This window comes from Eublepharis macularius, chromosome 1 (assembly GCF_028583425.1).
Source record: "Eublepharis macularius isolate TG4126 chromosome 1, MPM_Emac_v1.0, whole genome shotgun sequence".
In the NCBI taxonomy this organism is placed as follows: Eukaryota; Metazoa; Chordata; class Lepidosauria; order Squamata; family Eublepharidae; genus Eublepharis; species Eublepharis macularius.
The window spans coordinates 181763204-181835292 of record NC_072790.1 but is presented as its reverse complement, the minus strand read 5'-3'; the positions used below and the strand labels follow the sequence as shown (position 1 = coordinate 181835292).

The window sequence follows — 72089 nt, the reverse complement described above, 5'->3', positions numbered from 1 at the left end:
AAATACAAAATAAGATTAAAATTACAAATGAGAGCAGAACAACAGTGTAGCAAAACTTAATATTAAGTATTACTTATCAAGGCGTATAGCCATAACACTGTGAAGAAACTTTGCCACTATTTCGGTTATTTCCACATCTGGGTTATCAAGCAGTAAATGAGCCTTAGAATCATCAGTAAACTCTAAAAGTTGGGCTAATATAGGATGTAAGAAATCCCGACATGGTGCCAAATAAAAAGGACACTGAAGAAGGATGTGGGAAACAGTTTTCAACACAGTCCATCAAACAAGGGCAACATCTGCTAGAATAAGGAATCCCGTGGAATCTACCAGATAAAATAGCTGAAGGAAGAACATTAAATCTGGCCAGGGAAAAGGCTCTATGTGAATTGGGAGCCAGAAGTTGATAGAGGTATACTGCTGGGAGACTTACATTAGGAACAATCCCTAAGTTTAGGGGAGAACAAGTTCTATTAGCAGAACTATAGAGAATTTGTAACTCTAATCCCAATAGACTGGATTTTATTTTTGAGAAGGCCTCAGACTGAGAAAACAGGGATAAAGATTCTATGGCTAAATTCAGGGAACTTATTTTAGCTTCAATATAGGCTGACCAACTAGAATTGACAGATTCAGATAATAAATTATACATATAACTGGGGGGGGTCAGAATTAAAATGAAGTCTGAACCAATATTTGATAGTGTAAAGCCATGCCTTAGTGGCCAACAAATTCTGACCACACTCTAAACATATGGCCCCTCTCTGGACTGATGCAATTGACAATTCAGTTGAACGTGTTCACTCTTTTGCTGCTTGTAATTTGCACAAGGCCAAGAAGAAAACCTGTGGCAGATTCGAGTCTTGACTATATGTTTCCAATGTTTCAACCAATTCCTGTTTATTTACATGATAGATTTAACAAAAGTAATTTCAGGCCGAACTTTTCTATAAAAACAGATGATGGCGAAGGGGAGGAAACACAGGCCTCTGAACATACTTTCGACTGCACCAGCAACAGCTAGGCTGATTGACACAAGAGAGGAACTAAAGATGCTAAACTAAACTAAAATTGAACAGCAATGTTGTCAACTGTGCAGTATTGCTGGCTGGGTTGGAGGCCCTGATACTGTTACAGCTGGAATGCTACAGGCAGGGAGAATGGAAGGATGGAGGTGCATTTTTCCACAATTCTGTTATAGAACAAATCCACCATACATAAGAAAAGCTTTAATCCAGAGGTTTAAGGAGTTTTCACCTTTTTGCTTTTTGGAGTTCTACACATTTTGCTCCTTCCCGAGCAGTTCCCAGACACACATATCTGGGACATTGGGACATTCCGATCTGAGCCTTGTCTGGCATGCAGAGCAAAGCAATGAAAAAAAGAAGGAAGAAATGCCCAAATGTACTAGAATACTGTTCTCATTCTTGTCAACCATGAACAGATGAAGCTGCCTTATGTTAAGTCAGACCCCTGGCCCACCTGACTCACTACTGTGCATTCTGACTGGCAGTGGCTCTCCAGGGTCTTCCAACATGTTTCTGGGCACAATTTAAACTGTTGCTTTTTACCTTTAAGGCCATACATGATTTGAGGCCAGGCTATCTGAAGAACCACTTTCTCCCTTGCTTTCCACCTGCCAGTTAAGATCCTTTTCACAGGACCTGCTCTCTGTACCCCTGCTGCAAAGTTGAGGTGGTTGGAGAACAGGGGCAGGGCTATTTCTGTGGTGGCACCCTGCCTGTAGAATGCTCTGTCCCTTGAGGCTTGTCTGGTGCCTACCCTATTCTCTTGTAGGCCAAAATATTTGTTTTTTACCCAGGCTTTTAATTAAGGCTATTCTGGATGACTCTGGTCAGGCCTGATTCAGCTATAGGCATGCACTTAATAAACCCCTGGCAAGAGGTACACCACAAACAACATTTTAGGTTTGTTACCAGGTATAGTACACAAGTAGTACTATCACAGAGTATCTGCTTCCATTCTAAGTCTTTATTAATAAAACATGGTGTGACAGACAGGACCAGCTCCAGCCAGGTTCCCTGTTAAAGTCATATTTTACCAGGATGTGGCTGATCCTCAGAGCGCATTTGGAAAGGCGGGACAAAGAACTGGTATTACCCCAAGGGATCCCATTCCCCCGGAGTGGCTGAGGGATCCCCTACTTTCACCCTCTGCCCCCCCCCATCTCCACTTACCTGGCAGGGGAGGAAGGCACAGGAACAGGCTTCCCAGACACACTCCCGGGGTGGCGTGATGACATCACTGACATCATCATGCCACCCCGGAAGCACTCCCACATTTTGCCATGGGCTGATTTGGGCCCCAAGTGGGCCTCCATTTCATGCCCCTTTTCAAGGTTGTTTTGTTCTAGGCCTCTAGACTCCCTTTGTGGCATGTATAGCTATGGGGCCAGGCTAGCTCTATATCTGAGTGCAAAGGCACCTGATATGGCTTTCTTGGTTAAATACAGCAATTGTTCTCTTATAGTTCTAGCTATATTCAGGCCTGGCTCTAGATTCAAGCTGTAAGTTCTTGCAGGCCAACACCTGCAGGCCTCTGCCAGTTCTCAAGGAATTCATCCTCGAGTGCCTGGCTCTCACCCTCCCTGGCTTCACTCCTTAATTTCACGCAGCTAGCAATGCCAATTAACCAAGTGAGCCCTGATTGGCTCTTGGCTGATAGCATGATGTCGACAGGCCTGAAAAGATGGCTCCCTACTACTTATTGGGCCTTTATTCCTTTACAATCATGTGCGAGAGATGATATCTTACATGCTTCTTATCATCAAGATGCCCCAACTAGCATGGCATGGAAATTGACTCCTTTACCAAGCCTAACGGTGAGAACCTGTCAGCTAAGAAGCTACATCAGAGAAGCTTAGGCAGCAAGCTTTAATGCGTTTTTGGCCAGATAGCTGTAGCTAGCAATAGTAAGGTTTGTTTCCTTTGCCTATTGCTTAAGAGTGCTTTATGCTTGGCAAACATACTCTGTACCTTGTATTCAATAAACTAAAAGATATTTTATTTTAGCCTTTGTCTGGAGTCACTTGTTGTATGTAGGTACAACCTCAGAGCAAACCTTGAGACTGAAATCTCACAAACAAAATGAACAGGCACCTTCGTACTGCCTAAGAGGTCTGTGGTGGCTGTGGTCAGCACCCAGAGTAGGAGTTCGGGGGTGCCTGCTTCATATACCACCAACTAATTCAGTGTGGACCAGATTTCCAAGAAAGGTGGGTGGTGGTGGAAAACTATAGATTCTGAGGTCATGAATTATGAACATTTCTAAGAACTACAACTGGGTTTTGTAGCATTGCATAAATCTAATTATCAGACACCAATGAAGAAAACTGTTGGGTAGCAAAATGTTTATAGCCTTGCTTCATCATTTTAGCACATTAATTTCTTCCTAGTTCTGTAGCAGTAATATAGTTTCAGGAAAGGGAACCTTTTAACATTGCATTCCTGGCAGAACAATTAAGATCTATCTGTGGGAAATGAAAATTTTCATTAAAGCCAAATAGATTAAATAGCTTACCAGAATGAACAACAACAACACTTGATTTATATACTGCCCTTCAGGACAAGTTAACGCCACACTGGTTAACAAAGTAGACTGGTTTACAAAGTGTGTTATTATTAACACACAACAATCACCCTGTGAGGTGGGTGGGTCTGAGAGAGCTCTGAAAGAGTTGTGACTGACCCAAGGTCACCCAGCTGGCTTCAAGGAGAGAAGTGGAGAATCAAACCTGGTTTTCCAGATTAGAGTCCTGCCATTCTTAACCACTACACCAAACTGAGAACATATGAAACAGAAGAAAAATTTTGCCACACAAAGGTCTAGTAAACAAAAGTAGTTTTGCTTGTGTGCTAGCAACTAATTTGCAATAATATAACTAGCGAAAATTAGGAAAGCACTGGTGCATAGGAATATTTATTTCATGAATTCTGTATTGATTTTATTTATTTAGACATTTATGCCCTGCTTTTATCCTCAATGGGCACCCAAAGTGACTTACAACATTGTTCTCCGCACCTCCACTTTGTCCCGAGAACAACCCTGTGAGGTAGGTTAGGCTGTGAGTGTGAGTATAACTGGCCCAAGGTCACCTAGCAACCTTCCATGGCAGAGAAGGGATTTGAATCTGGGTGTCCCAGATCCTAGTTGGATGCTCTGACTACTACACCTAGTGAGAAATTCAAGCCATGGTGATAAGTTATTTCCTTCCTCCTTTCTCCATTTCTATATGATCTTTTAACCCAAGAGTGCCATGTAACAATAGAGCAGAGGCTTTGCTAACCTGTGTCTCTAGTGCAACATGTTTCAAATCCCCATTTAGTAAGGATATTATTTTTATAGGGCTGAAAATGGCAAACACTGCATTCAGATCTGAGGTGGCATCTTGCATCTCAAATATCAGCTAGAATGACCATCCCATATTTGATCACTTAGAGCTAAACTACAAGAAACGAATTATACGAGGACGTGCACGTGAAGGGAGTCACAATGTTAGCTGGGAAGCTGAGTTTTAAAAGACAGATCAAAAGGCTCTTTTAATTTCCCCGCTCTACAGAGCCAGCAAAGATTGCTCCTCAGAAGATTTGTTAATTTCCTCTTCACCTCCTGAAGGCGGCAAAGAGGAAATAAACAAACCCTGTGAGGAACCATCTTTGAGGCTCTACAGAGAGGAGAAATTGACAGAGCCTTTTGATCTGTCTTTTAAAACTCAGCTTCCCAGCTAACATTGTGACTCCCTTCACATGTGCATCCTCATGTAATTTGTCCCTTGTAGTTTAGTTCTTATAGAAAACAGGAATGGAGAACAGTTTGCTCTGTTTCATCCACAGGATATGGATAGAGTTGCGACGGTTTTCTTAGTCCTATCATTGCCATCTCCTAAGCTAAACTTTTTGCTAATTGCACCTTTGATTTTGCCCATACACAGTTTTTTTTAACAGCTATATCAGCACTTTGAAACTATGATACCTTATGTCTCCACGTTCTCTCAAAACTGAGGCAAAAAGAATTAGAGCAGACAGTGAAAAATGGAAGCTTGTTAAAATGCTCTTGTATCACAAAAAATGCTCCATGTAACCACTAGATGGCAGTAGTTAAACATATGTTACCTAGAACAAAGTGAATGAAGTGGGGGGGGCATAGTTAAGGTTTGAGAATACCCAACATTCAGCCTTGAAACTGCTTATCCATGTTGCTGATAAACAGACATTTTTGCCCCACGAAGTGCTTCTGTCACAAATACGTTGCTGTGGACCTGGTCACTGAGCTAGTGCAGGTTGTACAACTTGTGACCAATCAAACCAAATGTAGTCCACCAACTTTGTAGGATGTTTTAGGAAACACTGGATGCTTGTGGCATGAAGAAATGGCTCAGGCAGTTGACACAATCTCTTTTAGATGCTGGCTAAAGCCCAGTCCACAACTTGGGTTAAAGAGGAATGTGATTCATTGAAATAAAGTCAATGGCTTAAATGGTGGTACTGGAAGATGTGAGATGAATCTGACCTACTCCACAGTGTCAGACTAGAATATGAAAGATCCAGGTTAAAATCCCTATTCTGCCATGGAAGCTTGCTGATTGACCTTGGGCCAGTCACAAACGCTCAGCCTAACCTACCTCACAGAGTTGTTATGGCAAGGATAATAATAGAGAACAAGACTATATTGTAAACTGCATTGGGTCACCATTGAGGAGAAAAGGGAGGTCTAAATGGATAAGTAAATGCAAATAAAACAAAACAAATGAGGGACTTGCAAGACTCATTCCCCTCCCCTCCCCACACTTGCCAGGCCACCCATTCACTGTTCAGTCTGCCCACCTGCAGCACTACCAGCTTCATCTATCTGGCTCACACATCAGTGGCAGGACCTTCCACTCCTCACCCTCTCACTTGCAGCATCACCTCCTCTGCCCATGATGTTTACATGACAGAGGCTGGCAGCTCCACTTTCCCCCACGTTTTCCCTCTTCAGCAGCACTGGCACCACCTACCTGGCTCAGGTACTGGGTCCCCCTACCTTTTATTCTTGTGGATTTTATAAATGGAAGGGCATGGCATAAATAATAAAGAATATTATGGCCAGCCAGGTGCTTGGGAGCCACTCCATTTTTCATATCTTAAGAAGGAAATACAAGGATGTGGTTTACCCAGTAAACTTGACTGCGTTTGTCTTGGTGGGGCAGTCTGTAGTTTATAGACCAGTTTGCTGGGCAAGAAACAACCCCTTGTTTGTTGAAGTGTTCAAATCCAGGTCATAACAAATTGTGGTTAGAACAAAGACTTCCTAATCCAGGAAGTGTCCCCTCTCGTGTGGTGTGCAAGGGAAGGAGCGATGGACCACAGGATTTTGAGGATTTCAGGTTCATTTGTATCTTGAACAAACTGTGGTTTGTTTTTGATGTACTAATGCAGGATTTGCTTTGTTAAAGAAGCACTGTTAAAAATACTGGGTTTTTTTAAAGAGTACACTGTGTTTTTCTTTAGCTTGGAGTGGCTTTTATTTGCAGTGCAGAAATTATACAGTGAGGGCATTTCACTGGAAATTGATAACAGATCTCTCAGGATTCAGGAAAGACAAGCATATTCATAATCCCACCACTGAGTAGACTGTCCCCAGTACAAAAAAGAATGCAGGCACTCACCTCCTGAGACACCAAAATCAACTTTTTTCTTGCCTAGTTCTAACAAAAAGCCATTGTTAGTCTCATTGTAAAGCCTGCCAAATTTCAACATAGCACAGATGGTGATAGTTAGACACTAATGACCCAGCTGGTAGGGTGGGCTTCCCCTCCACCCTTCTCCTTATTCTTCTGAGGCATTATAGGTGGTTCCAGCTGGGAATGAGATATCAACCAGTCTTCTGGTGCTGAAACACTACAGAGATTTGGGGCTATAAAAAGATCTGTAGGTTGTCTGGCTTTAATATTCAGGCTTGATGTGATCACTATTTTTTGAGATGAGAAACGAATTTCCACAAGATCAGATTAGGTGCTGATTCTTACGGTACACATCTCTTTCCATGACAGAAACAGAGTGGAATGTTTTTAAGTCCCTTGAGCAATAATCAACTTCTGATCCAATGTTGACTTTATCCTTTATCTTATGTCAGGTCTACACTACACATGAAACTTATTTGAAACTAGTGTTGTTGGTCTCCCTCAAGGAAACAAAGAATTGCAGGGTAGTACTTATTATTATTACTGTCCACATACATCAAGGTCCATAAGGTAAAAGGTGACAGGTTCCTGATCCAAGGAATTTGCAGTCTGAAATTGAAGAGAGGAGAGGGAGACCAGATAAATGGGAGAAGAATATGCATTCATTCTGGTTAGTTTCACTACGCTTTTTTCTTCAGTAAGCCTTCATAGACATTTTAGAGGGCATCTAGAGCAAGTGAGGGAGGTAGTTTCATACTGGTGTTCTTGGAGGCAGTTCCAGGCAGAAGGAGCAGGAAGGGGAAAACTATGGCATCACCAGAAGGTGCAAGAGACCCTTGGATGGTAGAGGGTGAAGCCAGTTCTTCTACTACAAAGACGTCATTTCTAGCTTATTCAGAACAGAGGAGAGCTATAGCAACTCAAGGCTAATAGCCTAATAAGTAAGTATCTACAAGCATTTCTTTATTGTCAAACCTAGGATGCAACTTTAATCTGAAAATTCTTATAGATGTGACCTACTGTGGTCTATTAGGTGACAGTTGTAGATCTTTTAAAAAATCTCTCACATGATTAACTCATGGAGTAAAAGAAGAAGGTCTACTTTCAGTTTCTCATTATAAGTGAGAAATCTAGGCTGTTTTCTGCACTTCTGTTATGAGGATACTATATTAGCATTGAACCAGCAACTTCTGAATAAAGATTGTGCCTTTTTGAGAATCATCATGTAACCAATCTCATGAGATTATTTCATAGGCTGGAGGAAATCAGTAGGTTTTCTAAAAAGGAATCACTGTTTGTGGTAAGTACAACACTCATCCCACTTCCACCTCTGGTCAAAAAGATCTTTGTACTCTTCAGTAAAGAGCAGCAACAGTAGGACAAAAACATTTCTCTGTATGTGTTATTAAGTTGTAAGAACACACACACAAACCCAGACAAGACCTTGCTTAACCAATTTGTTTATGAATGGAGGGAAAGAGTAAGGGGAAGAATATATTTGCGGAGGATTGCTTTTCTCCCTTCCTATCTCAGAGATCTTATGAAGCTTGGACATAAACAGAGGCACCAGCCAAAAATCCACTTGTTTTGCTTTGTTTGTTTGCTGTGTGCCGTTTTATTTATATAGTATTTTTCGTGTTATAAGTGCTTTGGGTCCCTTTGAAAGAAAAGTGGGAATAAAAGTACAAAAATGCAAAGAAAAAATCTGGAAGATCTAGGAACGGAATACATAAAGAAATAATAAAACACTAGCCTACATCCAACTTTCCGTTTGGGCCTAGCTCACTCCTTTACAAAGGGCTTGTCTTGTGACTCCATAAGCTTTCACCATATCTCCAAACACCAGTTGGTGGAGAACAAGCCCCAGGAGAAGACTGTTGCCTCCATGCTCTGTTTGTGGGCTTCCCAGAACCACTTGGCTGTTGGGAACATGATGCTAGGTTAGATGGGCCCTTGGCCTGATCCAGTAGGGCTCTTCTCATGCTCTCAAAAACAGGCTGGAGCTCTCTTACTGCTAAGTAGGATGTGGGCTTAGAACCAATCAGTGCATTTTAGATGGTGCATCACAAACCAGGATTTTTAAAGTGGAAACAGATTTAGCATCAATTCTATCACCAAAGACCATCATCTCCTCTGGGCTTGTCAAAGTGGCAAAACAACAGTGCTCTACTGTACAAGTTGACCCAAAACACACAAGCGAAAAACAAAACACAAAACTCATACAGACCACATTCATTTCAGCAAAGAGCAGTATATGGCTGGGTCATCATCTCATCAAATTGTCTCTGATAATTAATTTCACATGGGACACCAGCTGCTGTGAGATGGCAAAGCAAGCCTCTTGCCAAGAGATTGTCTCCTTCAGTCGACTTGATATTTCTTTTTGGGATGTCCTTGGTCCAGAAGTTAAAATTATTTCCTGGAGGCCAAACTAGGTTGGAAGTCTCCTGGGACAGATGAATTGGGAAAGAAAGCCATTCTAGGGAAGGGAGGGAGCTCAGTGGAGACATGAAGATGCCATAGAGTTTACCATCCAAAACTGCCATTCCCTCCATCCTCCAGGAACTGATCTCTGTAGTCTGGAAATAAGTTGTAGTCCTAGGAGAACTCCAGATCCCACCTGGAGGTTGGTAACCCTACATGACATATTGTTCAGGCAGGTCCCTCAGCACTCAGCAGCATCTTTACAGTGGTTACAGGGGGGTACTGAAGGAAAATTGGCTCCTGCAAACACCTTTGTAAGATCTGGGATCCAATACGACGTGTCTGTCCATTAAATATTGAACAATAGAGGCCTCTAGGTTCTTGTTTATACCAGTTAGGTTGACCAATAGTCAAACAAGATATTGCCTCTCGGAGTTGTAGCCCATTCCAACCAGTACTTTTTCATTCTTTCCACTAAAATGAATAGAGAAACCTTTGCCAACAAGGAGAGAAATTCCACGAGATGCCCGGGCACGTGTTATAATAATAATAACATTCGATTTATATACTGCCCTTCAGGAAACTTAATGCCCACTCAGAGTGGTTTACAAAGTATGTTATTATTATCCCCACAACAAACATCCTGTGAGGTGGGTGGGGCTGAGAGAGCTCCAGAGAACTGTGACTAGCCCAAGGTCACCCAGCTAGCTTCAAGTGGAGGAGTGGGGAATCAAACCCAGCTCTCCAGATTAGAGTCCCGCACTCTTAACCACTACACCAAACAGACCCAAACTGTTGGGTCTTGCTAGGTTCCCTGGGTAGTGCAGTCTTACAAAGAACAGCCATTCTTTGTAACGAAAGAGAAAGAGAAAGAATCCTCAATGTGATTCTCTGCCAAGGAGAAAAGCGGGGAGGGGGGATTCTCTCTCTCTCAAAAAGCCACCCTGGATTTCCTGCCTCCTCAAGGGTGTCTGAAAGGTAGATATATGTAGACATAACATTCCTCTTCTCTCTGTGAGCTTCCAGCGGAAGGCTTGCCACCTGCAAAGAAAACACTTAATATACAGACAGGATCAAAATGGAGTTTCTTTGGTTTAAACACAGTCAGAACCTGACATTATGCCCCCCCCCGCCCCCAAGCTCCCGGAGGAAAACCCAAGCTGAGGCTTTTTGCAAGAGACAGAGAGAGAATCTCCCACACACACTGTTCTTCCTCCATCAGAGAATCGTATGGAGTGGCTGTTCTTTGTAAGACTACACTACTTAGGGAGCCTTGTGGGATCTGACTCATGAAGAACATGTGTCTCATGTCTTGTGTAGTTTGGCTCAGGAAGAGTACTCTGCATACTATGAGTGCAGGAGTCAAGGCTTCAGGGTGCTTTTATACAAGTCTGAAAAAAATTGTGCAAGCCCACACCTCTGCAATTGTCTACATTTCATGTACTTCCATTGGCATTCCTCATTTTCTTTTCTTAATGGGCACCTTGGACAAGGCATTCAGTCTGAGCAAGTGAGGCACAGAAGCATGGATGAAATACATCAACTTTCCTCTCTAATATTACTATGAAATAACAGGTGTGGATTCTAGTTTAGCTGTCCAGCTTATGCAGGAATGGAGCTGCAAGTTCACATGCCAGATTTCCCTCACTTAGACACATTTTCTCCTCTCTCCTCAGCCCTGATCTATATCCTGGATTCTCATTCACCTCAAGAGTTTTTCTGCTTTAGTGATCAAAATTCAACATTTCATCTTTGAAAAAGAAATATAAATCCAACACTTTCATGCTCTACTTTTTGAAAAGTAAATACTACTCAGAAAGTTAGAACAGCAGTTATTCTTCACTTTTCTTCCAATCAGCTCAGAACAGTTTATAAATAATTCCCAAGTATTCCTCCATCCAGACAGTTTACCAAACTGTTCATTTTTAGCAATAAACCTCCCTCTTAAGAGAATTTCCCCTGTTCTTACTTGTTATCTACCTACCTCGATGCACTTTTCAGGCTGGGATTTATCCTGGTGCACTTTATAAATTTCTACCAAAGCTTTAGCTGTAGGATTTTGTAGCATCAAGCACTTAGAGGGTTACTCAGATCAAAAACTGGATCTAGATTATCTGAGCAGCATGTGCAATTTGAAATATGTAGGAATAATCTCAAACCAGTTATTGAATTGAGCTGCAGCCCCCAAAAGCTTAGTTTAGATGCTGAATAATTTTCATAATGGTGCTTGGTGAGGTCAGTCCAGGCATCTCTTTTATGCCCTAACAGACAGAATACTGCTACATCAGTGTTGTGGAGCAGTACTGCCCCAACATTAGTAGCCTCACTTAAAAAAAAAAAACACCTTCCCCAAAAGGCCAGTTTTGTGATTCCATTTCTCCTCTCTAATTTTGAAAACCTGCAAACCAGGTTGACCAGAAAAGACAGCATGACAAAGTAAAGGTACTCCATACGAGATGAAAGCTCCCAGGGTTGATGTGAGGATGAAATGCAGAAGAGAACTCCATATGCTGCCCCAAGCGTCTTTAAAGAAAGACGGGATTAAAATATGTTACTTGAAATACTCTAAATAGTTGACAACCTCAGTCATCCTGGTACCCCCAAAACTTTCTTCCTCCATTTTCTTCTTCCCTTCTAAGGATCTCATCACTGTCAATTCCCCTATTGAGCCAAAATAATAGCTCAAGAGAGTACACTTGCTGTTGTTTAAAGGTCCATTTTTTAATTCTGTTGTATACACTGAGGAGCAAGCGCGGAAGAAAGAAGGGGTTTGAAAAGGGCCTGAAAGCAGGACATGAGAAAAAAGAAAATGAACAGAGGCTGTCTTCTGTAGTTTTTAAAGGTTCTGAGATGATCCTAGTCAAATATCACTAGCTGCTTTGCTTCCTGTTCCTGCCATTAAGAAGCAGCAGCAGGAATTCAATACTAACTTGTCTGGCAAGTAGCAAACACTAATGCATTATGCCAGGCTGAGTAGGGGGGTCAGGGAGGCAGAGTCACACAAGCTGTCAATAGACATGAAAACTTAGGCCTAGTCGCCTCAGAGGGTTGCATTCAAACCCAGTAGGGGAGAAGCAGCAGTTGGGTTTGCCTCCAGGTGGCCTTGTTTTATCATGTTGGTTTTCCTGATGGGATATATGAAAAATCTCCTGAGGTGCACAGAGGAATGCCAACTACAGAACAGTGCAAAGTGTATAGGAGTTTGGCTGGTTGTTGGAAAGAATTGAGTGAAGCACACAGGGCTCCTGATTCCTTCTTGAAGGTTGCTGGGGGATTCCCTTTATTCTGAATGTTTCTAACACCATGAATGGGGAAGAAAGCAAAATTAATCAAGTATAAAATGTGATCCTCTTTAATGGCAAACCCCCCCAACAACTCTACAACCCTCACACATTAAAAAAATTAAGAGCGTACCTAAACATTCCCTTCTGCCACATGATGCTGATGCAAGAAGCAAACATTTGTGAGCAGCCCATCCTTGCCCCCCAAACTCTTCCACTCTGCACAGTTATAACACACAGAGGCTTCTCCAGACCACCAGTAGCACAGTACCAAAAACTGCTGGGGGAAATCAAGGTTCCAGCATTACAGCAAGAGGATCAGGCACCCTTGTGGCCTAGCAGCAGGATCATAAATCCAAACTGATGCTCTCCCGATGCCACTAAGTAGCATTATACAGGCTTTCTTTCAAAATGTACACTTTCTCCTTCACCACCACCCCAGCAGACTTCTTCATAATGTTCCTGGGTAGGGATGTGCGCTTCAGGTATCCAATTCGGATAAAATACCCGAATTGGGTCCGATTTGGAAATCCCGAACCAAAGCTTCCTGAAGCATTCGTAATGCTTCGGGAAGCTTCAGGGCCCCGGGGATTAAGTTTAAAGGGCCCTTTCGCAAGCGGCAGGGCCCTTTAAACTTTCCCATTCCCCACCCTTACCCCCAGCCCCCATTTCCCTGGCAATGTGCTGGAGGAGGTGGACCTCCTGCCTCTCTGCTGGCCTCTGGCGGCAGCAGCGGCCCTCTCTGCTGGCTAGCTGGCTGCGCCGGCTGCAGCTGCACGGCAATGTCAGCAGGGAAGGCCCTCTCTGCTGGCCAGCTGTGCTGGCTGCAGGTGAGTGGTGGCAGCAGGGAAGGTCTTCTCTGCTGGCCAGCTGGCCAGCACAGCATTGGCTCCAGACTTCCGCCTGACCAGGTAAGTGGAGTGGGGGGTGGGGTGCGGTTAAAGAGTGGGGATGGGAGTTTAAGTGTGGGGGTGGGACTCCCCCCTCCCCCTCCCCCTCCTCATCATTCAGTATGCTCTGAATCTTTACGGAGCATACTGAAGCAACGTAGAAACCCGCTTTTTCCTGCTTTGGGTAAACCTGAAATGGGAAACCCAAATCTTTTTGGGGTGCACACCCCTATTCCTGAGGCATCTTTTCCTATCCAAAAGTAAAAAGGAAAAGAAAAAAGGACAAGGAAAAGCAAAAGATGAAAAGAAAAAGAAAGCAGGGAAGAGGAAAAGAAGAAAAGGCTTGAATTCTGGATTTTTGAAATAAATAATTACTGATTATATATTGAAAGTTCAGCTGATTTCTGTGGTGAAGAAATATCCTCATCTCTAAAATCAATCCTGATGTTTTATTAAAAGATTGGCAAAAGGAAAACTACAGGAGATTAGTCATCTCTTTCCCAAACATAGAGCACTACATCTCTTAGTTATACAAATAGCTTTCACCAAGGTAAGAACAAAACATCTCACATTTTGCTGGAGTGTCACATCTGAAGTGGACAGGTACTAGAACAACCAAAAGGCTAGATAGTGTTTTCTTCCTTTTCAGGCAAGAAGATAAGACTGACCCCAGAGGAATCAAATGAGTGATTATAAATTCTCAGGGCACAAAAAAGGAAGACTCTTCTTGTTCAACTTCCTTGGATGGGTGTAAGCCATGAAAGTCTCCCGCAACCGTGCGATGATGTCACTTCTGGGAAGTGACATCATTGTGAAGGTCAGGGTCCTTCCCCCAGTGCTGTAAAACAGAGAGCAGGGGAGGAGTCTTGTTTTTCAAGCAAGAGGCTCTTTAATTTTTAAACCCTCAGCTTCAGCTGATTGGTGGGGATTTCCCCACCAGACAGCTGAAGCAACTTTAAAGGGCTCCATTCCATGCCGGTTGCTTACGATCAGCATGGAAAGGGGCTCTTCCACTGGGCATTGCTTCCCTTGTCCCTCTGGCATTGGGCAAAGTGGGCACCCGAGTGGCAGAGCGACAGGTTTTTAAACCTACCACCCTGCTTCCTTCACCCAGTGTGAGAGGGGCGAGGGGATTCCCTCGTCCCTCTGGCATTGGGTGAAGTGGGTGCCTCAGTGGTGGGGTGGCATGTTTTTAAACCTACCACCCCGCTGCTCTTCCTTCAACCAGTCCGAGAATGGTGAGGGGATTCCCTCATCCCTCGGACATCAGGTGAAGTGGGCTTTTTTTCAGGGAACTGATCTCTGTCTGGAGATCAGAGGGCAGGGCCACTGGCCACATGAGCATTTTCAAAAGGTGCCAGAACACTGTTCCACGGTGTTCTGGCTGGAAAAAAGCCCTGGTACCCCCTGAGAGTAAGGGAAAGGGGTATCATTCATAACCAAGCAGATACTTGGGACAGCCACAGGGGGTTTCCAGCCTCCTAGCTTCCAAGGGGGCTTGTGAGTCTGTTCCTTCACACCCAGCTTGCCTCTTGTGACACTGTATTTACCCAAACGCAAGACTATGTTTTTTTATGGGTATGTTATTAAAAAAGAGAGAGGCGGTCTGTGACGGACTCAGCTTCAGATGCTGAAGTTTCCAGAAGTGAAAGTATGATTGACATGTTTCCTTCCCCCCCACCTCAATAGGGCTAGCCTGAAATGGCTGTTGGGGGCAGAATGTTGGGGAAGCTGCCAGTTGGAGTTGGAGAGTAAACAAGAGAGTTGGAGCCTGGCTTTAGACCAGAGAGGGTCAGCCAGAGAATCCTCTGTGAGAGGAAATAATGTTTGTGAAACACTTCTAGTTCTAGGACTAAAGTGGGGAAAACCAGCACTAACTCCTACTTAGACTCAAGAGATCTGGGAATTATAGAGGGCCAAGGAAGTGGGTAGAGAGGAGTCTCCCATTCAGTGCTAGGAACAGAGTTATACACTAGTGGCCAAAATTGTGGAAACCTTTTGGAAAAAGTGCATTTTAAAGGTTTGATGGCTCATAACGTCACTTTTTTTGGAGTTATACCATAAAATTATATATCAATGGAAAGATAATTTAATCAAGAATGTAATGCAACAAAGTTTGTTCAATTATCTGTATTCTATCAAATGTTATAGCCAAATAACCAGGAAAAGGAAACACAACTTGCTTAGGTTGATATGAAGTAGCTTTTCTTCATTTGAATGTAGCCAATGAGCATGAGTCTTTAGAGAGCCAATCAGGTGTCATCTTGTTTTGGCAATGAGCCAATCAGGTCACAGTAGGATTCAGCTATTGATGTCATGTATTGGAGCTGAGAGGAGGCCATTTGTCAGTGTGTTATGTGATTGCTATCAAGTTGGTTGGTTTGTTTTGTGTTCTTTCATTTAGTGAGCTTGTAAAACGTAATAAAATTAAAGAAATGGCACAAAGAGTTGACTAGTCACCCAGAAAGCAATGTAAAATAGTACTTTTAAGTGAACAAGGCTACAGTTATGAAGAAATTAGAAGAAAAATTGGTGGAAACTTAACCAAAGGTGGCATTTCTAAATTCTTGAAGAGGTATAAGGCAACTCAGTCACTACAAAACCAGACTGGTAAAGGCAGGAAAAGGTGCACACAAGCAAGAGATGATAGAAGAATTGAGAAACTGAGCCTAGGTGACAGAAGAAAATCATCGGTGTGTATACAGAACGAAATGTCGCAATTCAATGTGAAGTTGAGTGCAAGGACTGTTCAGCGCAGACTGGAGAAATTTGGTCTTAATTCTAGAATTCCACGAAAAAAAACGTTATCTCTCAAACAAAGGTTGAAAAGATTAAACTGGGCTAAAACCCATGTTAACTGAACAGTGGAACAATGGAACAGTGTTATTTGGAGTGATGAGAGTAAAATCTCCCTGTTTGGTAGTGATGGCATAAAATACATGAGAAGAAGGATTGGAGAAGATTTGCATCCTGATTGCATTATACCTACCATGAAACACTCAGTTGGTGTTATGATATGGGGCTGTATGACATCAAAAGGTGTGGGCAGAATTTGCATGATAAATGGCAATATAAATGCCCCAAAATACATAAATGAAATACTTGAGCCCAAACTGAAGCCTTCCACACGTGATCTTTTCCAAGATAATGAAGCATTTATATTTCAACAAGATTCAGCTCCATGTCATGTTGCTGCTGTGTGCAAAAAGTGGTTTCAAGATAATCATATTCCACTGTTGGAATGGCCTGGGAATAGCCCAGACCTTAACCCCATCGAAAATCTATGGAGCCGACTAAAGAAACTGGTTAGTGAGAAGCAATCCAGCAATAAACCACAATTAATAGAAGCAATAACTCAATCATGGTTTCACATTATAACAGCTGCAGAACTAAAAAACTTGGTTCACTCCATGGGAAGACGTTGTAAGGCCATAATTAAAGCAAAAGGTTACCCAACTAAGTATTAACTGACATGGTTGTCAGTTAATATACTCATAACTCATTGTATAACTCATTTTTCCTGTGTGTTTCAATCTTCTTTATAACTACTGTTCTAAAAAAAATTCCTTCATAAAAGTTATTGCATTACATTCTTGATTAAATTATCGTTCCATTGGTATATAATTTTATGGTATTACTCCAAAAAAAAGTGGTGTTATGAGCCATCAGACCTCAAAAATACACTTTTTCCAAAAGGTTTCCACAATTTTGGCCACTAGTGTAGTTCATAACTATAACACCTGCCCAGTATCTAGTAAGGGTTTGTCTCAGTGGAGCACCCTAAGGTCTGGAGAGGAGGAAAAGTCATGCCATGTTTGTGTTTGAGTAAGACTTGGCTGGGTAACCATTTTTAATATTTCCTAAGGATGGGACAAGAAGGAAAGTTGAAGCTTAACATTAACCACGCTACCAGAGGCTTCCTAGCCCAGTATACAGCTTCATAGGCTTAAAGAGAAGTTTTACCTCAGGGTAGGGGAACGTCAGCCTGAGCCTGAGTTGGACGTGGGTTTGTGGCATCTTACATTTGCATACATGCTACAATTATGTCCAGTAATATTTTATGTATGTGTGTGTCTATAACATTTCCTTAGGGTTTTTTTTTTACATTCAGGATCATCTTCCTTTTGAGTAAATGAGGTAATTTATTGCCTTCTTAACTGTAACTGGGATCTGCTATTTCCTTACCTTGTCCTCCACAGTCACTAACTGATCTCTGTCACCTGGAGATTAGCTGTAATTCCAGGTGATCTCCAGGTACCACCTGGAGGTTGGGTACTCCAGAGAAACCTCTGGAAATGTGCTAAAGCTTTGAGTTAGCAGTTCCCAGAGAGATAAAGAGATGGAATCAAAGCAAACAGGCATAGATAAGATAATAAAAGATCAGAGATCTTCAAGGCCAAGAGACCAGGAGAGAGGCTTTTCACTTGCATTCCCCCTCATTTGTACAAGGAACATTATTGTTTAACATCTATATGCGCCCCCTTGCCCAGTTGGTGTGAAGTTTCAGACTTGGGTGTCATCAATATGCAGATGACACCCAGTTGTATCTGATGATGGATGGCCGGCCCAACTCAGCCCCAGATGTCCTGGAACATGCTTTTGCAGCCGTGACTGGTTGGTTGAAGTAGAGACGGCTGAAACTGAACCCGACGAAGACAGAGGTCCTGTACTTGAGCCACGGGGGATTAGGTTTGGGACTCCGGCTCCCGGCCCTTGATGGCGCACCGTTAATGCCAGTTCCGAGGGTTAAGAGCTGGGGGGTGATCTTGGATGCCTCCCTGAAAATGGAGGCACAGGTCACAGTGGTTGTCAGGTCCTCTTTTTTCCATCTGTGGCAGACCAGGCAACTTGTCCCTTACCTGTCAACCCGTGACTTAACTACAGTGAACCAAGCAATGGTAATCTCTAGGCTAGATTACTGTAACTCGTTCTACATGGGGCTGCCCTTGAGCCTGACCCGGAGATTACAGCTGGTACAAAACGCAGCGGCACATGTTATTACGAGAATGCCAAATAAGGTGCATATAACAGCGTTCTTACGCAAGCTGCATTGGTTGCCAGTGGAGTACTGGATCAGATTCAAGGTTCTGATATTGACCTATTAGGCCCTGTGCAGACTGGGACCAGCATATCTATGGGACCGTCTCTCCCCATATATTCCCCGGAGGACACTCCGATCAGGGGACAAACAGCTGTTGGTGGTCCCTGGCCCCAAGGAGGCCTGCCTAGCCTCGTCTAGAGCCAGGGCCTTTTTGGTCCTGGCTCCCACCTGGTAGAATGCTCTGTCTGCTGAAATCAGGGCCCGGCAGGACCTACTATCCTTTCGCCGGGCCTGCAAGACAGAGTTGTTCCGCCAGGCTGGGCCTCAGCCAGCCTGAAAAAAGGGGTGTATAAAATCTTAACCCTCCCTGTGAAGGCTGTCCACCATCCTGTTTTAAATGTGTATTAATACACTGTTGTTTTAATGTAGATGAATTTTTTATTGTATTTTAATATGTTGTTATCCACCCTGAGCCTGCTCGCAGGGAGGGCAGAATAGAAATAAATAAATAAATAAATAAATAGGGGCAAGTTTCTTTGATTGTGAACACATTTCAGCTGCAGAGGAACATGGTCACATGTCTTGGAAGCACCACTGATTGATCAAGCAGGATCAGGCCATGATGTGGGCAGCATGAGATAAAGAAGGGCCTTCAGATTGAATTTTGCTTGCTGCTTTAGAAATAGTCTTGAGCTGCATCTGGTAAAGAGTTTGGGAGTCAGCTCTAAGCCATTTGCTCCTGGACTTTGGAGTTCTGTTGCACTTTTGTGGTTTAACCTGACAAAGTAATATCTGTGTTAGGCAACCAAAGTCTGTACAGTATTTTAGAGTAGGCATTTAGCTTTATTAGTTTCTTTCCTGTCTTGAGCAGTTTCTATATTTGTAATCTTTTGCACAATTCCTAAATAAACTTTATTAATTATACTTCTGCAGTGGTGTTTGATTTTTGAGATTTTAATCTGAATCCAGTATTTTGACCTGTTTGGCTCTAGCTACCAAATAAGCATTTTGTGGAATTTAGTCTATGTCATCCTACCTTGCAAGGCTAACTTCTTGATTAACACCCAGATGGGCTAGACACTATGTTTCTTGGTCCCCAATCTTAGGGTTAGTTAAGAGGGATTGGAGGCAGCAAATGGTACCTTTGGAAGGCAAGGTTCTGGCCCCTCAGAAGTGTGTTTTGTTCTTGATTCCACTCTTGGGCTCCTTAAGAACTTGAGGAGTCTACAACAATCATCCCATCCTTTTGTCCGAGAAATTCAGGATTGTGTACTTGAGATTATGTTATTTTTTCCTCACGACAAGCTTCTGTGGCAAGTTAAGTGGAAAAAGAACAGCTGGCTGAGAGCACTCTAATAAGCATCATAGTGGAGAAGAGATTTGAATTTGGGTCTTGCTTGCCTAACCTTCTATTCTCTACACCTGCTTGAGCCCTTGACCATTTGTGTTTGTGAAATTCTAATCAATGGACACTTTTGGAAACCTCTCTCTCAATGGGTGGGTGGTAGAGAAAACACCATGCCCCTCTCCTGCCCAGCTCCTCATATGATCAAGAACAGTTGCCATCCCACCAGCAAATTGGCTGAGACATCTTATAAAGAGTCGCACATCAGCCAGCTGATCAATGGCAGCTGGCCTTTTAAGAGTCAAACACCCACCGACAGCTGGCCCTCTGACAGCCAGCTGTCTGACAATCAGCTATTAGAAAGCTTCACCCTGGGAGCAGAGAAGGGGAGTAACAAGGCAGAAATTGCTCAGGAGGCACTATTGGAACCTCACAGGCTTGGCCATATCCACCTAAGGCTTCTGGATAGGAGGAGACCACCAGACATGCCCCAGGCCTGGCTAGGGCCTTCAAAAGGCGTGAGGCAGAAAGCCATGAGGACAGACCAGCTCTGGCTCCCAGCTCAGAAAGGAAAAGTGCTGGGGAGAGGAGGTGCATTAGGGTGGTATCCGACCTCCACCCTCGCTGTCTGAGGCCTATGGAAGATGCTTAAGCCAAGTTGGGCCCAGGCACATGACGGCTGTGGTCAGGAGTCCTACCCTATCAAAGTATGCACACACATTCAGCCAGAGCCAAATGGGAAAATTCAAATGACCGTTTGAAGCATTTCCCCCCTCTTTTTATCAATCTGTAGTTGTGTTATTCTACAGAATACAGAATAAGAGGAAAGTAAATGGCACCATTATTGGAATTATTCCTTTATTTCTGAATTCTTTGTTGGAGAAAAATGACCATGGTAATCTTTTGATTCTTACCATTTTCACAAATATAAGCCCTAGTGTTTTTAGTTTGAAAGCATCAAAATGAAGACTATGGATTGCCTCTTAATTAAGGTTTCTGTCAGCGCTGAAGTGGGAATCAGTGGCTGTTACAAAGCGATAACTAATCACACATTATATGGCTGTTTCCTGTTCTTGAGTTTTACATGCAAACCTAAGAAGAAAGACAGAAGCTTATCAAGCGATAAGATACACAACTATTTCTCAACGTAGGTGCCAGTTAATGATAGATTGCTTCTAACCTCCTTATTATCTAGTGAGCTGTAGCTCAGATAACTGTTTTCTTATCAGTTTCACTTTCTTTCAGTGTTGATGGGCACCATCTGCTGGATGTTTGTAGCACCACAGCATGAATCCTACAGACTAAGCATATTGAATTAAGCTTTTGACATTGTTTTTATGGGTTCATGATTTTTTTACATAAACCTATATAATTGTAAAAATGTGTGCATGCCCTCCCCAAAACAATAAGAACAAATGACAGGGAGTTTGGATGAGGGCGGAAAGATCTGTGTTAGGGTTTCCTCTGCATATTAAGTAAAATGTGTCCTTTTTTTTTACAGTTTTACATACAGATGCCACCTCTGAAGAACTGCAACAATTGATATCCCTGTTCTGTAATAACTGATGTCCTCCTCCCCCCATGCTGAAGTGGTGCAATGTAGATATATTTATTACTGTGTGTATAGTTTGTGAAAAATAACCATCTGTTGACAAATGCACTGATAAATTGGATACATATAATCTATAGCTAGAGCTTTAGCACAGACCATTAAAGTTTGCACCTTCATTTCTGTACACTGACCTTTAAGGTATAGTCCCTTGTAGTTGTATTTACAGTACTGAAGATATACAAGAGGACAAAGGATAATGTGGGAGCCAGTAAAACTAAGAGCAGAGGCCGAATGTTTGAGGCAGAAAGCCTCTTCCCAACACCAAATCCCAGAACTCACCTCCATCAAAGCCACTAATTAATACATGTTAACTAGCGAGTCTTCTCTATTAGTAAATACTTGTTACAAATTCCATAGCAGCTCAGTTCTTTAAAATCAGGGGCTATATAGCTTATGAGAAGACCAAAAACCACTTTGAGTATAGGCACATTTTTTAAAGCCTGCTGTTCATGAGCGTAAGGTAGCTGGTAACAGTCTGGAGCGGTTCAGTAAACGCAAGTAATAGGCTAGTCCCTGGGTGCCCTCCAAACAAAACCACTTCATAGCCTTCAGCTGCAGCAGTCCAGTTGATAAAAAGGAGAAGAAAATTTTATTAAGGGAAAAAGGAGGAGGTGGTGGTGGTGGTAGAGTGCTTTTTCACTCAAGGCATCAAACAAGCACAAAAGAGAGATGAAATGAAAGAGAAATTGTGTGCATGGATTACTGGCAGGATAGCATTATGTGTTCATGCCACTTTCCACAATAGATAAGCACCATAAGCCAAGAGGGAAAAAAGAGGGCACAACCTTTCTGTGCCACATGCAAGCAAAGTGTGCTTAATGTCTCTATTTTACCCAGCAGGACTTTGGCTATCTAAACTGCATATGTTGTGGGGGGAGGTTAAGGGAATGAATCCTCTTAATCAAGTTTAAACATTGGTTTATGCACTAAAGGAGGTGTCAGTTACACCACTCATCAAAGAACATTGGGCTGTTGAACTGTACTTTTTCTGACAATTGCCTGAGTGTGTCACAATATTATATTTTAAAGACTTGAACTTGGAGAAGCTATTGCAATGTAATTATCTAAAACTAACTGCAGTTTAGTGAAAGTTTTGTTATCTGGCATTTGATTATCCGGAACACTTAATTAACTATCATTGTCTAGAAAACACGCTCCTCCCTCTCAGCTGCCATAGCCTCTTTGATCGCATGTACACCCTACTCAAGCCAGCCAGTCAACTAGCTTGGCAATGAAGTCATTTCTGGACTTCTGACGGCTGATGCTGCCAGCTGACATCATCCTCAGGCATCTCCTTCCCCTTCAGTCTGCCTCAAACTATCAGGAGTCATCTCTGCTGCAGGGATGCCAGGCTCTTGGGCTACTTGTCTTCCTGATGTGGATGGCTGCATGTTTTTATATATTTTTTTTATATTCTTAATTGTTATCGAGTACAATTTCTGACTAAAAACATAAGATGTCCTTTAAAAAGATGGGTGTGAAGTTTATCTAAAGCCCACCTTTCAGCCCTAGTGGGGACTAAAAGAGGCCATAACATACTGTTATGATCTTTACTTTCTTTGAGGTAGATTTTTCTTTTAATCTATCCCTTAACCCTCTGGGTAGTCTGCTGCCACCAGGAATATTTTATTCCAAGGTATTTTATTTAAATTTTCCCTTTGGTAACGTTCCCAAAGCGTCAGGCTCCTTCGTGGTTCTATGTGGCCCTGAGGATAGGAATGGAATATAGCAATGACAGCTACACTGGGATATAATAAAACAAAATAAACTTTTATTTAGTTAAGAAGCGTATTGGTTTCATAAAAGTAGTTCTCAGTTCTTAAAGTTACTTCATTTACTCTCATTCACACAGATCTCTTCTAAGGCTTCACACACAGTTAGCTTCTTTCTCTAACTCAGTATTTGTCTCACAGAAATGCTTAAAACTCCTCAGGCAGCACACAGCCAGCCTCTCTTTCTCTGACTCTCATTCACAGAAATATTAAACCTGTTCAGGCAGCACACAGCTGGCCTCTCTTTCCCTGACTGAGTGTCGTTTCACAAACATGCTCAGTTCAGGTTCCACACAGGTTATATTTCTCTCATAAACACTTCAACATATTCAGGCAGCACACAGCTAGCCTGCTTTCTTCTCTCTCCCAACTTTTCTCTCCCTACTGTCAGTCTCAAACTGCATTCACTCCGCCCACACACTCAGTCATCAACCAATCACATCACTCACTCTTCCCTCTCTCACCCCCACTCTTCACCTAGCTCAAACCAAGCATTTAAAGACACATGCATCCATTTCTTGAAATCATTACACATACCTTTATACCTTTCCATTCCATCCACACAACAACCCTGCAAAGTAATCAAGGCTAAGAGAATGCGATGGGCCCAAGGAAGTATTCCCAGGTGCCCGCTAGTGGCGGGCAAACTCCCAGGGATTTGCCCCCTCATCTGCTGATTGCCCAGCAATCAGCGGGAGGTGGTAAGCTCCCAGAGATACAGAGACATCACTTCCAGAAGTGATGTCATTGCACCACCCACGGGAGCATTCCCACACTCTGTTTGGGGCCGATTCAGCCCCAAACGGGCCAAATCAGCCCTGTGCAGAGCGTAGGAACACTCATGTGGCCGGCGTGATGACATTGTTTCTGGAAGAGGACCTTGTGCAGCACACAAGGTAAATGCCAGGGACTCCACTCTCCTGACGGGAGGTGAGGGGCACCTGGCAACCCTAGCCCAAGGCCATAGCTAAGCCTTTCAGGCAGAATGGTATTAGAATCTAGATTTCCCAGTTCCTGGCCCAATGCTCTGGTTAAAAATGGTGTCATACAGGAATGACCCCAGAGACAGGATGAACAAAATTGCAACAAGAACTCTCTCCTAGCAGTAGCAATTGTAACGCTGTGGAGTCTGTTTCTTTTTTTTTTTTAGTCCCAGGATACTAAAACCTGAAACAGTTCAAGTTCAGGTTTTACACATGTCTGTGTAAGCTGACCGAAGGACTGCATGGGAAGGCCTGAGCTAGACCTTGTATTCTTTTCTTTGTTTCTGCTGAATAGAGTTACTCTGTGTTGACTAAAAGAGATGTTCTGCGCATTCCGAAATGACTGCTGAATCTTACAGCAACGAGATTGCTGTCTGTAGGATGAGCTAGCATCATTCCCTGGTAGAAAAAAGGGAGTGTGGACATACATAGAACCAACAGGAAAAAACTGCCTTAAAAAAAACATCGGACTTAGAGGTGCAGGTTTATCATCACTGTTAAAATATAAGCAGCTAAGGAGTCTGTCATTACATTGATGGTTCCAGGGCCCAGGCTGCTATGTTGCTATGTTACTGTGTTAACTGTATCAACTCCTGCCTCCACAGACTGCACTTTGGAATCAAGGACAGCCTGGGAGGAGCAGGGATTCCTTGAGTCAGGCAGGCACATTTCCAAAGGCCTTGGGGAAAAACCTCTCAGCCTTGGATCCCCGGCCTCTGTTAAGTTACATCTCCAGGTCTCTCCCCTCAGAGCCCACACAGCCAAGGAAGTGGAGGAACCTATTCAGGCTGAATGGCAGCCCAAGCCTTTAGAAAAAAGGCCTCTCAGACTCCAAACCAAGATATTTGTTATGCTACACCCACAGGTGTCTCCCCTCAAAGCTGTCACAGATGAGGAGGGAAGGGGCCTTTATCCAGGCAGGCATGCAAGCAAAGCCTCTGGGAAAGACTCTTGGAACCAAGTGCTCCCTCAGGCTACATTTCCAGGCTTCTCCCCTTGGAACTGAGGGGGCAGATGCCTTTAATCAGGCCACTGCAGCCTTGAAGGAAGAGACATTGCAGCCTTGAAGGAAGAGACATTGTGAAAAGGTTCTAACAGGCCACAGCTCTGGATTTACCCTTATTTTGGACTTACCTTTAATCAGGCTGTCACAAAGTCACAGCCTTGGAGAACAGCTGTTGTGAGGAGGCTCTGACAGGCCATACCTCTGGACTGTCCTTGGTACTCAAAGGTGCCAGAGAAGCAATCAGGCTGGTACAGAGCCACAGCCATGGAAAAGAGCCATTGTGGGGACACAGGCCACACCTCTGGACATAGCCCTTGATACTCGAGGGCACTAGAGAAGCAATCAGGCTGGTACAGAGCCACAGCCATGGAAAAGAGCCATTGTGGGGACACAGGCCACACCTCTGGACATAGCCCTTGGTACTCAAGGGCACCAGAGAAGCAATCAGGCAGGCATGAAGCCACAGCTTTGGAGAAGAGCCATTGTGGGGAGGCTCTAACAGACCAAACCTCTGGACTTAACTCTTGTAGATGCTGCATTGTCATGTATCTTACAACCAGCACTATACACTGATGTCTACTTTACAGCATCTTGCCTCCACCCCCAATCTTTTCAGCTGTAGCCACTCCAACCCCAGATACCTGACTACTGCATTTCATTCCCTCGCTACCGCAACTGGGAGGAAGCTGGATGCTAGTTCTCAGAAGAGGGGGACTGTTAGCTAGAGCCCACATTGAACACACAAGATTATGCAACATCTAATGACAACCATTTCTTCTTTCTTCCCCCAATCAAAGCAGAGTTTTAGGATTCCAACAAAATATACTGTGTGATCCACTTACACTGTATAATCCACCTTGAGTCTCAGGCAGATTTATACATAATTTTAAAAAATAAAAATTTCCCTCATAAAGTTTTCATCCACCCAAACTGTTTTGCCCACCTGCCTCATTCAAAAGGGAATGCACTTAGTCACCCAAAGCGTATAGCACTGGGTGGCAGCAGCTGTATTTTAAACCATTTTCAAAAATGGCCTATTGGTATCTGGGTTTTCCCCAGTAAAAACAGTGACAAGTCTAACTACACTGTAGATTCAATCACCTACTTGCCTCAGTATTCAGAGGGGAGTAATTTTAAACTAGTTATTCTTAGCATCTCTTGTAAAAACACCTTCAGTGCATCACCTGCAGCCAGCCATAATACCATACCACATGGGATCCACTGATGTGTATATGATCATGAGAGAAAGGGACAACTGGATTGTTTGCACTTGCACCACAAAGAGCCAGAAAAATAAACCATATGGCTAGATAGTAAGCAGATCACGGTTTGTCATTCCATTCTAACTACAGATAGTCTGAATACTCACAGATGAGAACAGTAGTGAGCTTCATTATCTTCCTCAATCTCATGCCTACAAGGCTGGTTAGTGAAGCAGCTGCCCAAGACCTAAAGTGCTGCAGAAATAGGATCAAGGCAATATGCCTCTAGTTATACACACGAGCAGCTTTTTCCTTTGTCATTTCAGCCTTCTTCAAAAATAAATGGTGGGTAGTCACACTTTGTTCCTCTCGCAGTCAGCCTGGACTGCAGACGTAGTTTTAAGAATGCACATTCAATCTGTTGCTTCCCAGAACACTTGGCCCCTTTGCACAAATTTGAGAAAGACAGCACTGCAAGAATACTGCTTAATGGGCAATGAGCCAAGTAAACAGGGCTGCAGCAGCTGGACAAACAACTTGCTCAGAAACTAGTCGTTCACAGAAACAGCCACAAGGTTAATGGAAGTTTTCTAATGGCTGAATCAAAAGGATTTTGGAAGGTGTGATAACTTGAAGTGGAACTTTTGGCTAGAGACATGCTGCCACTGAGAACAGCAGGCTGTTGGTGTATAAGTTTTGGTTTCTTAGTACAAGATAGGTCTCTAATTTTCTGCCTCTTCCCTTCAAGAACTGCCACAACTGGAGGCACGAGGGTATTCTATTCCTTTGACCCCTCCCCCAGTTAACTTGCAATGATGATTTTGTTCAAGTCTCTATTGCCCCCCTCCCTAATTTTGTTTTCTGTTTCTCAAGTCACGTGGAAATATTTGTTCTGCAGGTACCTTACTAGGACACACTTCCTTTTGGTTTTGTTTGCAGGCTGGATTGCTTAAATATTATTGTTGGTTAATCTGTGAAACTGGCCGTGGGCTGATAACCTGCCTAGAGAAAGGAGGAGGTGTTCAATTCCTTCATGTAGGTTACAGGTTCAGGATTCAGTTCCTTGGCTGTAGAACTTGGCACAAGAGGCAAGAACTTGCTTTTTTCTTACCTGTGACAAACTCCAACATTGTACTTCTCAATAAATAGCACAGCCTCTGCACCCAGAATTATTCCATGCCTCCAATTATCACAGTAGGTTGGTCTTTTCCAATGGCGGCTTAGAGACAAAAATCACAAAATCACCGCCAAGAGTCCTATCATTTATTACCAAAACGTGCAGTAATAGTTATTGTTCTCCTCTACCACCTACAAGAGTTCATTGCCTCCTTTCCTCCACCACCTCACTGTCTGTCAGTATAATCTGCCAAACAAAGTTCCAGATTCCACATGGTAATTTATATTGTGGAAGCAAGAAAAATGTTCAAAATCAGAGAAAGTCATGAAAATTAAAAGCCTTGTTGAATAATTTACAGAAGGCAGAAAAATCATCCTGGAAAGCGAGATGGTGGCATGCTGATGAAGCTACCACAGACCCCATAGCACTTCTGACTTGGGGCGGGGGAGTCAAAAGTTTGCAACATATAAAGATGTCTCTGCCAATATAGTGTCTTCCCTCAAGCCGCAGAAATGTCAGTAGTATTTTTTTAAAGTCAAGTAGTTCCATATAAGTGCTTTTAATTGAGATTAATTATTCCAACGTAGTTTGAAATCTCATTTGTTCTGTCTCAATCAACAGTCTGAGGCAATGTTTAAAAGTCTAAGAGGAGTTTGGATAGCCAAAGCTTGACAGTAAATTGCTGCTGTTTACAATACTCATATACTGCTCTCTAACACAATTTTTTTAGAAATCACAATTTGTACGGACAAAATATGGAATTTGTGCCTGCCTCTAATTATTTTTTAATAAAAACCACAGGTTTTAAAAGGCAATCTAGTTTATAATTTCATTGTTTAATACAATGTTATGTACATATGAAAACAAAGTGTTAGAGCAGAATGGCTGCAGCATCACTAATTAGACAAAAGCTTGTAATGCAATGGTAAGTCAAACGAAATAGAGGAAGTGAGAGCTTTTCAGGAAAACCACCTCTATAAGATGTAATACGGAAAAATGTATAACGTATATTAAAAGTAGTCAAGACCCCTGCCTCCTAAATTTCAGCAGACCCATTTCTAATGGAGCATATGCTTACAGTTAATTCATGTAAATTCTACTGTAAAGTGGGGAGGGAAAATGGGACTGCATTCCTCATGCATAACACAATTTATTTCTGATATTCCAAAACTCCATCTTGCTTCTTGGAAACATGGGGATTCTAAACATCACAAGTGCAGAATGGAATATTTCTACTTTTCTTCCTGTTGCAAGCTGTTGTGGTCTCCCAAATGCAGCTGTACGGGGAGGTCAGTGGACCCTAGGAAACAATGCAGGGTACCTGCAGTAGAATCTAACTCATGGAAGCATCCACTATGCTATTAGGATGCAACCCATGGTTCCATGCAAAGGCTGTTCTACTGCTGCAAATACAGAGCAGAAAATCACCTGCCTTTGTTACTACTGAACAAATACACAATTTTGCAGTTTCCTTCTAAAATGTTACACAAATTAGAATACTTCTAGTATATACATGAGTGAACATTTTACATTTCTTTTCAACACATAATTACCAACTAGGGTTAAAGGGGCCAGAATGAGTGCACAAATGCAACTTTAATAAGCTACAGTGAATGTATTTGTGGCAGTGATTTCCCAAGCATTAATTCCTACAACATTGCAGACATTCTTAATTTATGTAAATGCACAAAGTGCAAACTAAGATTTATCAAAAGGACCCAAAACAGACTACAAAAAGCTGTGCAGACAACTGGGTTCAGTTTTGCACTTCAACAGGGACGTCTCCTGCACTAGCTACCTTGTCCCCAATCAAATAGGTACTGTACAAGGGCAGTTTGTTTATTTTAGTGCGGCATATATAGAAGAATTCTGTAGGCTAGTCCAAATGTTATTTTAGTTGTGAACAAATATGAATCCTGTACAAAATCCTGTACAAAATCTGATTGAGGATTAGCAGCAGATGCAGGAGAAACCAAGAATATCTATTTAGTCATTGTGACATTCAAGATTAAATCTTTCAATCTGAAAATCAAAACAAAGATTTCCCTGAAATATACATTCTTGCTTGGCACAGTCTGCATGCCTGTAAGCAAGGGCAAGCAAACACTTCCATGTCTCATCCAGCCATAGAAAGACTCCAAAATGACTTCTTGAATGAGTACAGACATGAGACAATTGGTTTCTGAACTGCATCCACTAAAGTTTCAAGTTTAATGGTGTAAAAATCTGACATTCAAATACAATTTTAAGAAACTTCCTTGCTACAGTGCAGATTGCATTCAATGTCCCTCCCCCCACACCAAAATAAAGCTGTCACCCTCAAATTAACAATTAACAGATTTTTGTCTTTAACGTTCAATGCATATAGGTCAGACAATGCCAATCTGACCTCCATCAATGAAACACTTCTCCTTGTATGTGTGTGTGTTCAAGTTGAATGGGTTTTAACAGGTCAATATATCTCCTTGCATGACCTTCTGTCTTAAGTTTGACACAGCCACATCACCAGAATGGACTGGGAAGATCCTGCAATAACCCACTAAACCTGCATCAACACTGAGCTGCAGAAGAAAGACCTACTCCCAGTGTCAAAATTCACACACACACGCGCGCACACACACACACACAAAAACCATACAGATACACCAGACAGGGTAACAGAGTCAAAAGGTCCAGTATGCTTGAAGGAAGTTTCAAATAACATGACATCTTCTGCACAGCCCCAGACTCTTACACTGCAACAAGATCTTTATCTAGTATAATAGACTCTGTAGTAAACTGTTTTTGACCTCCATAGTGAGTAGGAGTTGTCAAATTTAAGAAGGTATACTCCTTTCCCTGGGTACTGATGGCTGCCAGCGTACACTTCTTCATGACAGTCTCGTCTGTACACAGGCACTATTTCATCTAGTTGAGGCTTGTTGGCATTCTTTTTGGCTTTTTCTTCACTGCTAGCATTTTCTGGGAAGAGTCAAAAATAGTGTATTAGTCACAAGTTGTCCTGATGCCCCACAGCACACAGCCTTCACAACCAACAATTTGTACTCAGTGCTGATTAATTTTACCAGGGAGCATGTCAACTCACAAGCAAGTTCTCTCACAACATAAAAACACATAACCATACCTAGGCTAGAACTGCATAGAAAAGACTGCTGATCAGTAAGAGTTCACAAGATATATATATGGCGGCAATCTCGTGACGAGGAAGCAAGAACATCTTATAGGCTGTTTATGAAGTCCTATGAGATGGCGGTGAAAGCTGTGAAGAAAGAGTATTATGCAGCTTCCATCGCATCAGCTAGCTCTCGCCCAGCTAAATTATTTAATGTGGTCCGTTCATTGGTCTCCCAATCAGGTGGAGACCATCAAAAGTTGAATTTGGAGATAAGCTGTGAGGCTTTTGCGAGCTTTTTTACTGATAAGATCTTGCTTCTCCGCCGCGACTTACCAGCCACAGTTGATACAGTAAATGAACTAGAGGCCCCTTGGCCGTCTTCGGGACCCATATTAGATCATTTCAGCCCTCTTTTCGGGGAAGAGGTGGACAGGATTCTGCAGGTGGTACGGCCTACCACGTGCCCCTTGGACCCGTGCCCGTCATGGCTGGTGAAAGCCAGTGTTGACGGGCTTCGGAATTCCTTGGAGGCGATTATAAACCTGTCCTTGAGCTCTGGGGTTTTTCCCAAGGCGCTGAAGGAAGCTGTGGTACGGCCTCTTCTGAAGAAATCATCATTAGATCCTGCTGACCTGCTCAATTACCGACCAGTTTCCAACCTTCCGTTTTTGGGGAAGGTGATTGAGCGGGCGGCAGAGAAGCAACTGCAGAATTTCCTGAAGGAGACCTCAGCCCTAGACCCCTTCCAGTCTGGTTTCCGCCCGGGACATGGGGTCGAGACATTGTTGGTCGCCCTCACAGACGATCTCCGCAGACATCTGGATCAGGGCGGATCAGCACTGCTGATTTTGCTGGATCTGTCAGCAGCGTTTGATACGGTCGATCATGAGCTTTTGACCCACCGCCTTGCCGATGTGGGGATTCAGGGGACAGCACTGCAGTGGCTGGTCTCCTTTCTCCACGATCGGGGACAGAGGGTGGCGCTCGGGGAGAGGGTGTCATCTCGTAGGCCACTGGTTTGTGGTGTGCCACAGGGAGCGATACTCTCTCCATTATTATTTAATATCTATATGCGCCCCCTCGCCCAGCTGGTGCGGAGTTTCGGGCTTGGGTGTCACCAATACGCGGATGACACCCAGCTTTATCTGTTGTTGGACGGGCAGCCTGGATCGGCCCCTGATGCCCTGGAGCGTGCTTTTGAGGCTGTGGCTGGTTGGTTGAGACAAAGTCGGATGAAATTGAATCCCACGAAGACGGAGGTCCTGTATGTGGGTCGTGGGGAGATGGCTTTGGGACCCCGGCTTCCTACACTTGATGGGGCAGCACTTACACTGGCCCCGAGGGTTAGGAGCCTGGGGGTGATTCTGGATTCCTCCTTGAAGATGGAGGACCAGATCACTGCAGTTGCCAGGTCTTCCTTTTATTATCTTCGGCAGGCCAGGCAGCTTGCCCCTTATTTGTCTCCCCGTGACATGACTACAGTGGTCCAAGCAATGGTCACCTCTAGGTTGGATTACTGTAACGCGCTCTACGCTGGGCTTCCCATGGGCCTGATCCGGCGGTTACAGCTGGTACAGAATGCAGCAGCGCGGGTCATTGCTGGAGCACCGGTGTGGGAGCATATTACACCGGTGCTACGCCAGCTGCATTGGCTGCCAGTGGAGTACCGAATCAGGTTCAAGGTTTTGGTGTTAACCTACAAAGCCCTACGCGGACTGGGACCGACGTATCTGAGGGACCGTCTCTCACCATATGAGCCCCGGAGGACTCTCCGCTCTGGTGGAAAACATCTTTTAAGTGTCCCTGGCCCTAGGGAGGCCCGCCTGGCGTCGACCAGGGCCAGGGCCTTTTCAGTCCTGGCCCCGACCTGGTGGAATGCTCTGTCTTGCGAGACAAGGGCCCGGCAAGATTTGCTTGCATTTCGCCGGGCCTGTAAGACAGAGCTATTCCGCCAGGCATATGGCTAACGCCGGGCAGTGCCCGCCCCCCCCCCCCGTGAAGGGGGGGTTAAACCATCACCCCTATGCAAACACAGAGGCATGTATGAACCACTGGGCAGCATGAATTGTTATATTTAATGTTTTTAAATGTTTTTAAATGTATTATTTAATGTTTTTAAATGTTTTTAAACATGTTTGTATTTGTTATCCGCCCTGAGCCTGCGAAAGCAGGGAGGGCGGAATATAAATATAATAAATTAAATTAAATTAAATTAATAAGAGCAAGATTATTAGTTAAGGTAGTAGTACATCAAGGTTTTGACAGGAGCAACTTGTGAAAAGCTACTACACAGAAATCAATGAGAACAGCACTCCTATAGCAGAAGCTTGGCCAACATGGATGAAGAATAGAAATGTTACAGTTGGTTCCAACATTCCACTCTCATTTTTTTAACAGTCTGTTTTTTGCTTCTTATCACCAGTGCCGGAGAATGATAAATGATACTCTGGAAGTCATAGCTTTGAGCCTTCAAAGGTAGTTCACAGCCTAGCTATTAAATTTAGAAAATCCATGCAATTGGACATGGTACTCCATACTACTGAAGGATGCTACAGTTTTACTTATGGCTTTGTAGAGCCATTGTGGAAGAACCCCAAGGAGGAGTAGCGAACAGTGTTGCCAGTTAGGTTCCATGATCATAAGTAGTTGCAGAACTACTCTCCCTTAGCCATTCAGCCTTCCCATTAAGGAGTTAAGGAAGCTCCAGGTGAAAGCAATAGCCCCCAGCCAGCATGACTTTGTAGATTTCTAGGTGGTGCTACCTCTGGGAGGCTGCACCCAACAGGTGAAATGATATAAAAGGGAAGAGGAAGCCGTAGAACTTGGGCTTCAGCAGAGACCAGGAGGTGATACAGAACCAGGTTCAGAGGCATGACCATTGCTGCAAGAAGCCCCCAGTGATTGAAAAGGATGTAAGAAATGGTTGTCTTTGCTTATATTGTGGGCTATTGTCTGTTAAGCCACATTCATGTTGCAAAAGTATCTTGTCTTTGTGGATTTTCTTAACCTTCCAAATTCCTTAAAGAACCCCTGCCTATGGCAGGCCTGCAGTGTAGAGATTATAATAGCTGACTGTACATGGAAATATTAAAAACCTCAATATGGTATCTGAGCACATTGTCAGTGACTAATTTTTATGTTTTGCTGATGCTGACAAGCTCAGAGTTCCTCGTGCTTAACCCTTCTCTGAAAATTCTGCCCTTCTGCATTGGATTAAAAAAACTGGTGTAACTAGTCTAATTTGTAGCAGTGTTCTGCTCCTGTAGCTTTCCCCCAAATCACTGGCTCTATTTATTACCATAGTAAAAGTTTTTGAAAGTTTCCCCAAGGTAGTAGTCAAAGAATGGTCACTATTCATTTCAACATTTTACTCAGTTGAAACTTGAGAATGAAGTAATGAAAGATCCTTAAGTGCTGCCAGATTGCCCAGCCCCAGTGTTAATGCTACATGAGCGAACTACATGAAAGTGGGCAAGAACCTAGGACTAAACTGCAGCTAGCAAGAAGTAATACCTGTACAGTTCTAACATCTACCAGTGTCCTTTCATCCCACACTGCAAGGCCCAAGCTTTATGCTTTTCTGAATCATGGATTTTAGAAACTGGACACACAACAGAAAGCAGTATCATACAGTAAGTTGTAAATGTTTGGGTAACAGTCTCATAACATGGAGGCCTACTTCAGCTACTGAGGCAAACGAAAAGTCTCCAAGAAGATTATCAATGGAAGGGCTTAGAAAAAGGAGGATGTTTTGAAGCCTCAACATCAGCAAGATTATGAAAGAAGAATGGCTAAACAGTTGCAAGACAAATATCTGATAGTGGCATTTGAAAAGAGATAAAGGGCCATCACTGAAAGTCATAAACTTCTGTGTCACAAGATAAGCTAACATTTAAGTGAGGATTTCTAGGCTCCATGCTCACAACACAGAGTTACACAAATATTGGGTTAGACTGATTTTCAATAATTCAGTGATCTGTCTGAGACTATAAATGTCACAACAAAAGTTCTATAAAACTTTAATTTGCATTGATTTTGAAATTCTCACCATCTGATGAGGATTTAGGTAAGATACTAGCGGAAGAACCACCAATGAGCAATCCTTGTTACTGTTAACAGCTAAGTAAGGTTAGTGACAGCAGCAGTCACGGGCTGGGTATGCTTCACTCAAAGTTCTCACTTCCTCCTGATGACCCACAGTGATACGTTTTTACCCATAACATACTGATAGAACTACAAAGCCGCTGAGCCTCACCACCTTCCTTCCTAGCACACCCAAATCAGTGAAATTCCAACCGCACTCATCCCCTCCATGTAATTCAACATTAAACAAATGCCAAACTGTGCATTCTTGCACGGGATACAAAATGATATGCTGGTGTTTGCTAAAAGTATAAGAGATACCTTCATCCTCGTCCTCATCCTCACTGGATTCACTAACATGTACGCTGACTGCCGTGTTAGGGGAATCTGTCCATTCAAAGTATACCCCAAAACCAATGTCATAATTGTCTGTAGCAAACTCCCAGAAGAGATAAGAGCCTTCTTCATGAGTTGGTACACGAACTGTTACCACTTCTCCTCTGCCAACCGTGATCACTGAGTCTGCGTCCTGGCGAATCTTCTCTTTGAAGTCTGCGATCTGGGGTCGTGTCCACATGGAAGGTGCTGCTATAACGGGAACAGATTCTAAAAGGAGGGATGAAAGAGAAAGTGTAAGATGAGCTATTTATACCTGGACACACAATTGTTCTGGAGTAGTGTAGAGGCACAGGATAGCCCTGCCCAAAACTAGAGGAAACTCTACAAGATCTCCCACATGCTAGCCCTTACATACCATCATCTCAGGCCCAAAGCAGCTAATCTTATCTCAGCAACTCTTCATAGCCTCCTAGAGCCAACATTTCAAACTGGGATCCAGGGGCCTTTTAACAATCAACTATGTACCACCACATGGCTCTGAATTAATAAAGAAACAAGAAAGTGCACTACCCCCAGCCTCGTTCCTTTCCTTCCTTTTCACTCTGCTTGTAATAAATTGCTTTTGATCCCTAGAACGTATAGTCCCATGTTCCACAGGCCATAGTGTGCCCTTTATGGGCCATGGAGAATGCTAAACAGAAAGCCCAGCCAAAACATTTGGCTTTACAGAAAAAGTTCTGTAGTTTCTCTTCCATGGTCAACAATCTTTGCTCATACCTTTTGGTCCATTCTCTAGTGCTTCTTCTAAAGCGTCTGTTTCCAGATCTTTTTCAGGGCTGTCTGTATGTGCACTGGCCTGTCCATTAACAGAAGGTATTTCTCCTGTGGCAGCCAAGTTTGCCTTTGAAGCTGACGTTGCTAAAGCTCCTGCTGCAGCTGCAGCTTCCTGCTGTTTTTGTAAAGCTGCCTACAAATTGAAAAGCATAAAGGCAATAAGTAATTTGGATCTATCTATCTATCTATCTATCTATCTATCTATCTATCTATCTATCTATCTATCTATCTATCTATCTATCTATCTATCTATCTATCTATCTATCTATCTATCTATCTATCTATCTATGGGCAGTTACACAGTGCTATGGGCAGGGAACATGCAGCTAGCAGTTATGTGGAATTGATTTCCATGATAGAGTTCCTTTTCTCCCTGTGGATTCTTAGATTTCAGAACTATATGTGCTCTGTCAACATTAAGGGAACAGGATACTGGCAGAATTTTTAAAACAAGGCAAAAGATTAATCCAGAAAAGAACTCTGACGCCAAACAAGCACCCTGCACATTGTTAGGGGTTTGTATTAGGATAAATATTTCTTAATTTGTTTATAAATCTTTTAGAAATGAGAGAAAGAGAGAAGCAAAGTGGCCTAGTCTCCAGAGAACACCAGCATATCATGTCTAATGCTTATGTTTCATTAAAATATCTGTAATCTTAGTCTTATCGTTTTGCTTATTAGATATCTTATTTTACTGATTACACTGCTTACATTGTGTAATCCACCTTGAGACACAATGAAAAAGTCAGACTATAAATAAACTGAAGATAGTGAACAGCTCCTAGAAGAACCAGGTGAATGCAGCAATGGCTATTTTTAGGGGAATTAAACACATTAATAGATGAAAGGTACAATGGCTATTAGCCATAAAGGTTAAATTAAGTCTCCATTTTCAGCAGCAGTATATACTTCTGAATTCCAGTTGCAAGTGGGTAATATAACAAGGAGACTTTGGCCTCTGCTTGTGGGCCTCAGCATCTGACAGGCCACTGCAGGAATCTGGACTAGAGAGCACCGTTCTTCTAATTCAGCAAGGCTCTCCTTATGAAGTGATACTGGCAATAGCAACTAAAGCTATCTAAAGAAAGGGCTTAAAAAAAGTTGCAGAGGCTTGATTTGCACAAGGAGTCTGAGCATCAATAAAGGTTAAAGTTGAATAGCAATTATTCATTCCATCTGATTATGCTTTATTTTTATGGCATATTTCCAATAATCAGATTGAATTTTACCATACTTAATCTGCTACAGAAATGGATATACTAAGTCACTGGCAAGCACTTTCTCTGGTAAGTCACTATTTCCCATTGAACCTAATGGCACCTAATCTGAAAATTTCACAGCTCCTTACCTATTACTTAAAGGAAACAAACATAACTTACTCTGGCTAATGGGCAGCCAAGAGGAAGGCACCGCTATTTAAGTGCCAGTAGTACAAAATAAGTCTACTCCGTCACCTAAAGGAATGGAAATGGGAGAGTTCCTTTCAGGTTAATTTCCTGGTGGCAGTGGCTCAGGAACGAAGAAACTTTAAGCCATATGCTGCAAGGGAAAAAGGGCATCTACTCCTTCTCTAATGCTAGGTACCTGCTTCTGCATGCTCTAGGAAAGACTGGGTATTTAGCAAAGTCAACATTGTTACATCAATGATTGTACTTTTACTTAAAATGAATTCCATTTTCAGAGGAAGTGGAGAACTACAGGATACATTAAACATTAACAGAAGTTTTTAATATGTGGGACTGAGGCAATATTAAAAATACGAATTCCACCTTCATCATTGCTTGCAAAGTAGACGAGCTGTCCTGCTCATGTCTCAGAAGGAACCAACATACTAATCAGCACTGCTAAAACAGCTGGCCCAAAGATTACTGTACCTGCTGCTGTGCAAGTTGGACCTGGTAAAGCTGTTGCATGTACTGTTGATAATGCTGTTCTTGGAGCTGACGAATTAGGATCTGCTGCTGCTCATAGTTGCCTGGGTACTGCTGGGCTGCATACTGTTGGAATTGAACAGCAGTCTGGGAATTCAGTGCCGCCATTATTTGTTGTCTGGATTAGGAACAAATTAACTTGATAAACACAACGATGAAGGCATTCAAACTGTGGAGCCTCAAGCAGAGCAAATTGTCCATATTAACAAAACATTTTTAACAATAAAGAATGGAATGTTTTGGGTTTATTTATGAAATATATTAACAGAACACATAAGAAAGGGACTCAAAGTGACCACTGTATTTCTTGCTAGGTATAGCATGGTGACTAGTTAACTGTAAGTTACAAATTAGAAAGTCCTTGGTTCAAACTTTGCATCTGTTATGAGTTCCTAGGTGGTCTTCAGCAAACCATACACTCTCTCAGTCTCCCATCTACAATATAATCGGTGAAATCCTAAGCAGAGGTACTCCAGTCTAAGCCCACTGAAATCAATGGGCTTAGACAGGAGTAACTCTGCTCACGATTTCACTGAATAATTTTTATTTAAACTACAGGAATATTTTAAGGCTTACAACAAGATAATGCATGTGAGAAATTCTGAACACACTAAAGCTCTGTATAAATATCATCTATTAACATTAGGCTCTTTAAAGTCATCATTACCAACAGCAGAAGCATACAAAAGTCTTTCAATGAGAAGACCTAGAAGCCTACTATATTTAGTTACTGAAACAGAATAAAGAATGTGCAACCCAAAACTCAGTACTTCCCCTGCCCATCCATTCAAGGCACAGCTTCTTGGACATTTGGCATCCTTGTTCTGTAACAAACACAACAGAACAAAGTAAACACCTCAAGACCTAGAGATAGTCTTGCCCTCCCTTTTAGCTTAGAGCTTGATTGGACACAAAGAGTTTCCCCTGGAAGTGCAGAATCAACTGGATAGGATTTGTTCTGGGAAGTGCCACAGGTATCTGTTCTTTCACCAGTGCTTTTATTTATTTATTTTTTTATAAATAGCCACTAAATAAGATGGTTGGGTATGATCAATATGCAGATGCCACCTAAGTCTGTATTTCATTATCCAAGCCTCCAGATGCATCCATCTTGGTTCTGAACTGGTGCCTTGAGGCCGTGGTCAGGTAGCTAAGGCAGAACAAGCAGAATCTAAACAAAAAAGAGGTAATGCTGGTCAGAAAGGCTGATGCTGTAGTGGGACTGGATCCACTTTTCCTGATGGAGTGAAGTTGGCTTTGGGATTCTCATGGACCCAGCTGTTTGAAAAACATGCTAGCAGAGTGGCCAAGAGCATCTTCTGCATTGGACCATTAGTCCATCAATGTCAGTACTGTCTACTCAGAGTGGCAGGACTCACTAGCATCTCAGACAGAGGTCTTTAAGATCACCTCCTACCCTGTCTTTTTTACTAGAGATGCCAAGGATTTGTTGCAGTAATATAGATTAAAAGCACACTGCACAAAGCAATACACATGTAGTCTAAGTGAACTTCTGCACTTTGTATGAACTGTCTCTGTGTGTTTTTTTACAGAAATATGTAACTAATACAGGTGTACTTTCATCTTTGACAGCCAATTAATATAGTGGACTCTATCTAAATTAATGTTTTCCAATTGCAGAATGGACCAATGGTGATCTACCAACAACTCTTTTTGTCATTTCTCACAGATTTATAGTTTCGTTTTACAAGTTGGATATAGCATCACTTTTTGACTAATTAGAAGGTTATGTCAGGGCTCGCCGCAGCTGCCGCTGGACGGGGTGCCGGGCGGTCTGCTCCTGATGTCAGAGGGGTGCCAGGGATGCTGCAGGACCCCACTCTGTGGAAGGAGGGGCAGTATACATCACCCAGACTCCCTCTCAATCCACTCGCTGGTCTGCTCAACCTGCGCCACTCACCCCCTTTGGCCTCTCCTCCTCCATCCACTCTCTTCCTGGTCTTTGCTCTGCTCCACTCCAACTCCACTCCATCACTCCTACTCAAACCCACCACCCCAGAGCTCTTCCCAGCCATCTTTTATAGGGCTCCCTTTCTCTGCTCCGCCCTCCTTCCAGCCTGGTCTTGGGCTGCCCCAAGTAGTTGCAGCTGGGGTAGCTGATCTGGCTCCACTGACCAGCACCAGCTGTGCCTTGTTCTCTGGCTGCCTAGCCTCCCTGCCTCTGCTGATTGCCAAAGGCAGTTCCAGCTGCAGCTGGCTGCCAGGCCTCCCTGGCTGAGCTGATTGCTGAAGGCAGGCCCAGCTGTGGCCCCTTGGCTGGCTGCCCAGCTCCTCCAGCAGAGTGCCTCCAGCAGCTCCACCTGGAGGGGCTCGGCTCTTGGCATCTCCTGGGCCAGGCTACTATCCTCTAGCTGGGGCATGGCTCTGGGCTGTTGGGGCTGCTGCTCCTTCTTTTCAGGTAAGGGCTCTGTGTGGGCGACTGCTGGGTCCCCAAACCCGCTATCCTTGCCCCCTTCCTCTGCTCTGCTTAGCCCCCTTTCCTCCCTCAGGGGGGTGGGACTAGCTGGGCTCCCTTTGTCTCCTCTCGCCTTCTGAGGCCTTGTGGCCTCGCCCCTTCCCCCTGCCACAGGCAGGTTCTGGCTCTGTTTGCCAGTCAGAGTGGTTGAACTGCTGCCTCCCGGCTGCCCCCCCCCGGCAAGTCCGGGGGATGGGCTGCTGACCCCGGACAGGTTATACAATAGAAAAAATGAATATTTAATTAAGCATTAAACCAATCATAGTTCGCTTGTGCTATCACATATATTTTGATATCTTGTTTCTCTAAAAAAACTAGAGTATAATTTCAATAAAGGAAATAAATAAACTGTAGAAGGTGTCTGTGGATTTTTATGAGAAAAAGCAAAGCAAGAAGGGCCCTATAAATAATGTACTGATAAGCAGAACTTGTTCAAAGAGCAGCCTCTGTTTGACAGGTATTACTAATTGCTGAAAGCTATCCCAGAGTAAAGATAAATCTTTCTTCTAGGATAGTGGGAGTCCAATTCCAGGTGGTAGTTAAGCTCTTTAAAGCCCTTCACTCTCTAGGACTCACATACCTGAAAGACTGTCTTTCCCATCAGTTCCTGTGTACTAACTGTAGTATTCAGGCTGCCACCTGCCTGCAGTTCCCAAACGTAGGATGGTCCGGCTGGCATCGACCGGAGCCCAGGCCTTTCTCATCATGGCTGCTGATTCACCCATAAGTATCGAACACTCCAAAGGACAAAAGTCCCACCACACCATTAGGAAAGTTATCTCAGTCACATGCTCCCAAAGAAGGTATAGCTTGTTCATGGAAAGAAAGTAGGATATTGCATTTTGCAGAAAACATTTCTGCATTATAATTAAACCAAGAGTTAATGCTGAAAATACTTGCAATCTATCACCTTTTTACAGTACAGGTGCTGCATTTAATGTAAGAAGAACTCTTAAGAAATGCTCTTTGGAATGGGCCAAGCTGCAGCATCCTTATATGAAAACTGGCATGAATGCAGAGAGATGCAAATTTTTGGAGTGTTTTGGAGAGTTGCTTAAATCTGGTCAGCAGCTCTTCAATCAGAATTGCTGGTTCAGACTGCCAAGTGAAGCTAGGAGAAACGCTTTGGAGAGCACCACTGCAAAAGTAAGCCTGAGAAAACCCCTGTTCAAATGCCTGTTCCACAGCTCACTGTGTCCTTGGACTGATCACCATTTTATCAGCTGCAGCCTAACCTGCCTCAAAGAGGCACAGTAAGAATACAGCACCTTGAGCTTCTTTTGAGGAATGCAAATAGGGGCGTGCGAATTGGGTCCGGGGATTGTGGGAAAAGCCAGATTTAACCAATCTGGCTAAATCTGTTTTTCCCAGATCAAATTAATAATTACAGCAACAACAACAACTGTACTTACATACCATTCTTCTAGACAGATTAGTGCCTCACACAGAGTGGTGAACAAGTTAGTGTTATTATTATCCACACAATAAAGCTGGAGAACTGGGACTGAGAGGAGTGGATTACCCAAGGTCACCTACTGAGCTCATGGCAATAGTGGGATTTGAACCAGCAGTGCGCTGATTCACAGCCGAACCACTGTGCTACAGCATGTGTGATTACAGAATCACAGATCCAATCTGGTATCCAGGATCAAGACCCCCGGATAAATACGGGTTAATCTGGAAAGTACAGCTTTGCCCTCTTGCCTGGCTGTTTCCCTTAGCATCTCTCACATTTTTTTCAAGAAGGGAGGGGAGAGGAGGGAGTGACTAATCTGCAGAAGCTTCCCTTGTCTGCCTGGCTTCTGTGAGTCACACTGGTTCAGTTGGGCAAGCTGCAACAGTGTCCTTTGCTTCAGTTTAGTTTGGGTAGAATTCTTTGGATTGACATGATTGTCTGGTTGGATTTGGTTCTGGGGGGGATACTGTTCCCTTGCTTCAGTTTGGTTTTAGTGAAACTGATGATTCTCTGGTGTGATGTGTTGGTCCCCTTGCTTCAGTTGGGTTCTGGGGAGATTCCATTACTTTACTTCAGTTTGGTTCTGTTGGGCTTTCTCTGGGTTGAGCTTGCATTTGGGAGTGTGCCTTTGACCAGTGGTAGCCTTGCTCCTGTGATTTTGTGCTTGAGGGCCAGCTTGGAAACTCACTCACTCCCACACACACACTCCCACAGATAGGTTTCCCCATAGAGAATAATGGCAGGATAAATCCAGGGTTCTTGAATCTGTCCAAACTGGATAAGAGAATCTTTCTGGATTTCAGGAATCCCAGATTTTTGGGGGACCACTGAAACCCAGATGTAGATTTCCCAGATTTTGGGGGGCCACAGACAAATGTGACTAAAAAGCTGCCGTGTACTTACTTTTGCTGCTCCATTCGGAACCTCTCTTCTTCTATCCGCCTCCTTTCTTCTTCCTCCCGTCTCAGCCTCTCTTCTTCCTCTCGTCTACGTTTCTCTTCCTCCTTTTGTAAACGCTCTCGTTCTTCCTCTTCACGTCGCCTACGCTCTTCCTCTTCTCTCCTGTAAATACCATGATTACCATTAGATGGTTCTACAGTTTGAGCCTGTGTTATCCATGCCATTTTGCAACTTGGACAGAAGACTCAAAGCACACATGACTGCTCACTGTACAGAGTTGCTGCAAGAAATTAAGTTATTCCACATTGGTGAAAGAGGAGCTTATGACCTAAAATAGTTTTAAAAGAGAGTTCTGAGATTCAGCATTGGTCACTGCCCAAAACTACTGCTACAAACAGAGCTATTTAAAACTCTGTAACAAAAAGTTTGTCCCGAAGAAATTTCCAGTATTGTACCAAAATTCAAAAATTTAAGGAAAATTCTAGTTTAGGTACATGTGCTGTTCTAACCTCCTGTTTAAAAGCTTTGTTCTCCACAACTTGGAATATTATGTGAAGAGTGCCACTGGTGTATAAGTACAGAAATGGGACTGACAACTACCAGAAAGGAATTACACGCGACACTGAATACAAAGTTCTATACAAAGTTCAGAGCCTATGCTAATATGTTTCTGCATGGAATTGCAGAAGATTAACAGAAGTACTGCCCAACTGCCCAAAAGTATCTGAGAGGGTAACATTTTCAGAGCAATTCTATGTGGGAGGGGGAGTGCTTCGGGAGCCAACTAGCCCAAATGCCAGCATATTGAGCACTTACATCAACGTAAACTCCTGCTATGTTGGCAAAACGCTGTTCTGCCTGGGTTTTCTACAGCTGGAGGGCTGTGGTGGTCCAGTGGGAGTTAATCAGCTCACTAAGATGCTCGAGGCTTGGGAACATTCCCAACACTGGTGGAAAGTTATGCCACAAAAAATGGTGGGAAAGTCAACTGCCTCCCCTCCCCATGCATGACCCTGCCCAAACAGCCCGGAGGAGCACAGGATGCCAACTAAAGGCATGACCAATCCGCTCGCAGCCCTGCAGTAGCCAAGCCCCCTCCCCGGCACCCAATCATGCCCTCCCACCCTACATAAACTCCGTCTGGGAAGTGCCCATGAACTTGGTAGGAAGGGGCATGGTACAAGGCTCTGCCCGAGAGTCCTCTGCCATAGGGACTTAGAGTGAGAGACAATTCAGTGGCAGGGAGAGAGCACAGAGCGGGCACTTAGCAAAACTGGACAAGCACTTTGCACCCACACACCAGGTGGAAAACTAAGTCCAGAATGTCTAACATCTTCCATTACAGAATCCTAACAGGTACCCTGTCTCCAGAGTCTTAGCTTGAAGGGGTGAGGACACATTGACAGGTAAGGAGGAGCTCAGGACTCGGCTGCCCCAAATCACTCATCCACAGCTGCCTCCCCCACTCCCCTCACACATGGGCCAGCACCTCTCCCCAAATACTGGCCTCCACAAATCACAAATGAGGCTGGCAGTAAGGGGTAGAGGTGGACTCTGCCCTCAAAGCACCATAGTCCATGCCTGACAAAGAGGCAGCTGCCCAGGGAACTGTGCTTGACAGAGCTGCCTCAGAGGGAAGGGTGGGGGTTGCTTGCAGCCCATATCAGAGCTGCATGCAGACTCCCTAGACTGTACTCCCTCCCCCCACTTCAGGCAGAGAAGAGAGCTTGACTATGAGTCAGGGTGTCTGGTTGTTGGCGCTCTGTACTCCCCAGTACAGTGGCCAAGCAACACTTGCAGTCGTTTCCATGCAAGATAAAAGCTCTGAGTGACGTCCACAGCAAAGCAAGCTGACACTGTCAATGAGTGCTTCCTGACTGGATGGGTAAGAGCCATCTGGATGCTTGTCATCTCTGCAGTGACGGGGTCTCTAATTGTCCCTCCATGAGGCCATGGATTCTCACAAGGTGCAGCAGACCCGGCCTCACCAGGCAGGTGGCAATCCAACCTGGTGACATGGATGGATGGCTGTCACAGACCCCAGCAATCCTCGCAGACTCACTCCAGGAACACTCTTCTCCCTGACCTGCATTTCACCCTGGCTCGCTCAGAAGCAGAGCAAGAGTTGGCTCGCCCCACCTCCAAAAGTCTCCTGGGAGCAGTAAGCTCATCATAGTCACTACGCTGGAGAAAGCAAGTTGTCAACCTGCATCCAGACATCCTCTTCACATTTGGCAGTCAAATAAAGTCTCTGTTGCACCACAACTCTCTCCATGTCTGTTTGCTTGCCTGTGGATGACAGCAACTCCACGCTCCTCCCTGAACCAACCCCTCCCCATCTGTCACTTCCCCATAGGGCTGGAAAGGATGGGGTGGCTTCAGAATATGCTCCTGGTGACTCTGGACCACCATTTTGTTCTGCTGCAGAACAGTGGAGGCTGATGTCACACTTAGCTTTCCATCCCCCCTTCCCCCTCAGACTCTGCAGGGAGCAGGTTGGGATTTGGAGTATCGCCCATGTGTGTCTGCCCTGGGTGGGGCTCTAAGGAGATCTCACACCCTCCCACAGCACTGCTGACATCTGATAAACCAGGCAGATGGTTGGCACACTGGGGGGTGGGGTTGATGCAAGGATGTGGTAGGGGGGAATTGTGGAGTGATGTGCCGACAAAACCGATGGATCTCTGGGGTGCTTCATCAACAAGACCAGCCCACTCTCACTTTGCTGTTTGCTGCGGGGGGGGGGGCAGATGCAGGGCTTTAGCCCGCCTGTCCCCCTCACTCTGGTGGGGTTCACACCACAAGCACCAGGCATGCTATCCCAACACCTTTCCTCTGAGCCATGCTGATCAGCAGAATATTCTCTGTCTGGCCCCGTGTAGCTGCAGATAATGTAAGAGTTGCAGAGGGGTCTTTTGGCTTGCCTGGCATGTCTCTAGGGAACCACCTCTCCTGGCTCAGGAGCTCATCCTGAGTGTCAGGGGCTGTGGGTTTGAGCCTGACCAACGAGTTCTTGGACCTCCTGCCTCTCTTTTTCTACTTTTCAGGGAGACAGTGTGTGCGTCTCAGAGTGGAAGTAGTGGGGGCGTTTGCAAGCAATCAGTGCTCTGGCTGCCAGCCTGACCCATTCAAGCAATGGGGTGGGTGTCCTGTCTGCCATTTGGGTGGGCATGCCCTCCCTTGCCCAAGGTAGGGAGGGTTCCTCTCCAGTCAGGTGCCACATGACCGCAGGGTCTTTGCACTGAGCACCCACTCTTTGCAGGATGCGAGTGGCATTGTCAGGCAGTGGCTCCAATCACAGCCGATGATTGGCTCTGCCTTTGCCTGCCTCATAGCACTGTCAATGGCAGCTGCCCTGCAACTGGGGGATGTTGCTGACTTTCCAGGGAAACAACAGAGCGTGCTCTGCTGGCCATGCCTAGCCAGCCTTGCATGCTGGCATATCTCCCTCATGAAAGTCCTTTGGGAGAGAACGGGCAACACCAGAGTTTGACAGGTGGCCACATACCTACACCTCAGGAGGGGTTAGGGTTGCACTGTTAATCAGTTTCTAACACATTATTAATATTCTGTATTATTTTCATAATACACTAATACATTTCAAGAGAAGAAGCTGTGTACAAAATTAGTGTTGGTATAAAATCATCAGATTACTATTGGGACAGTTAAACAATTAAAAAACAATCATAATTTAAAAAACAAAACCTTATGACTACATTACTATTTATAAAATTTAGGAAAGAAATGCAAGGTACATCTCAGTATGAGAACTCGCATGAAATGCCAGAGGCAGTTACCTTTTCTTTTCCTGCTCTTCTTTCTCTATTTTATGGGATGTAATATATGTTGAGAAGAGATGGCAGCACCTGTTTAGGAGCTTTACAAACTCCGTCATGGCATCCTGCTTTGCCATGTTCCCAAGACCAGCCCATTCTTTCCTGTGAGGAGGAAGAAATGTAAAGTAGTAACATTTTGTGCCAAGCAAAATGCATATGCAGAGACAGAAGGAAGCAGTTGTCATAGTAAGTCAAGAGATAAAATAATGTTTCCAGTCAGCTGCTGAGGCTAGAATTGCAAAGACAAGTCACTTCTTCCTAGGCCTGTTGGTCGGAGACCTAGACTGAATGCTCACTCTTCAACCAGTTGTTTAAAATGGGGTCTGCATACCTCCTGAACACTCAGGTTCAGAGTCTGTCTTGTGCTCCTGGATGCTGAGGTGACAGTAGCAAGAGTGTTGTTGCCAGGTAAGGCTGTTCCCTTTCCTCAACAGAAAGGATCTGGCCACAGTTACAAATGCCATGGTGATTAGATTTTTATGTGGGGGCTACCTCTGGAAGCTGCAGTTTGTAGATTACCACCACAGATTGTCATCACTTGGAGCATATTACTAGTCTTCTGTCTGGATTTGGTTAGCAACTATACCAACTAATTAGAGAGCCAGCAAGGTGTAGCGGTTGAAGTGTCAGACTAGGATCTGAGAGACCCAAGTCTGAATACCTACTCTGCCATGGAAACTTACTGGGTGACACTGGGCCAGTCATATTCTCTCAGTTTCACTTAACTCATAGGTTATTGTGAGGATGAAATGGACGAAAGGCAAATAATGTAAGCCACTATGGATTTCCACTGAAGAGAAGGCAGGAAATAAAAGACGTAAATAAATAAATAAACAAACCCACAATTAGTCCCTGGGCTCAATTTCAAGCGCTGATTCAAACTTCAACAGTTCAAGATCATAGCACCTTAAGGACCACCTCCAATATGAACATCCCTGACTACTCTGAGGCTCTGTTTCATGCAACTCACATGCCTGAGGTTTGGTAGGTGGCAACAAAAGCCAAGACCTTTTCTGTGAGGCAAAACTGAGGAGCACTCTTCCAAGAAAGATGTGGGCTGTATGGCAACTTAATTACCACCACTCAGGAAACTTTTGTTTCAACAGGGTTTTCAGCTTAGTTGTTTTTTGGCTGGGTTACTGCATTATCTGGTTTTATTGTTGCTAGATTTTATATTGTTGCAAGCCATCTCAAGGACCTGTTAAGTAGAAAAAAATGACTGGATATAAATATTTTAAGCTAGTATTTTAACTAAGATGAAGAAAACTCAAGACAAAATGGATGTGCTGAAGGGTCCTCTGCCAAAGAGGTTCCATGTACCTAGCTTCAGTACTAAGCTGAATGTGCTGTCAGAAGTCTCCTAAATACTGTCCCATGAATAGTAACCTGATCAGCAATAGTTCTGCAGAGATGATGCATACACTCCACAAGTGAAAGACTGCTCATTGGATAATTTCTGAAGAACATATAGGACTCTACCTAGCAATTAAAAAATGTAGCGAACTGGTAATTATTTTTTTCTTTGTATTTCTGTATTATACAAGGACAAAATAGAATTCTATGTCAAATTTGATTAAGTGAAAAGTGTCTCACATTTCAACAAAATTTAACTGTTTTCTCATTAAAATGTAGAGGAAGTTATCCTTTTCCCCAAAGGGTGTAGAACTCCAGAAATTCTGCTTTAGAGCATGCTGAAGATCACTATGTTCATGATACTACACAGACAATAAAGTAGCCATTGGTTTGGCCTAACCAATACGTTTTTTTAAAAGTAATTATTTGATGGTTAACTGCTTTAAAATGGATAGGTTTATACCTTCTGTCATTCCCCAGCACATCAAAGAATCCTACTTCAGGGCAAGTATCCGGATTGTAAGGTCCCAACAGAACCTGTTTGTGCAGAGCTACAAGTCTGAGTTTTTCTTCGTACGTTGGATGAAATGCTTTGCCATCTTTTTCTGAAGAAGAGAAATAACACTATGAATTAAAATGTAGACAGAAATTATTAAAGTCACTGTACTTTTTCTGAAGAGAAATAATGCTATGAATTGAAATGCAGACAAGCATTATTAAAGTCACTGTACTTTACCATTTTATTAGTGAAGCCTTACAACTAGTTCAAGAATTCAACAGTAGCTCCTGAAGACCTGATGTAACAGAATGCTTATCTGCATCTTATTAAGGTTTTCCACTGTTTAGCATAAAGATTTTATCTTTAAACTCTGAGCAGCATTCAGTCTTTGAAGTGAGACCTGAAAACAGCTATTGCTCCTTTGAGACTGTTTGTCATTACAAAGTAATTTATAGGGTTCTTCTTACAGTACTCTCCCCACCAAGACACAAAGACTCCTCTTAAAGGTTTAATGATTTCTTTTATTAAAATAAACTAGTCTTTTTATTAAAGCAAGGTATCAAAATATAAATGCTTGTTAAGATAAAACCTAAAAAGATGGAACAGATGATGGCAACAAAAATTAAATCTCCTAACATTTCTCAATTAAATCTAAGTTTAAATCAATCAGATTTGCTATGAAATGCATTGAAGTTCCCACAACACACATTACAAGAATAAGCTTCTCACCTAGATCTTCATGAGATTTCTTCCAGCCAAACTCTGATCTGTCATCAGGGTTAGCACTTTTATATGTTAACTTACACAGAAATCTAAGATCTTATTCATGTGATGGCATAGGTCAACTATTATTGGTTTGAGATTCAATCAATCATTCATATTTTCAATCATGTGACATTCTACCTAGCCAAAAAGTTACACTATGTCCAGCTCCAAGTTAAGAGATATAAATCAGTGAAGATGATAGGAGAAGTTAAGTAATCAGATCATCACTGGTCCATTCTAACAATTAGAGAACATTTATCTGCTATTGTCCACTATTTTTAATTGGCTATCAAATATGAAACAGCACCTGTGTAGTTATACAGTATGCAAGAAAAAAACTACAGTAAAGTTCATACTGAATTTACTAGAACATATAGGTATCACTAAGTATAATGCACTCTAGTCCATAGTTCCGCAACACTATGGAACTCTATCTCCTGAATACGCACATTGTTAATACTGCAAACGTACCCTTATTCTGTCAAGTTTACAGTGGAAAGGGACCTGGAAAAACTTCCAGGGCAGCTCACCGAAATAAAAAAAGGCCAGTGTCACAAAATTTGAAACTGTGGCAGGCAACTGAACACCACCAATAGCTGCGATTGTCTATGGAAGCAAAGCGGTATCTCTCTCTCTCCCCATGTCAAAATCCTTAGCGTGAGAAACTTAAAGCCAGTTCTACTTTATAACAGAAGCTACTAGGCCAACTGTATTAGGATTGTACCTTCCTTAGTACCACTCAAAAAAGTAGAGGTCCTAGAGTTGAGCTACTGGTTCTCAGCAACTAATCAGCAAGTTTTCTCACTAATACTCTGAGGTGGAGTGGAAGCTAAATGTCTGTAGATGGTACCAACTCTATGACCTGCCTTTTAAAAGAAGGGGAAGCAAATTTTGTTCCCTTCCCCTGAGACAAAGAATTCATACCTTATTTTTAGAAAACTGAGAGGGTTCTGTTTTCACTGTTGACAAAACCAGGGCTCTCCCTTTATCCTTAAAAAGTATTTGCATAGTTTGGACTTCCACTGTCCCTGGTGCCTAGGTTGAGAAATGCTATACTAGGGCATTATATTGTTACTGTCCTACACAAAAGAGCCGAGATATCTGGGCTACAGTCCTAGGCATACTTACTAAGGATTAATTGCCACTGAACTCAATCTCACAATTTTTGAACAAACACACAGAGGAATCGGCTGCAGCTTTTTGCATACTTGCTAGAAGATCTCACTGAGTTCTGCAACACTTGAAGCAGAACAAACATATGCAGGACTGGCCTTCAAGAATACCCAACACAAGAAGTTTCCAGAAGGTCGCACTCCACATAATTATTTCTCATCTTAAGCTTACACAGCAGCTTTTTAAAAATTTCCAAGTATGGGAAGGAGAACTGCTGTTTGGGGAAAAAATTAATGTTCTACAGCCAAGCCTATATATATATAAAAAGATAACCTCTCTATATCAGTGTTATTTTTTTGTAATCTGTAAAGATATGTCTGCCCCTTTATGACTTCACTGATGTGAAATCCTAATTCTGACTACTCAACCAATATGGTGGCATAACAATTATATATTTTTGTATGATATTTTAGTACATATGTTAGAAGGTGATTTAAATGAAGTTGCCAAAATGCTAGTGAAGCAAATGTATAAGTGGTTCTTACTTTCAATTACTGAACAGTAGTTCAATGCAAAAACAGTTCGAGAGGCAAGGATGGGCAGAACTGAAAGAGCTTCAAAAGCCACAGCGCGTGTTTGATTTCATAATTTTTAACTTGGTTTTTCTGATTCATAACCCAAGAGAAAGCAAACACTACCAAATATAACTATATTTACACTGCACCAGAAAGAAGATCTCTTTATAACTTAGTTTCAGCATCATTTCCAAGTACTGACACTGTGATCTGAACTGGATGTTAACTATGAAACAGTAGCTTGCCAGGCTCAATTGTAAGAAAAGCAAAGTTCCAGTTTTCACAAACACATGAAGGAGGCTAAAAGAGTCCCAGTTCATTTAATGAGCTCTCAGCAAGTACCAGAACAGCATGAGCTGATATTTACAAAAACAAATGAATATGAATATCCCATTTCTCTTTCATTGTTTATTGTAAATTACAATAATAGAGACACCATATAGAAACCTTGAGGCACTAAAGACTTATACTGACTTGAACTACTCAAATTATCATGAATAGTGGCCACATTAGCAGTAATGCTGGGAAGGAGGGAAAATTTTGGAGGTGTTTATATGTCACTACAAGATTAACATGTGAATAGAGACCAGAGCAAACAAACCATATATATTGAACTACATGGAGTTAAAGCAGGTCCAATATGGTTCCTGACTAAACTGTTTAGGAAAGTGAAGTTAATAAAAAAACACTAAGTATATAACTGTGTATTCTACTTGCTTTTCTCCTGCAATAAAATGGAGGAAAGCCAGAAAGAAAAGAAAGTAGCAGCAGAAGGACATGGTGGCTCAAAGTAGAATACTCCATGGAATCATGGGATCAAGGGGTTGGGAGACAAAGCAACAGGCCAGACAAGGAGAGGAGAACTGAACACTGCAGATGGGCAGAGGGGATACAGAACAGAGGATGGAAGACTATGGGAGAGATAGATGGAGCATGCTGATTGTGTTCTATACTACTTAGCCACATGGCTGGAAGGTTCAGCATCCATGCAACAGTCTCTGGTTACTCACAATTTAGCAGCTCTCCTCATCAAACCACCTGACTGTTTGATATTGCCAAGCTGTTCAACTTCAAAGCATGCATATTAAAAGAAGATGCAAGGAAAGGGCTGCAGGAGCCTTCAACAGAACTATTATACAAATCCAAGATTTCAAGCTCAAGACATACCCAGCCCCAGCCACATACATTTGCATTGTTTGGGAGCCTCCTGACTAGATGGCCAAAAACTATACACTAGAAGGCACTGGGGAGAAGCCTGCACCTCCCCATATAAGACCAACCTCACATTCTCAGAATGACTGAAATATAATTGTTTCCTCCAATCTGCAACTGATGTTCCATCTGTCCATATCTTCAGAGCCCATATTGTGCTTCTGAATACACTGTTTATACATACCAAAACCATCTCATTAATGACAGCAATGTTTCAAAACAAATTGCCTTTCAGATATGACTCTTATTGTGTCACACAGTCTCACATTTGTCTACTATATTGTCTCAGGGTTAAGAAGAATGAATTTTGATACGATACAGTCACATCAACTCAGATATATTCACATCTGAAAGATGTTCATCAGATATCCTTACAACCACAGTAATCAACCCAATGAACTGAGAAGTCATTGAGGCTATGGATACCCTGTTAAGACCCAGGCATAAATGTGACAAAATATTGCTTGGCATCGCCTACAGCTTCTAACTAAAACAATCTCAAAGATGTCCTACCCTGGACAAGGATACTTAGCTTTCATTGACCCTTCCAATATAAAATGGTTACTCAATAGCATCAATGGACCTCCTAACATAAAATGAGATTTAGGAAATCAGTCCTGCCATGTACCCAAATTCCAACTCTGTCCTAGATCCAGTCAGGCAATATTTCTGTTCCAAATATCATCAACCATACCAACAAGGGCTCATTTACACCCTCCAACACCGAGCAAGACGTTAACCGTTGAAAAAGCCTGTCTCTTGTCCCTATAGGATAAATGGGTCAGTTTCTATGAAAGAGAACCAAGGGACTCAAATCAGAAACAGAAGACAGCAACAGTCAGAAACCAGGGGGACAAATCTCTCAAGACACATTGCTGCTAACCAGAAAACACACCAATAAAAATTATTTCAAAACAAGATTCTGGCATTAAATTGCTAAAATATGGCATCATGACAAATTTAACTCTATTCAATTCAGTCTCAGTTGAGATTGTATTTTTCTTTTCTTCCACAAGTAGTGATATTTTCTTACTAGCTAAACTAATCACCGGAGACTATTGGTAAATCACATTTATGATTTTTTATGAACTTGGGCCTCTACAGAGTGAATTTATGTCTATACACATACCAGAACTTTTTTTTATGTATCACACTACAGATGCAATGTAACTACCAACGCTAAACTGTGCTTGCCTGCCTAGAAGACAGGTCCCTATTGATATAGTCTCTAACTAGCCAGGCCAGCTGGTATTCAGCTGAATATCTCTTTCATTATCAAATTACCTGTAGTTTAGATTCCTAGGTGGTATGCGGGTAACAGTCTTTTTTCAACAGTCTTTTTCTGCAAATGTTGTGGAAAATTCATGAGAGCTACACCACATTACATTAAGCAAGTGGCTTAATGTATTTAGAAGATGTTTCAAGAGGGCAGTTTCAACCTCTCAAGTACTTTGTAAAACAAGTTTTCAGAATTTCCAGGCAACCAAGATCATGGACTTAGAATTTTGTTCCTAATGTATAAACTGAGCAGGGAGGGGAAAGAGGTTTTCTGAAATATTTCAACCATTTACAGTCAACACTCAATAAAACAATAGCATGTAGAAATAAATATTTACGCATCTGACAGTGACATCCTAAGCAGGATTGCACAGTGACATCCTAAGTTTAGGATTGCACTGTTAATGTATGAAAAAAAGGTGGCAAAGTCATTTGTTTTGGGTCATATTTGAAATTTAACTGCTAAGAGAAGCAGAATAGCTTTAGGAAATTTTGAATAATTCCTCATCTTATTGAAGATGCTATCAAGGGAAAGTTGGATACGTTTATTGCCATAAAAAATCAACGGACAGAAGCACCTCCGTCTCCCTTTGGATTGTTCCAAGTTCTCTGCTGAACCCTATAGGTTAAACATAATTTTATTCCCTTTTTATCTAATTGAGAGGGTTTTATTTCTTGAACTCAGAACACAACTTTCAGAATTGACATGCCTGGAAATAAGATGTAATCCTGGTACTGTGAACAAGCTTTCCAAAAAGCCCATAAACAAAACATAGCTCAGGTTTGCTTTCCAAGAGAGAGAGATGCCTGAGGGAGAAGTAAGTAAATAAATTTTTCACTGAGAGCAGATAAAGGAAATGTGATGAGGGAGAATAAGATATTCAAAGGCTTGTGCCTAAGATAAATAGCAAATGGCATCCTCCTATGCCATTTAAAAGAGGAGGTTTCTAGGTTACAACATGCAGTATCTCGCTTAAATTCATTAATGCGCATGAACTTCCTCTATGTTCACTCCCCCCAAAATCTCAGACTTCATCAGTACAAAAACATAACAAATTACAGCCTAATTATAATCCAAAGAGGCCTACAAAATTACAAATGCATTATACTGTCCTGTATCTTAATGAAAAAAGGGAAAGGCCGACCATCAGTCACCAGGTTCAATTCAAGATACTGGCTATCACATATAAAGCCTTTTGTGGCCTTGAAACCTCTAATTTACAAAATCTCCGATCCTGCTATGCTCTGCCATAACAGATTCACTCATCTGAGCAGGCTCTTCTGTGGGTGCAATCCTACTAATGTTGTGGCCCCCATACCCTGTGGAATGGCCTGGCTGTGGTAGTCGAAAAGGCTCACATTCTTCTGTTATAATGAGTAAAGAAATCTAATTCCACCAAGGCTATTTAAAAAGCTTACTATTTTATACTAGGGCTTAGAAAAGATCCCATACTGTGCCTATTAGCAATCAGGCAAATAATGCCTTACTCTATTCTCTCATCAGAACTAATGGAAGTTTAAAAGGTTCTAATAATTTACTGCAAAATCTCAGAATTGTTGCCAAGACCAGTACACCTCCATTTTGTTGGTATCATTCCCCACCATTTTACCAGATCTGAATGGTCTGCAGATTTTACAGACTCTCTGCACAAAATGGAGGTACACTGATACATAGATTACGAGCATGGGATCCACACCTTGACAAGATTGAACCTGAACCCCCTGAGACAATGGCTAGCTCTTCAAAGGGATGGCTTTCAGAACAGTCCTGGGAAGCAGACCCAACAAACATGACCAAGGCATGATAGCTATTATGTTATACAAGTGGGGGGACCGGTGAGGATTTGCAAGCAGCATCTTATTTCCTCTTCCCCCACTATTTCCTCTTTCTCTTTCCTGAAAGTCCCTGTATCCTCTCCCTTTTTTCTGCTTCCTTCTCTCCTTCCCATCCACCAGCCAATTTACCAACCCTTCTTTCCTTCCTTGCCTCCTCCCTGTGGTTGGGTGGTACAAGGACTTGTAGGGGGCACTTCACTTTCCCTTTTATTCCCTCTACCTGCACAATTTCCTCTTTTCCTCCTTCTGGCTGCTTCCTTTTCTCCTTCCTACACTCCAACCAACTTTTTATCAGCCCCCCAACTTCAGCTATATAATTTTATTAGTACTCCACATTTCTCTAGAATGGGAACACAAAGCAGCTTACATCATTTTCCCTGCCTCCATTTTAACACTAAAAAACCCTGTGAGGTCGGTTAGGCTGAGAATGTGTAATTAGCCCAAGGCCAAAGTGTTGATTCAAACCTGGGTCTTCCATATCCTAGTATGAAACTTTAACCACTATACCCCAGTGGCTTTCACGAGGTGGCTGCTTTTGAACAGTAGCATGCAGCCAGTCCTTGGTGAGTTATGCCAATCTCATAGTTTCAATTTGGTTGACAGCCATTGCCAGGCCTAGCTCTGGTGAGACCTTCCCTCAAAGGACAAAACAGCCCTGAAAAGAGCTCTCCTCCTTGCCTTTTACTTACAGAAACCAAGTTTTGAAGGCTGGATAATACTGTTGTGGTTGCCTAATAACTCCACAAGGCCACTACAGAGGGCATTTCTTAAAGTTATAGATACTGTTTATATTACTGGGGGAGTTAGCCCTCTCAATGTATTTTTTATTTTTATATTTCAAATTTGTCAGCAAACCGGTGGATTTTTTCAGGTTTGTGGAAAGATCTGTCTTGTCTGTTCATGGCTTCAGTCTCTGGATTTAAGTAGCCACAGATTTGGCCACATTGGTAATTAGATACAATAATATGTATCCTTATCAAGTAATCAACAACAACAACAACAACAACTGCACTTATATACCGCTCTTCTAGACAGACTAGTGCCTCACTCAGAGCGGTGAACAAGTTAGTGTTATTATTATCTCCACAATACAGCTAGGGAGCTGGGGCTGAGAGGAGTGGCTTACTCAAGGCCACCTACTGAGCTCATGGCAGTAGTGGGATTCGAACCAGTAGAATGCTGATTCACAGCCAAACTACTTAACCACTGTGCTATAGCAGAATGTAGTCTATGCAACAGCTGCCTCCATTCCGTTCAAAGCAAAGACTTCAGACAAGTTCCAATCCCGTCTTTTTTCTAGTTAGAGGACCAGCAGGCCTCTAATCTTCCTTGCCTGCCTCCCTGCTCCAATCAGAGTTGTTAATTCTAACTTTCTCAGACTATCTCATTTGTTTTGCTATTATACTTAGTCCTATAATTGAGCTCACTTCCCAGTGCCAAATTCCACACTGCCAGTACACTGGGGACTGGGGACAGGAATTGTATGAACTTCCCAGTAGCAGCTTCCACTAAATCCCAGCTCTGAAGGGTCAAATTACTATGAAAGAAAACTGGGAAACCCTGCACTGGGCACACATGGTAGTTAATCTTTGTCTTCTCCCCACTAAATATTTCCTCCATGACAACGTACGAAAGCAAAAGTAGCTCCCCCCCCCGCCCTTCAAACATCCAGGAGAAAACAAATACCTAAGACTTCAAAAGTGGATCTTAAGAGTTTTATTTCCAAATAAAGTGTTCATGTATTCCAGAAAGGACCCATGTCAATTTCCATAGTGACCAAACAACCTCAATACAAAATGATTTACTGGGACAGACTTCCAAAAGCAACACCTTCTCATATAAGATGTAAGACTCTGATAATATTTTAGTATATAATGAATTATAGTACTAACACTGATTTATGAAAGATCATCTGAATTCACAACATAATGCTTCTAGACAACAAGCAGCATTAATATGTATTTAATATGTTCATAATAAGAATGAGGTAGCTGAATATTATTATGCCTGCAAATGATTCAGCAACAACAAAAGGGAAGCTCCCGGAGCAACACGAGAAAAACACAAACCGGAGAGCAATGAAAATCGTAATATATAGAATTATTTAATTAAAGTGCAAAAGTGCAAAATTGTGCAAGATTCTACACAGGATTCACTCAGTTATGCAAGGTAATTCACAGGACCAAAGAATTCTGTCACAGAAAACAATCACCAAATTCATATAAATACACAATCAAAAATGGAGAGTGCACAATCAGGGGAAAGGCAGTCCATGTGTCCAGAAATGGAATTAATAAGACAAAGCTAGCCGACGGGCATCAGCTGTTGTTCTCAATTCCCGTTTCGGTTCTTCTTCTTCCAGGGCTAGTATTCATGGACTAATAAGTAAAATTACAGTAATAAATATTAACTACATATTCACAGCTTTGAATAGCTTTGTCTTATTAATTCCATTTCTGGACACATGGACTGCCTTTCCCCTGATTGTGCACTCTCCATTTTTGATTGTGTATTTATATGAATTTGGTGATTGTTTTCTGTGACAGAATTCTTTGGTCCTGTGAATTACCTTGCATAACTGAGTGAATCCTGTGTAGAATCTTGCACAATTTTGCACTTTTGCACTTTAATTAAATAATTCTATATATTACGATTTTCATTGCTCTCCGGTTTGTGTTTTGCAAATGATTCAAGCAACATTCACATAACTTTACTGCCATACAGCCATGATAAGATCATGAATAGAATCCCAAAGATTTAACTTCTAGTATATGTTTACTTAGAAAGGGCAAACCACTGCCACTTATCTCTTGTCTTGAAAACATCATGAGGTGGAATCTTATGTGCCTTGAGTAACTTGTGATTGGATGGCAGACTTTTTAAGTTTCATTGAACTCAGTGTGATTTGCTTCCAAATAAACATCAACAAGACTCGGTTCAATGACAGACCAATACAAACAGCAACTATGAAAAAGGTGTATGCAGGGGTCATGTTTCTTGGGGCCTAATACTTGCATATCTAATAGAGCCAACCAAGTGACCTTTTGAGGGTCTCCATGCACTGCACTCTGGTAACTTTAAAGGATCATTATCTGGGTTACTTTTGGAAGTTACATGTGGGTTCTGTCCATATATCTGTGAAGACAACGACGGTTAATGCTAGTATCTAACTTAAAGAGAACTTCTAGGAAACAGTGATACTGCATGTGGCTCCTGTCTGCAGAATGTAACATGAGAAATGTTACTAAAGGTCTATGACATGAATAAGAAGAAAGGGGAATTTTACTGTTCTTCTTGACTCCTGTTCCATCCACCATGTGAAAAGGTCAACATGAAAAATACACCTCATCCATAATGAACTTGTTTACAATGGGAAAGGAAGGAGAGGAATAGCAAGATTATTGGTAGAGTATTCTTAACCTCAACAGCCCAAGCAAACCTGATCTCATCAGATCTTGGAAGCTAAGCAGGGTTGGCCTTGGTTAGTAATTGGATGGGAAACTTCCAACAAAAACCAGAGTTACAGAGGCAGGCAATGCCAAACCATCTCTGTTAGTCTCTTGCCATGAAAACCCCACCAAGGGTCACTATAAATCAGCTATGACTTGACAGCACTCTCCACCACCAGGTGCAGCCCTTTTCCATGCAAAACAGGATACATGGAATGTGCTGTAGTTCACAATACTGTTACAGAAAAGTCAACATACATAGTGTGTGTGGGGGTAAGTGTGGAGGAAGTTACTTGTTAAAAATTGTTTAATCCAGATAACAGATCCTGCTCTTATGCAATAAGCAGTGCTTCCATTAAGAGAATCACAGCCCCTTTCTTCTTCTTCACAAACACAAAGATGTTTGTTTTACATAAGAATCCTTAGTGCTTTCACATGAATATTGCCATAAGTGCCTTGAAAAAAAGCTAAAATATGCACAAATCAATAAGCAAGTGATCTATTAGCAAGCTCATCTGACTCACTCCTGACTGTATACTATCCACTGCATCTTCTTGTGGTTTCCTCCAAGCTTTACTTAAGGACATATCTAAAACACCCTGCAAAGACTGATCTGTCCAAGGCCACAGGGAAAATATTAGCTACACCTATGACAGGCCATTTTAAGGATATAAACATTATTTTGAAGGAAGCAACAGGGCAGGAACTAGACCTTAATAAAGTTAATCCTGAGGGCTCAAATTACACTATCTCTTCATATTTTTGACAAATGACAATTATTCTACACATTACATACCATAACAGTCATTTCCAAAGTCTCTCTCTCTCTCTCTGAGAGAGGGAGATCAGGTAGATGGTGTAATACATGTTTGAACTAGCCCTTTAAGTACACTAGTCTGCCTCGTTCACATTATCGGTGCCACCGGCTGTAAAAAGTCACCCCCTCCTCTGCCGGTATTACGAGATACCACCCCAACAGCCCTCTGCAGGAGGCAGATCACCGGCCCGCATTTTCTTGCACCAGTTCCAGGAGTACCAAGTAGCCTCGAGATGTTCCCGGTCAGCTGCTTTGGCAGCTTCCCAAACGAGGCCCTCCAGCACCCACCCTTGATGGGGACGGCTGGGAGGGGAAGCGGGGACGGGGGCGCCTGCCCGGTCACCTTTGAAGAAGCGCAGCGCCAGGCCGTACAGTTCCTCCAGGCCGAAGCCCCACCGCCGCTCCAGGCTCAGCGCCCCATCGCCGCTATCCCCGCCGGCGTCGGCGTCGGCCTCCCGCCCAGGCTGAGTCCCTGTCCCTGCCCGGCCGACGCGGCCCACCCCGGCAGGGAGCGGCCTGACGTCTGGCTGGCCCGGCCTGGCGTCCTCCGAGTCCGGGCTCAGGGTCAGGCCGTCGATGGAGACCTCCAGCCGCTCTGAGCTCAGCGCCGCCGCGGCCGCCATCACCTGCCTCGCCCCCTGCTGCTCAGCTGGGCGGCCACGTCTCGACTTCCTGCTCCCTCCTCACGACCCGGATCTTCCGGCTCCGAACGGCCCGGCGAGGCTGGCGGGTAGGAGGGAGGAAGCGGCGTCTGGCGCAGCCTCACCTTCTTCCCCTTCAGGTGCCCCTTGGACGTTTCCTCGCTGTAGACTTTGCTCCTAGGAGGCACGCTCCTTTGGGAGCGAATGCAGGCGTATTCGACAGGGCTTTCTTTGGAGCACAGTTGGGCTGCCGCCTTGCTGGTGTCGCAGGTGCGCCGCAAGGCGAAGGGCTGGAGATGTTATTGCTGCCGCGCCAAACCTGTTGAATTGGTGTAGGCGCCCCGTCAGAAAAGAAGGTGGCAATCCAGAAGCTCCACATGTATTTTCAACAGGATTTAAGTCCGGGGGACGAGACCAACAAGATTTTCCGCGTGGAAGCTTTCGAGAGTCAGAGCTTCCTTCTTCAGACAAGTAGGAAACCCTGAAAATCTTGTTGGCCTCTAAGGTCTCAAATCCTACTGTTCGGCTATAAATATCTTTTCAAGCCCGTCCGCCGAAAAACATTTGTCTTCAGATATTTTACAGAATAAATCAGGAGTCCAGTGGCACCTCACAGACTAACATTTATTCAAGCAGAAGCTTCCTATTAGCCAGATACTCGTTTTCCTGACCAGGAATCAGCAGGTGAAACATCTGGCCATGGACACTCAGCTCAGGATAATGCTTCGCCTGTTGATTTCCATGCCTATTTTTCAGCTGCTGAAGGCACAAGGGGAAAGTGCCCAGCCCTTTTTTGTGCTACTTTATATAATCGTGAATGGACACCTCTCCCTGGTTCCATGCCCTTGCACTGCTACAGCAGGTGGGGATCTCCACACACTCGCTGAAGAGAGCCAGGACAGTGGTTCTCAAACTGGCTTGCAACCCCAAAATCAGTTATAACTGCTTCACACATAGTTTGCAAGGCCAGGAGGGAAGAGGACAACAGTGTGAGCTGAGAGACAGGTCTGGAAGGCTCAGGGGCCTTCCCCTCCCAGCCCTTCTTTTGTTGTTTTTCAGTCACAAGAGAGAGAGCTAGTTTAAGACTCTTTTGACTAGTCCTGCTGCTTTCTTCTCACACATTTCCTCCTTTGATTGCTTTCATGCAGATGTCCAGTGTTTATTGCCTGAGATATGAAGGACCTGTTTCCTGAATGATAAAACTGATACCATGCAAAAGTCTTATTAAACCGTAGCCTGTCCCAGAGGAGGTGAAAACGTCATTATATCACTTTCATAAAACACAACAACCACTAGAAGACTTCATTCCCATGGATGAAGCTGCCTTATTACCCTGAGTCAAACTATTGGTCCATGTAGTCTGGCTGCTCTCTCCATGGTAGGGTTGCCAGGTCCAGGTTGGGAAATTCCTGGAGATTTGGGGGGTAGAGCCTGGAGAGGGCAGGGTTTGCGGAAGGGGGGGGGGCTTGGTAAGGTATAATGCCAGAGAGTTCACCCATCAAAGCAGCTATTTTTCTCCAGGGGAACTGATCTCTTTGGCTTGCAGATCAGTTGCAATTCTGGGAGATCTCCAGCTACCACTCAGAGGCTGGCAACCCTACTCCGTGGTCTCTTACAGCTCTTCTGTAAAGCATGAGCTGTACCACTGAGCTATGACCCCCCCTCTTTCTACCTAAAGTACAGCTTCCCTTTTCCCTTTGCCCAAAAGAAACCTATTGGGACTAAATCAGTACTGTAAAAGTAGAATGCATAGGGTTGGCAGTCTGGCACCAAGAGGAGTCAAGATATGGCCAGTTAGCAGTACCCAGAACTTGGCACAACATAGATGTTCCTCCAACTCATGGCTCTTGCTGAAACAACAAAAATGAGTTCCAGTTTTAACACAAAGATTTGATTTGGGGACAAATGACACATATTTGCATATCTCAGTACTTTGTCACCCAAATTTATTGCAACCAGTATGAGCACCGTCTTAGAGAGCTTTCAGAAGGGATCAGACAAATTCATGGAGGATGTATTAGTCAACAGCAATTAGCCACAACAGTAAAAAAGAAATGGAACTGGATGCTATAAAAACATTATTACTATCAATAATTTAGTGTAGATGGGGGACTGAGGCAACCTAGTGTCTCCCTTACTCCTGCCACATGGCAAGCCTCTTTTGAAAGTGAGGAAAAAATTCAGTTAGAGATAACCCATGTGGGCCTGCCATTTGTAGGAGAAGGTAGTCAGAATAAAGGACCCCCTTTGAATCGCAGCCCCAACACCTTTCCCCTCTCCTAATAATTTATATACAATATTCATTTATACACAGTCCTCAGGCTCATCTGAATGAGATCGCAGAGGCTTACTGGCACAGAACACATGATCTGTTTGCAGGTTTTCTCAGACTTAAGCAGTAGGTGAAAATACAGAATTAAGATTAGTGTTATCATTATCATCTCCTGGCCAATTAATTTCTGTCTTGGAGAAACACCAGTGCTGGTTATTGCACAAATGTGCCAGGCTATAACTTAAAACTTCACTGCTAAAGAGCTGTTACCCAGTAACTTATCCTGGCAATGTTTGATGCTAAATTTCTAAAACTTTAAGCTTCTGCTTTCCTTGTGTGCCTTTATTGCTTTCTGTTGCCATTCTTTTGGATCTTCCTCCTTTTCATTAGAACGGGATTATAAATTCTGCAAGGTTGATTTTCAGAGACAAAGGCAGTACTAAGTCTTGCCAGAAGTGCTACATTTTATCCAGTATGATAGTTTTCCATAGATAACCCTTCATCTGACAGAAGATTGGGCATCTGATTTCTTTTGGAAGTAAGACACATCACCACTTCTAATCTTGTTGTCCTTTATACGCACTAGGAAAGTGCTCACTTCTTTGTTTGCATTGCCTACAGTTGGCAGTTTTTAGGCCAGAAACCCAGAAGGAATCAAGAATTCCTGGTGCCTCCTGCTGGACAGCATTGTCCGGGGTCTGGGTCCCAGCCCCCAGACTTGGTAGGAGGGAACAGCAGGTCAACCGGGCTGACGGGCATACAGAGGGGGCAGCCAGCAGCCAGCAGGCCAACTGGTCAGCCAGCAGACAGCAGGTCAACTGGTCGGCCAGCTGACAGCAGGTCAACCGGTCTGACTGGCAGGCAGAGGGGGCAGCTGGGGGACAGCAGGCCAACCCCTCCCATGGGCAAATGGGGTCAGAACCTGCCAGTGCCAGGGGCAAGGGGCAAAGGCCCAGGGCCTCAGGAGGCAGGGGGAGACAGAGAGAGGCCAGCGAGTCCCACTCCCCTAGGGAAGGAAAGGGGACTAAGCAAGGCGGAAGGGGGCAAGGGCAGAGGGATTGGGGGCCCAGCAGTCACCCACCCAAAGGCCTTACCTGAGGAGGAGAAGCAGCAGCAGCCCCAACAACCCAAAGCCACGCCCCAGCTAGAAAATAGTAGCCTGGCCCAGGAGTTGCCAAAAGCCAAGCCACTCCAGGTGGGGCTAGTGGAGGCACTCTGCATGAAGCCCTGGGCAACCAGCCAAGGAGCCACAGCTGGACCCACCTTCAACCATCAGCTCAGCCAGGGAGGCCGGGCTGCTAGCCAGGGAACTGCAGCTGGACAGGCCTTCAGCAATCAGCCAAGGCAGGGAGGCTGGACAGCCAGCGAACAAGGCACAGCTGGTGCTGGTCAGTGGGGCCAGATCAGCTACCCCAGCTGCAACTGCTTGGTGCAGCCCAAGACCAGGCTGGAAGAGGGGTGGGACAGTAGAAGGAAGCCCTATAAAAGCTGGCTGGGAAGAGCCCTGGGGTGGTGGATGTGAGTAAGGAGCGATGATGTGGAGTGAGAGCAGTAAGATGCAAGGGTGGAGGCGAGTTCTGGAAGGAGGGGATGAAGAAGGACACAGGAGGCAAGCAGGCCAGGTTGAGCAGGCCAGCGAGTGGACTGAGAGGGAGTCTGGGTGAGGTATACTGCCCCTCCTTCCACAGAGCAGGGTCCTGCAGCATCCCTGGCCCCCCTATGATGTCAGGAGCAGACCGCCCAGTGCCATGCCCAGCGGCAGTGGCGGCAAGCCCTGACAAGCATTAAGAACATGGGCCATGTAAAGGCAATTAAAAAATTTCTCTGCCCGCTCCCCCTTAGAAACGGTTACCTTTTCTACTGATGTGACAAATCTAACTTTAAAAGGGAGGCAGTGGACCTTTATAGGATGCCTCTATGAAATATTTTGAAGTAGTTCAATGAATGCAAAGTCAGAAAATGTCAACAAAACATGTTTTCTTTTGTTCCCTAAACAAGTACCAAGATTAAGATTATGCCTTAAAAATGCAATGACAAATCGTTCAGCAGTATAAAGCATGCTTCAATATTTGTTTAAAAACTATCCATACCATAAGATATAACTCAGCATTCTAAACATATTTAATCTCTACAGCATACTCCAATATATATCAAATTTTGTTACATTCTGGGCCTTAAAATACTCCATCAGCACAACAGACTATATGCTGTATATAAAGGTAGTTCCCTGTGCAAGCACCGAGTCATTACTGACCCATGGGGGGACGTCACATCACGACGTTTTCTTGGCAGACTTTTTGTTACGGGGTGGTTTGCCATTGCCTTCCCCAGTCATCTACACTTTACCCCCAGGAAACTGGGTACTCATTTTACCGACCTTGGAAGGATGGAAGGCCGAGTCAACCTTGAGCCGGCTACCTGAACTCAACTTCTGCCAGGATTGAACTCAGGTCATGAGCAGAGCTTGGGCTGTAGTACTGCAACCTACCACTCTGTGCCATGGGGCTCTATGCCCCGTGCTGTATATAGCTTTTAAAAAATCCAGTATCCCCTAAATAAATTTTCCCATGATCAATTTTACTCATTGCAATATGAGAGGTCATGGAATTTTCACCTTGGATAGGGTAAACCCTTTCCCTTGACTCTCAGGAGCACTGGGCTTGGTATGGCTGCAAAGTGTCGAAAGAAGGGCACTCACATATTTAAAGATGTTCTTATTTTCAGTATATCTTCATATGTTCCAGAATTAAACCTTGATATTCAAAACATGTTTTTGGCCTAAATACTGGTACATTCCAGTGTCCAGGGTCAGAGGGTCCCGCAACTTACCAGCGAAGACTCCTCAGGCAGTGACAGAGTCCAGCATTGGCAGTGTTGCCAAGCCCATGACGGCGGGCGGTTCCGGCAAGGCATCATCCGGAAGTGCAGGAGGCCCAACGGAGGCCAGCAACTCCAGGCATGACCACCCTGCAGCCGCAGCACTTTCACAAGGCAGCCCAACAAATTGGTGGCGTGTATGGGGACTATGACCTGCCCTGCCCCACCCCACTTATTCCTCCACCTCTCTCCCTTGCCTTGCATTGCCCAAGTTGCACTTCACCTCGATTATGACCAAGCAGCAAGCTGTACAGGAAGAGCCCTTGCGGCCAGAGACACCAAGCCCAGGGACTATGGATCTGGCCGAAATCAGCCAGTGGTTATCTGAGAGGCAAGAAAAACTGCTGGGGGGGGGGCACGGTGACTCAACAACAGGAGGCTCAGGCATCCATCTTCCAGGACCTCTGTAGAGTACTGGAGGACTCCCACCCCACATCTGCCACTGTGGGCTCTAGGCCCCTGCTGAAGGCCCCTCCCTTCACCTTTATCCACCTATGACCTGACGATGTTGAGGCCTATCTGGAGGTGTGAGAATGGATGACAGAGATGGTGTTGTGGCCCAAGGCCCAGAGGCCCTTCACCCTGGGCCCCTACCTCATGGGTGGGGCTCAGGTCTCCCTGAGGGCCCTGTCCAAAGAATGGGCCTCAGATTACAATGTTCTTAAGTCCACCATATTGGACAAGTAGAAAATTACAGATGAAACTTTCTGACAATGCTTCTGAGCCAGCCCCCAACAGAGGGGTAACCTAGCAGTGCCTGAGCTGAAGGAGTTAGTGACCCATTGGATCAGCCCTAAGACCCCTGGGGAAACAGCCATTGATTGATTGATTAACTGATTGATTGATTACATTTATAGCCCGCCTTCCCCACAAGTGGGCTCAGGGCGGGTTACAGCAATAGATTACAGAGTTAAACAGATAAAACAGTAAAACAATAAAATTACTGAGAAGGTGGTGGCTGAACAGGTGTTGGAGATCATCCCCCTAGAAGAGCGAGCACAGATACTTTGCAACAAACCCACAGATTTGAAAGACCTCATGACCCTACTGGCGAATGTTACTGCAGCCAAGATGCCAACTGGGCCATGGAAGCCGCCCCAAGCGATTGGCACACCTGGTCCCTAAACACTCTGAAGGGGATGTCTTGGGACTCACCGCCAGCAGAAGGGAGGCTCTGGGGGTCAGGCTGAGGATGCACCCTCACTCCAGCTTCCACTGAGTACACGGCCCCCCTAGTGCTGATGAGCCAAGGCAGAGAATAGGGGGAAGAGGCCCCCTAGGGTGGGTCCTCACATCCAGCAAGGGATCTTGCTTCACATGCAGCCAGATGGGACTTCTATTACCTCATCTGTTTGATCAAATATCATTCTGTTTATTGCATAAAAATTCTGCCTTTCTTCCACCCAGGAACTCAACATGGCATGCATAAGGGGTATCCTATGCAACCTAGGCACAAATTCTTACCTGTTTACCTCTATTCCAAGCCTTCCCATCATACCCTGTTAGCGCACAAAATCTGCCAAATGTTCTTCACAAGCTGCTTAGGACCACACAGACAGGATTGTCTCTTTCACTCATTCAAAATTTAAAGATGAAATAAACTGTCACCAGGTGCCAGGTGGAAAGGAAAGGAAAGGAAAGGAAAGGAGATGCTGTGAATGCTCTGGGGCGCCTGATGCAGTCAAGTAAAGATGAAGGCAAGTAAAGTACAGATTGAAATAGATGAAGGCAAGTAAAGTACAGACTGAAAAAGTTCCTTGTATAGGAGACCACTGGAAGCCCATTTAATAGCAAAATACAAGTATTATAAAAGATCTTTATAAATGAAAAGAGAAGGAACTGAAATCTAACCTTACATAACAAACAAATTTATTATCAGGAGGCAACTATGTCAGACTTCCAGATATTTCTAGTACTTAAAAGTCAAAAACAAGCTGTTTAGCACATCAAAGAAGTATTGATAATGGGGTCTTTCATTCACAGTGGCAGCCGAACAGGTGGTCATCGCAAGCATCGTTCGTTGCGCTCGGCTGCAGTTCAGGAAGCCAGACAGGCGCCTTCAATCAATTGCCTCGGCAATGGAGGGAGGGAGTGCCAGAACCCTGTCTGCACTCCCTCTGTCTCCTCGGACACCCCAATCAAAGCCCAACTTAGCTTGATGGGCAGGTCTTCCTTCCAAGCGTGGAGCTGCAAATTGGTTACAATCAGTAACGTGGGAGCAGACACGGGGGGGGGAGGAGGGGAGTGTTCTGTGGCCATAGGAACTCCAATCTCATCCCGGCAAACCCTGTTAGGTAGTTCTGACTGCCAACCACAGACCTCCTGCATTTCTCAATCAGACCTCTGCTTATAAAAGGGTACAGCGCTCCCTGTTCTGGCTTTCGCTCTCAGCAAGCAGTGGAGAGGAACAGAACTGTTGATAGCCTTTTTGGGGAGAGAAAGGGAGAGTGCATTGGAGCTGGGCTTTTTTCTGTGTGTGGTGGGTGGGATCGGGAGCTATCCCCTCTGGCTCCAGGGCTGCTGCCAGGCCCTGGGGCCAAGCTCAGTAAGCACCTCGGCTGAGGCCTCACCCTGACTATTTTTATTATTACTATCACTGCCTGATCTGGTGGTCAGGCTTGTGGGTGTGCTGGGCTAGGGCTCTAGCCTCAGCCTGCTGCCAGGCCCCGGGGCCAAGCTCTGTGGGCACCTTGGCTCTCCTTTTCTGTCCTCTTTAATTCTAATTTGGTGGCACAATGAGTCTTCATATTGTGGTGGCCACCACGGGTTGTCGTGGGGTGAAGTGCAAAGGCAGTCCTCCTGGTTTACTTGTGGAAAGCAGTACAGGGTGTGGCTTGGGGGCAGCAGAGAGTACTCCCGCTCCCCCAGATTCACCTGTGGGGGCTGTGGAGGAGGCCAAAGAGGTCTTTGTGCAGGGGGGAGAGGATCTCTCTCAACATTTTGAGGACGGGGTGGATGGACGGATCCCTGGAGGAATGGTTTGTGTTTTATGAAACATCCCTCCTGTCCCCATCCCAAACTTTTGGTGGTGTCCCCACCTGCAGTCCACCCCTCATTCCATTGTCCGTGGCCAGCTCCGCAGCGCAGCCTGTAACCATTCATCCTCCTTCGCCTGGGACAGTTAGTGGTCCACATTTCAACGCCTCCATATGGTGGCACTTTCAGACCCTTCCTAATTACCCCCGTGTGGTGTGGTGCCATGCCTGTGATGTCCTGGTGCGCAGAGGCAAAAACCCAAAGCACTTGTCATCGACAGCCCTGACTTGGCACCTGAAGACACACCACCCAAGCCTGTGGTCTCTGTCCTCGCCCAGCAAAACATCCGTTGGGGGGGAGAAAGGGGGTGACCAGCTCTTCTGAGCGGGGATCAGTGGGAGGGTCACCGGAATCCACCCCAAGCAAGAATCCTTGCCCTGAGGGTGACGCTGATGGGAGCAGAGTGCTCAGGCAGGCCGCACTCACGGAGGTTGTCCCCTCGCGGTCTGGGACAGCACCACTTAGAACAGCGAGGTTGAGGGCTCAGGAGGCGGGCCTTCGTATCTTGGCAGAGACAATTGCCGTACATGGATTGCCCATATCCATCGTGGAGTGCATGGGCTTCCGCAGGCTACTAAAACATTTCGCCCCTTAGTTCTCCATGCTGTCGCTGTGCACCCTTGCCTGTCGAGTCCTGCGGGTATCTCGAATGAGGGCTGGCACATTTGGGTCAGGTTTAGCCAGGCCCACTCCCATTGCTAACAGGCTTCTGAGGCCTTGATAGGCCTTCCTGGCACAGCCAGATCATCATGACACCTCCTTTCTGCGAAGGCAGGAAAGTGGGTGATGCTGGCGGCAGCCTCCTTTGGGCACTTGCGCAACAGCTCAGGAGCTGTTGCACATGTAGTTGAGCTGCACGGTGCCCCTATCCATTGCAAACTCTGTGCCTTTTGAGCAGGGGTGAATGGGTCCCTCGACTCATGTCCTTTCCTAAAAGGCAGGAAGGTGGCCGATGTCAGCTGCTGCTGCTGCCCCGTTTCTTTCTCTCCCTCTCTGGAACCACTCTAACCTGTCCAAGCAACATCTCCTGTCCCATCCATCCCCTCCTTCCCATGAAGGCAGGAAGGCGGTTGGTGTCTGGCAGTGCCACCCAAACTGTATGAGTAGTACCCATACTGCCTGCACAGGTGAAGTGTCTTGGAGCGGTATGGAACTGCTCTGCCCCCCCTCATTTCTCGGGGCTGCTGGTCCCTCTTTCTACCTCTATCTCTGTGGAACCACTCCGACCCTTATGAATGACCTCTCCTGTCCTGCCCATCCCCTTCTTTCTGCGAAGGCAGGATGGTGGATCATGTCAGCCACCACTTCATGAAGGACTGTCCTGCTGCTGCTCCCTCCTTGGTCACGAGGGACAGCTCGGCTGCGATTGCACAGCCGATTGTATCATATAGGGATATGGCATGGTTGCACAGCATGGTGGCTCCCCTGTTAACAGGACTGACAGGAACCCTTTGAGCCAGGTGGGAATGTGTCCCGCGACACCCGTCCTTTCCGCAAGGGCAGGAAGGTGGGCGATGGCAGCTGCTGCCACTGCCCTATTTCTTCCTTTCCCTCTCTGGGACCACTCCGACCCCTCCCAACTACCTCTTGCTTGGAAGCTTTCCAGTTCACGGTCCATACCTCTCCCTCTCAGGTACTGCCAGGAGTCTCTTCCCCACCACTTGCACTGCCCCGTCCCCTCCCTTCCATGATGGCAGGGAGGTGGTTGATGCCAGCAGCCACTGAAGGATTGGGTCTTCCAGGCCCTGTCACAATATCTTCCAGGTACAGCTCATTGCCGTGGCCCCCGCCTCCTGAAGCCCTTGGTACCCCTCTCCCACCCTGACCACTTCATCTTCCTTCTCTCCCTCTTGGGTACTGCCACGAGTCTCTTCCCCACCACTTGCACTGCCTCGTCCTCTGAGGGGAGGCGGCACACCACTGCCTCCACGCTTTCACCAGGCCCGTCGGCCGCAGTCATCAACCACCTTGCTGCGTAAGCGGATAATCTGTCCGCCTTCGACCCAGAGGCCTGGCAGGTGGGCACATGGGGGGTGCCACTGGCGAGTGGCCAGACCCCCCGCCTCCTGAGGGGAGGCAGCATGCCACCACCTCTCTGTGCCTGCCAGGCCCGGTGGCCGCAGTCCTCACCCACCTTGCTGCTTAAGCAGATAATCTGTCTGCCTCCAACCCGGAGGCCTGGTGGGCGGGCACATGGGGGGTGCCGCCAGCAAGCGTCCAGACCCCCTGGCCCCTGAGGGGAGGCAGCACACCACCACCTCCCTGTGCCCACCAGGCCTGGCTGCCGCAGACATGAACCACCTTGCTGCATAAGCGGATAATCTGTCCGCCTCTGACTCGGAGGCCTGGCAAGCGGGCACATGGGGAGTGCTGCCAGCAAGCGGCCAGACCCCCTGCCTGAGGGGAGGTGGCATGCCACCACCTCCTTCTCCCACCAGGCCCGGTGGCCGCAGTCATCAACCACCTTGCTGCATAAGTGGATAATCTGTCCGCATCTGATCTGGAAGCCTGGCGGGTGGGCACATGAGGGGTTCTGCCAGTGAGCAGCCAGACCCCTGTCCCCTGAGGGGAGATGGCACGCCACTGCCTCCCCGCGCCCGTCAGGCCCAGCGGCCGCAGTCATCAACCACCTTGCTTCATGAGCGGATAAGTGTCTGCCCGCCCGTAAGCCTGGTGGGCAGGCACATGGGAGTGCCACTGGCCAGCAGCCATACCCCCCACCCCCAAGAGGGGAGGCGGCCCACCTTCAGGTCCACCGCACTGGGCCAAAGTGAACTGGACTGGAGAGGGTGGCGTCGAATTTGGGAATGTATAACTCCAAGATCCATACTGCAATCTTGACCAGACTTGGGTGATGGCTGGAGAAGAGCTTGCTGCACATTCCCTGTGAATATGGACTCTCTAAGTGCTAAGGGGGCTGCTCTGGTGCCAATGAACAGCAAACAGCAAACACTTAATGGGACATGTTTGGTCCCGTTCGTCTGTTTGTGTTCATCATCGGGAACGAACACTGAACAGCCTATTCAGGTTTGCTTTCTGCCCCCACACACACTTCTTCAGTTTGGGCAGTGATAGACACTGCAACTGGAAAGCTGCCAGTACCTTAAATTTATAACTTGCATAAAACTAAAGCTGTGTTGCACCTGCTAATTTTTAAAGCACTGAAACTTTCTGGGGATAAATGATCTTCTGGTCAGTAACTATCAGTTATCACTGGCAGGGTAACCAACTGTCCGGAGAAAAAAGTCCTGCCCTTTTAATGGATGGTCCATGGTATGTTACCTCTATGCCATAAAAAGCATTATCTGTTCGTTTCCATATATTAAGCCTCTATTAAAAGGAAAGGACATTTTTTCTCCAGGCAGCTGGCAACCTTAACCCTTGGTCTTCTATTATGTGGCTTTTGTTTTTGGATTTGGGTTGAGAGAGAGAGAGGGGTTGGGCCTATAGAAGCAGAGCTGGATCATTTCACCAAGACTAACTTGGTCCACTGTGGCTTGGGCGTATTTACTTACAGCTCTTCATAACTCAAAAAGTGGGGAAGAGATAGAATCCATGTCCACTGTATTCTACCTCTATTAAATCAGATTCAGTGCACTGCCAAACCCCATTATGGATCAGGTTTCCAGTTATTCTGAAATATTATTTCCTTGTTTAAAACAGCTATATCCTGCCTTTCTTCCACTGGCTCCCAAGACATCTTATACCACCACCAACAAAACAACCTCAGTAAAATTCCCCATACCACTAAAAAAAACCAGCTCTCGAGACCCAGAATAATACAGGATGCAATGTGAGGTGGTGGAGGTAACTGAGTAATCCATAGACCAGGTTCCCTAACATGGTACCCAAAGGTGTCATAGAGCCAAACTACAAGTGACGTCTTACACAGGTTGGACACTAGTCGGCTTCCCTCAGGTTTTGATGGGAAATGTAGGCATCCTGGTCTTGCAGCTGTAATGGAGAGCCAAGCTGTAAAACCAGGGCGCCTACATTTCCCATCAAAACTTGAGGGAAGCCGACTAGTGTCCAACCTGTGTA

The 72089-nt window shown here is 44.4% G+C and overlaps 1 protein-coding gene across 1 annotated transcript; it reads right to left on the bottom strand.

Annotated features, from left to right (window-relative positions):
• Positions 1-29530: 29530 nt before the first annotated feature.
• Positions 29531-59885, bottom strand: ACBD3 (acyl-CoA binding domain containing 3). Its single transcript, XM_054979480.1, has 8 exons — positions 59566-59885; positions 48142-48283; positions 46287-46427; positions 42493-42651; positions 37601-37775; positions 35670-35859; positions 34875-35159; positions 29531-30316 (listed from the first exon to the last, which is right to left on the bottom strand). Exons 1-8 carry the CDS (start codon positions 59843-59845, stop codon positions 30105-30107), a joined length of 1584 nt encoding a protein of 527 aa, XP_054835455.1. The 5' UTR covers positions 59846-59885; the 3' UTR covers positions 29531-30104.
• Between the last annotated feature and the right edge of the window lie 12204 nt (positions 59886-72089).

Bases quoted from the DNA above. Each gene is read 5' to 3' on its own strand.
- ACBD3 (XM_054979480.1), bottom strand. From the start codon at position 59,845: ATGGCGGCCGCGGCGGCGCTGAGCTCAGAGCGGCTGGAGGTCTCCATC. The intron at 46,428-48,141 runs GTATAAACCTAT...TCCTCCTCACAG, and splicing joins GTGCTGGGGAATGACAGAAG to GAAAGAATGGGCTGGTCTTG. The intron at 35,160-35,669 runs GTATGAGCAAAG...CCCTCCTTTTAG, and splicing joins ACTAGAGAATGGACCAAAAG to AATCTGTTCCCGTTATAGCA.